Raw genomic sequence first — 72,089 nt, 5'->3', positions numbered from 1 at the left:
TTCCTGAAGTCTGGGTGGATAGGGATATAAAGGTATGCTTCATTCAGGTCCAGGGTGGCCATAAAGGCCCTGGATGTCAAAAGTGGAAGAAGGGTTTGCTAGGACAGCATGCAGGAAGGGGTTTAGCAGGGACAGGTCCAGGATTGGCCTCCATGGGCCATCCTTTTTTGGAACCAGGAAGAGTCTGGAGTAAAAACATTGACCCTCTTGTCCTGGTGGGACCCTCTCTATGGTTCCTTGTAAAAGCAAATCCTGAATGGCCAAGGGTATCATGTTGAGTTGTTTTTTTGGAGAGAGGGGTATGCCCTCTTGCCTGATCATGAAGTACCCTTTTTCCACTATTGATAGAATCCAGCGGTCTGAAGTGATTTGTTACTATTGGGGAAGACAGTGAGTGGGTGGGTAATCGTAAGTTCTACCCTGGGATCAGTTCAGGAGCCCTGTTGACAGAGGCCCAGGTTACTAATCTAATGGGGAGGCGAAAGCCATCACTCTGTGGCTAGGCTTATAAATGCCCATGGGCAGATAGCCTAGTACTTACCTATGAACCTATGAACCTATGAGAGAGATGGGCAGAAAGGGGGAGATAGTGAGGGGTATTTAGGCAATCACGCAATGTTAGGTCTGTCTGGAAAGGGCTGCCTGGAAATAGTGTGAGAGGAGCTAGGCCTTGTGGATGAGGGTTTTCTGGCCCCTTTCCTTGGCTTTAAAGAAGAGGATGGTGTAGGTGCCCTTCTAACAAAGCTTGGTTTTGCTGGGTAGTTCCTATAGAATTTAGGAACTGGGGATACAAGTAGATGCTTCAGATCCTGTAGTTCTTTGTTTTTTTTTCCTGCAGATTTTTGAAAAGTTCCTGCAGATTGCTTACTGAAAAGGAACTTGTTGTCCAAGGGGGCATCCGAGACCTTGTTTTTTAAGTCATCTGGCAGAGGTTGAAGTCTGAGCCAGGAATACCTACGTAAGACAGATGCAGATGCAGCTGACCTGGCTGAAGCTTCAGCAGCACTGTAGCTGCATTTTATTGAATGCCTGGCTACTTGTGCTGCTAAGGAAAGTTTTGAGGCAACCTGAGGCTTAGTTTGGGAATCAGGCATAGAGAAGAGGAGAGTAGAGTAGAGGCCTGAGACATTAGATCTAGGGCATACTTTACCATGAGTCTGGTAATTGATGGCCCTAAAGGCCAGAGTTGAGGAAATGTAAATCTTCTTTTCTAGTCTGTCCATCACCTTACTGTCCTTATCTGATGGCAGCAGAGAAAAGGATGGATCTGCCTAAATTGTTTGTCAGCTGCCACAGCAATCATAGCAGGGTCTGCCATGGGAGGTTTGATAAGATATTTATAATCATCAGGAACCTTGTAGACCCTGTCTGGCCTTTTTTGGGCCAGTGACTGTGATTCTAGGGTCTTGGAAGCAGAGGCAAAGGCGTCCAAATATGCAGGAATCACAGGAGGAATAGCAGAGGGAGAGGGGACTCCATCTGCAGACGCTTGACGCATCTGTTCTGCACCTCAGTCATTTGGGTAGAGTCCCATTTGAAATATTCTCTCATTTTGGAGATAGTTTCCCCAAAGGTTATGCCTTCTGGTGGGGAGTCCCCTTCCAAGGAATCATCATCTGGGCAGCATGCTGTATGGTCGTGGGATGGCCCTAAGCAAAAGAAGCAGAGGTTGTGTGTATCTTTGTGCAGAATTTGCTGACTGCACTTACATTTTCCTTTCCTAGATGACATGGACGACATCAGCTAAAAACAGATAAACAGTAACCTAGCCTTAGCCAAAAAATAAGGAAAGATTCTTTAATGGGGTACTTATCTTTAACGTAGTCAGTAGCATGGAGCAGAATGAGCAGGCTGACATTCGATTGCAGCAGAGAAGTTCTGAGGTCTTTGCATGTGGATGTCACATTTATGGCCCACAGTTTATGGTCCCTATGTGTGACGTCCCATGCACCTTGCAGCAGCCAGGCTTTCATATATGAGCTGAACGTCAGGGTCACCTGAGGTGGAGGATCCCACATGTGAGAATACTGCAACATGAGAATACAAGGACATACACTGTTATAGTAAAATGCGTGCATATAATATTCTGTGGTGTGTATGTATATATATATATATATATATATATATATATATATATATATATATATATATATATTATAGCACTGAAAAGGTGTTCTAGTTGTAATATGGCAACATAATAGGGGTTAAACATTGCTTTTAAAGAGTGACAGTACATATAATACCAATTTTCTTTAAGATAAAGTGAAAGAAACAGTAAGTTCCAAGAGATGAATACAGTAAAGAGGTAACAGAAAAATGGAAGAGAGTGAGATAAAGTAAGACTGCAATCTGCATGAATAGTGAGCGTTGGTGAATAGTTTGAAGTTTGGCCAAGAATACCAAGGTATTGTTCTGTGACTAGTATATTAGAATAGAATTAAACAGGCTCTCATAAGCTAGAGGTTTACCATAAATTAAAAAGACAAAAGGGCACAGCAAGAAGATTATCCAAGAAAATGAAAACTGAATGGTACTAATTCATACCGTAATGAGTAGATGGGATAGGGCGTGGTAGCTTAACCATAATAGATCTCCTTCGTGTGCTTCTTCAGGGAGTTTCTAAACACATTGTTGTTTTTCAGCAAGCAATTGTACACGTAAAAGGTCTATGTTAATTTATGGTCTCTATGGGAGATTTAAGTTCTTTGTTGCAGGTAGCCATTGTTCTAATTACAGTTTTTGAACTAGGAATATATTAGTGAGTTTTCATACACTGCAGTGTAACTGGGCCCAATCCCACTAATATATACTTTGGAATCTGTGAAATGTGGGCAAACATAATTCAGTTTTTTTTACTGAATCACTGCCAAGCTTTCAGACCTTAAATTAGCTACAGTCATTAGGTTAGGAATATGTGGTTGCTTGTTTTATAACTTAAATATTATTCTGAAATGATGTTACATTTTTGTATATACATGAATATTTGGTACCTGCAGTCATCCTCCTTCCTACTATAATTAAACTCCTTTCATTTCAGTAAGCAAAAGAGCAGGCATGCTGTGAAGTTGAGGTTTACCTTACATGCTAAACTGGAAAGGAATGGTCAGGAACTAAATTATACCTATTGAATTCTGTCAGAAAAGTACACTCCCTTCAGATTTCTGGATTACGTTTCCTTTCCTGAACATTTCTCATATTGAGTCCAACACTTCACTGAAGGAAGATTCATCTTCACTTGCACCTACTTTTGGAAAAGAGGTTATGTCCCAAACAGTCTTACCCTGACAGTTACAAGATGGCTTAGTGTTCGTAGTGTATAAAATGTGCATTCGTAAAAGGAGGTTGCTGTGGTTGGGGTTTTACCTGTATTCCAAGAATCACCAACCTCAAACCCTTAACCCTTTGCACTAGCTGTCATTCTTAGCACATACCTGATACCCATGGAATGAGACCAAAATCTGACCCGTTATTCAGGTTATACTGTGGCAAAAGCTGGGATGATACTTAAGACCATGCTCAAGACCATGCATGGTGTGTGGTCCAAAAAGCCTTAACCTTTCCTGTGCACCCTTCTTGGATGGTGAGGTAGATAGCTCATTATATGCAGCTGGTGAAGTCTCTGTGCTATTGAGGCAGCTGTGTAACAGGCTTATGCATTTTACTTGTGTTGGCACCAAACAGAAAAATACAGGTAATATAACCAAGGCAAACAATAAGTATGGAGGGCTTTGCAGAGGGATTTCGAAATTTGCCCTAACTAATGGAGAAATAGAAGTAAAATATAGTGATTGTGATAGGCTAACTATTCCTTTAGCAGGAAGAAATTCATGTGTTATCTAAATACCTAGCAGAAGGGAGTACCACCAGAAAGATTTTTCTGCCTTTTCAGGGCTCAGCTTGTTGAAATACTTATCAGTGGTATAAACAACAGATGGCAATTGGAAAGAGGCCTTATCATATATCCTACTCAACTGTACAGATTTTCACAGAATGTCCAGATTTTTGCCTCATATTTTTTTCTCGTTTTTCATAAAATTGTGGTTGTCTGGCAAATTATTGGCAAGTCATTATAGACTAAAGTCAGAAAATAATGACATACGTTTGAGTTTCAGATTTAATACCCTTCAGAAATTTCATGCTAAAGCAAAACCTATTTTTCTATCAACTTTCTAAGTTTGTAAGAACAATATTTAAAAATTGTCCCTGTTTTTGGGCCTTTGTCCCCCAGTTATTTATGGCATTGTCTTAATTTCTTGCTCTAAAAGGTTGAGAGGTATAATGTATGCAGTACATCTGTTTCCATTAGCAGTAAATCAAACAAATGTTTAGCTGGAAAGAAAGTATGTAAGTACATACACATACACACACGTGTGCGTGCGTGTGTGTGTGTGTGTGTGTGTATGTATAATATTTATAGATATATATATATATATATATATGTATGTATGAATGCATATATATATATATATATATATATATATAATATATATTACTTAGGTACAAACAGAAATATACAGTAGACTTCCACTGCTTTACAGTAAAGTGATGAAACCTCGCTGCCAGCAAGGGACTGTAAATAAAAGGAACACACAGAGGAAGCTGTTAGCATTCTTGCTGCACAGCTAACTCTCCCCCAAAGGCAGTGAAACTCGGGCTCTTACTTGAAAAGCTAACTGAATGTAAACAATAGGATCACATGACTTAAGTACTGACCAAAACAATTGAATAGTTGAAAATCTTTGACACTCTCCCTTTTAGCCCAGAAGCCTCCTGCAAGGGCTTGCCTCTCAAAAAGAATTATTATAGTTTCATAGGTGTGTACTAGGCTAATGGCCCTGGGGCCTGTGTAAGTCTAGCCAATAAGAATCCCTGGTATAATGTCAGCATACATTAGTTCCCATTGCCCCTATCGAGCAGGGCAGTTGAGGTGATCCCCAGGGTGAATTTCCTATTTCCCATCCACTCGTCAAGATTTCTTTTGAAGAGGGCCAGTGAGGTGCTCTGCTTGACGTGGATGGGGAGTCTGTTCCAGAGGATGGGGAGTCTGTGGGTTAGGAACCTATCCCTCCAGCATGTTCTATTTAATGTGGTAATGAGGTTGTGGGCCCTGGAGTGTGTGGCATGGTGGGATTGTTTTTTTTTTAGATGTAGCATGTCTAGCAGCTCTGGGTCAGACATGGCTTTGTAGGTTAAGCAGAGATCGCCTCTAAGGAGGCAAAATGAGGCTGAGTATAGCTGGAGTTTTTTGAGTCTGTCAATTTAGGGCATGTGGTTAAAGCCTATAATCCTCTTAGTGAGGTATTTTTGTGGCCTTTCCAGCTGTTGCAGGTGTCTAGTGAGGTACATGCCAAATGAAGCATTGTATTCTACAATAGGTCTAATGAGGGACGAGTAGAGTGGGACAATGACCTCTTTCTTCCTAGATGAGAAACCTTTTGTGATGAGTTGTGCCACATAGAAGGATTTTCTAATGACAGTGGCAATGTGGTTGTCAAAGGAGAGGTTGCTATCAACCTTTGTTCCCAGATCTCTTATTATACCTTTTGATTTTGGTGTACTACTGTTGATGTGGTAGTTCATGGGCACAGAGTTTTTCCCAAAGGGAATAACAATTCATTTTTTGGGCATTTTGTTTAAGGCCGTTATTCTGGCACCAGTCATTGGTCTCAGTGAGGCCACTTTGTAGGATGTCTACATCAGTTGGGGATTCTGTTATGGCTCCCAGTTTGCAAGCATCTGCAAACTTGGTCAGCCAGAGTCCTTTTTTGTTGGCTTGAACTTCTGAGAAGTAGATGCCGAACAGAAGGGGACCAGGACAGATCCCTGTGGGGGACACTACTCGTGACTGGTTGGTAGTCAGATTTGGAGTCCGCAACCTTCACAGTGTAAGTCCTATCTGTGAGCCAGTTCGCAGTCCACCTTGTGACATAGGATTAATGCCTAGTTTAGTGAGTTTATCAATGATTCCCGAATGGGGAATGGTATCAAAGGCCTTGGCAAGATCTAGATAGGCTGTGTGTACCCCCTTGACCTCATCCACAGCTCTGGTGACAGGCTCAGATAAGTCAACCAGATTGAGCAGGCATGATCTACCCTTAACAAATCCGAACTGTGTTGGGTCCAGAGATTGGAGATTTCCTATGTCCCTGTTAATAAGGTCCGCAATGATGCGCTCCTTAGCCTTGCATATCAGACTCGTCAGGCTAATGAGGTGGTCATTTCCTGGGTCTGTAGTCACTCCCCCTTTGTGGAGTGGGATCACTGTGGCCATTCTCCATTCAGAGGGTACAAAGCCTAAAGTGAGGCTGTGATTGAACAGGGCACTCAGGTGTGGTGCCACTTCATTTTGGAGCTCATGTAGGATGCAGCCAGGGATATTATCAGGTCCCATGGAAGCTGTGTTCTTGGCTTTAGACAGTGCAGTTTTAACCTGTGCAGCAGTAATATTAGGAACTTGACACTCATCGGAATTGTGATTGGCCCTTTAGGGGGTGATATAGGGGTAAAGTATGCACTAAACCTGTCAGCCAATTTATTGTCAATATCAGCTGGCTCAGTATATGTGTTGGCATTGTACTGTAGCTCAGAGCAGACCTGAGTATTGCCATGTAGGTTCTTGACATAACTAAAGAATGCCTTGTGGTTGTCTTTAGTATCTGCTGCTATTTTGTTTTCGTAGCTAGCTTTAGAGAATTTGATGTGGGACCTTGATTTTTTGCTAAGACTAATTAAGGATTTTTTCCAGTCTTGGGACTTTACCCTTTCCTGCAACAGTTTCTTCCTTCTGTTGTAGAGTTTGTTAATGGTAGGAGACCACCAGACTGGCTTCCTTTTTTGGAAGAAAATGTCTTGGTTCTGTTTGGGATGACTCTTTCCATGCACTTGTGAATGTGCTCGTACAGTGCATTGGTCTGTGATTCAGCTGTCATGCAGCTATTATCTAACTGCATGGGTGTCGTAAAGCTTGCCACGTCTGTTTTTAGGATCCCAAAGTTTGCTTTGGAGAAGTTTTTCACAGTGGTTTCTTTTACAGTGGGTGAGTGGGGGATGTGGATATCCATGGTGACTAGCTTGTGGTCAGTTCTGACCAGGGAGGAGTTGATTTCTGGAGTGGAGCAGCGATCGCTCATGTTGGTTATGACCAGAGTGAGGATGTTGTTACCCCTAGTGGGGGTAAGAACAAATTGGTCAAGGGAATTGGGATTTATGAAATCCAGGAATCATTGAGCAAGTGAGTTAGTACCGGAGTAATTTTCCCAGTTTATGTAGGTGTAATTGGAGTCCCCCAGTATTAGGGTGTTGGGTTGCACTTTGGTATTTTCCAGTATGTTTAGGAATGTGGAGTGGGAGTCTTGGGACATAGTGGGGGATCTGTAGCAGGCAACCACCTGGATTTTTGTCTTATCCAGTGTTAGTTGTACCTGGAGTATCTCCGAAGTGTTGTACTAGTCTGGAGGTGTGCCTATACTTTATAAATATGGAGACACTGGCACCTTTAGTGTTTCGGCCCAGGTTTTGGGGTCAAAAAGTGTGGTATAAATTATAGCCTGGTAGTGCAGGGATACTCTCTGGAGCCTTGAACCAGGTTTAAGTCACTGTACAGATATCAATGTTTTCCATTTTACAGAGTGCTTCGAGTGAGTGCATTTTGAGATTCAGACTTCTAGCATTGAGTAGCATAACCCTCAGATTTCATTTGATTGTAGCAGTTATGGTGGTACTTTTGATATGAGGACATTGCCTAAAAATGGCACTATAGGGGTGGCAAGAGCCTTAGCCAGTATCTGGAATCCCAGGGGTGAACGATGCAGGCCATCTCTGGTGAAGCATCGAGGTGTGTCGATCACGTCATTCCAGGCAGACAGATACTGGATCCCCTTAGAATGACACCAGAAACTTAGCCAATTGTTGAAGTCAGTCATTTTCTGCTTGTACTGTGATACCATTCTGGGTGATGGCAGAAAGCTACTCAGGGCTAGGGTCATACCTGCCTGAGCTACATGGTCTGAGAGCTCTTCCATGTCTCTTTTCATGTAGTCCAGAGAGGTACGTCTCAGGTCATTCACACCAGCATAGACAATGACCGAGTCATATTTGTAACTGCTGTGGAGTGACCCAAGTGCATGCATAATGTGGTGGATCCTGGTGCCTGACAGGCAGCTACTACTTACTTTAATGATGCTATAGCCAAAACTGTCATGATATTTACTTTGGAAAAAGAAGAATTGTTTTGTTAGCAGATACTTCACAATATCCAAGGTCAGTAGAGAATAGATTTGTGGTAAAGAAAAAAATCAATACTGATTAATGTGTTTATAAGCAAAATGATTTGATGAAAATATTCAGCAGGGTTTTAATTGTATAAAACACAAGAAAACAACTCTTTAAGGAGACGAGATGTATTGTATCTCTTCTTTTCTCACCTCTTCAGCTATATATTATAGTTATTTCTAATGGGTCTTCAGTGGCCACAGCTTTTTAGTTGTAATCAGTGCCAAGAAGCTCAGTGTGCTGTCAGTTAACACTAGATGGAGAAAGCTTTATAAATGAAGACAACAGTGAGATACCTGCCTGTAGTTTTCAGGAGTATCCACTCAACATTCATTGAATTTTTTGCAACAGATGTTCATCATTATATCACTGTTACAGTAATGCTAATGCAGCCACTCTTGTCAAGGCTTAGGCGCACATTCCCCTCATGCTGTATATCACACCTTAGACCTATGTGCAAGACTATGTGCTGGTACTTAAAGGATGTGCAGGCACAAACATCCTCAGAACTTTCTTGCTGCCAGTCCATGGAACAAGACTTCATCTGAATCTTTTTGTCTGTCAGGCATATGAAAGGATCCAGCTACCTTCACTAAGGACAGCTATGCACACTGTTGGGGGCACTACCTCTTGAGTTTTTCTATAAAAAAAATATATTTTTGTGTCATACAAGAGATGAAAATGGGACTGCAGTTGGCAGATCCATTATACAGATAGGCATATAAAGTGTCTTTTTTTGTCTTGGACCTGACCATAATACTAAAGAGTTTTCTATTTGTCAAGGCTTTTTGCTCGAGATCTTAAGAAGTCATTTGTTGGCTTTGAAATGTATTTAGAAAATGAACATCTATAGGATCTTGCACATGCTAAGATGCCATTGGAATCCCTTTCCTCGGATGTCCGTCCACTGCCGAGAAAAAAAGTAAAAAAAAGCAGAAGGAAGATGTAATTTTCCAGTTTCTTTCATCAGGTTAGAGTCAGATATCTTTGTTGAGGCTAATGATAAGCCAGCAGACTTTCTGACATTTAGGCCTCTTACCACTGTGAAGACCCTTTTGGAGGCAAATAAGGCGCAGGCATCTAGTACATTCCATTCAACTGATCAGATGGCCAGCAAAGCTGCAAAGAGAGAGCTGAGCCTGGTCTGAGAGACTTGAAAGTATTCCACAGATTTTAGTCAGTGAGGGCATCCTATTCACTCTCATGGAGGTAAATTTAGAGTCTGTTTTCTCACATATTTTTTCTCTGGATACCTCAAAAAGGGCAAAAATAGATACATTTCCCCTCCTGCTGCCCTTTGTCTGTGGGACCCTTAATAGTAGTATAACTTTTCTTTGGGACTTTTTAAAGTCCTTATGTCTTTAAAACTTTTAATTTTCATTTGCCTACTCCATTTACTCCTCATAAAAGGAAGAGAAACACTTCTGAGGAAGATATTTCAGAATCTGATTCCGAGCCTTGAATTATTCTTCCCAAATGTAGAGGCTGAAGCTGATGACACTTTGTCTTCAGACTCACCAAAAGAATAACTTAATCTTGGTGATTCCATTCATAAGATGATGCAGCACTTTAAATGGGAGGGCAAATAAGTTTTAGAATCTTAGAAGAGATATTACAATTTACTACATATGGAAATTTCAAAACCATCTGCTGCGCCCCTTGTCTCAGACGTTTTGGGGATACTTTTCTAACTACTTCTTTAGCCCCTGAATATCAAACTTCTGTGTCTGAGAAATCAGAAAGCTATTTTAAAAGTCTCTGAAATCCATAAATACTTATACAAGTATTCTTCCTCTGATCCAGCAGTTATTTCTGTACATCTAGACAAGGCATCGCAAATTCTTCCTTCCTCCAGTGCTTTACCAAATGATAAGGACAGTAGAGCTATGGACAGGTATGGAATGAAAGTCTACACTTCTGCAACTTTGGCATTCACTGACATTAATTACGAAACCCATGTGACTAGGTACATGCTATCGATTTTGACAATATGTCCAAGGTAATTCCTAGGTCACAGGACTTTGACACTAGGTTTGCTTTTCAAAAAAACATGCTTACTTGAGCTATTCAGGTGGCACATTGCTCCATCAAGTGTGGATATGATGCTGCTACTGGATCAGTATTAAGAAAATTGGCTTTACTTCTCCAGTCTTTGCCTGGAGATTTTAAAGCTAAACGTTTGAATGCTCCTTTAGATAAAGGCAACTTGTTTGAACCTCTTTCTGCAGAAATTTTCAAAAAAAAAATGAAGACATGGGGAAAACAATGCAAAGGTTAAAGAAACATTTTCTTTCTTTCTCCTATTCAAAACTTTCAGAGAAACTACCCTTTAAAACCTATCCCCTTTTCTGACAAAAGCCAAACATGTTCTTGGAAGAAAGGTTAAAAAAAATCTTCCAAGAAAAAACGGCAGGTCAAGCCTAAGTCTGATTTCAAAGGGTCCAAAGGATTCTTCTCAGACAAACTTTTTAATTTCTATCTTCTTCCCCACTTTTCTTACATCAGCATGCCCCCTCCAACCTTTTCAGCAAACTTTCTACTTGCCCTCCTCTTTGGAAAGCAATAACAACCGAGTCTTGGGTTTTGGACATCATTAAAAATAGGTACTGACTTTAATGTCAGGCTCCAAATGAACTAGAATCTTTAGGTTGGGAATATGTGATGACACTTGTTTTATAATTTAAATATTGTCCCTTCTGGTCCTTTATGGAATTCCACAGGTCCCTTCAAACCATCAACATCAAGTTTTCCTAATCAATTTTCATCTCTTCACTTGGAAGTAATGGAGCCTGTACCTTACCATCTTAGAGGAAAATAATTTTATTCCAGGCTTTTCTTGTTACAACCAACTCTGGATTTATCCATCCTGAACACATTTTAAGAGATACAACATTCAAGATGCTAACACTCCAAACTCTTTTCCTTCTGATCTTTCCAATTTCTTTGTTGGTTACCTTTGATCTGAGTGACACTTACCTTCATATTTCTATTCATCCAGATGGCAGGTGTTTGAGATTCTGTGTTTTGGTATGTCACTTTCAATGTACTGCTTTGCTTTTTGGGCTTTCCACTGCACAGGGTGGTATTCACAAAGTGTCTAGCTCCTGTTATATCATTTTGCAGACTCCATGGTATCCACTTCTTCCCTTATCTAGTCACCTTTCTTTTTCAGGCCATTTCAAAGGATTCTTTGGTATTTATGGTTCACTATCAACCTGTGTTCTAAAGTCAGGGTTCACTATGAATGTCAACAAATACAGTCTACATCCCTTCACTCTCTAGTATTCACAGGTTCATAGGTTGGTACTAGGCTGGTCTCTTATCACACTTTCTTGACAGACTTCCCTAAGTCTCTTATCACACTTTCTTGACAGACTTCTTCCTTTCCCTAACAAACTTACCAATGACCTATTCAAAGGAGATTTTGAGAGACCTAGCGTATATGATATCCACAATTCAAATGATTACTTTTTTAGACTCCACTTGAGGAAAATTCACTGGTACCTAAAATCTATTTGGGAACAACACTGTCATCCTCTTTCTTTCCCATTTTCTGTCTTAGCTTTTGTGAAGAAACTACTGTTTTGATGGCTCAGCCAGATTAAAGCTAATCCAGGAGTCCCCTTTCTTATCCTTCTCCTCTTTAGAAGGTCTCAACAGAAGCCTCAGACCTGGCTTGGAGAGCTTTTTCAAAATGTTTCAAAGTGCAGGGAGTTTAATCCAAACAAGGCAGGAAAAAGGCATTTGAGAATAAAAAATGAAGGCCTTCATCTTTGCTCTCCAAACTCTCCAACACCTTTATACTCCTAGGTCTGTGCACATCTTAATAGACAACACCACTGTCATGTGGTACATCAACAAATGGGGTGACAAAGTTCAACCACATGTGCAGGCTAGCAATGAAAGCTTGTACTTTGAAATCCACATTTCCTCCAAGTAGTGTAGATTGCTTCAGAACTGAATTCAGTGGCAAACTACATGAACGGATCCAGAGCAGACCCTCATGAATGGATGTTGAAGAAATAGGTCTTCCTACAGATTGTCCATTAGTGGGTACCCCCTTCAGATAAATATTTTTGCCTCCAATTTGAACAATCAGTTCAGACTGTTTTGCTGCAGAATTCCTTGAAAGGGAGCCTGGAGAATAAAAGCCTTCACTTTTCCCTGGAAAGGGAAATTTCTGTATGCCTTCCCTTCCTTTTCTCTCATCCCAGAGATCCAGAAAGAGAATGCAAAAATGCCTTTGGTAATTCCCTTTTGTCCAAAACAACACTAGTTCTCCCTGTCGTTTCCATCTAGCAAAGTACAATCTCCACATGCTACCCAACTGTACTCATACAACAGAAGAGTTCTCTAAAGCCTTTAAACCTGAAAACATTGAACCTCTCAATCTAGATGATACACAATGAATTCCTTTCAGACACATTTATTCTGAGGATGTGCTGCAGTTAACAGAGAAGACTAGAAAACCCTGCAACAAGAAAATCTTATTTTTAAATGGAAGAAATTTTCTATGTGGTGCCAAAACAACGGACTGAAACCTTATAAAGCAGGGATACCTTTCATCCTCAGATATCTGTGTGAGCTATTTAACTGAGTTTTGGCATATACCCACATTAAGATTTATTTCCCAGCCATTTCAGCCTACCTACTAATTGAAACACTGCTTTCATAATGTTTGAACTCAAACAGTTCTTAAAAGACACTGTATGTATCAGGTCACTCAGAAAAAAAAATGTTCCTTGTGTGTGAGGCCTGAATTATGTCCTTGAAAAAATAATATTCCCACCTTTTGAACCTGCCTGTTTTGTATCTTTAAAGTTCTGAACTTGAAAAACAATATTGCTTGTAGCCTTAACTTCTGCAAAAAGGCTTTGAGGTACCAGCCCTTATGATCACCCCACCTCTTTTCTGGTCATTCACAGAGACAAAATGACCGTCAGGGCTTACCCTTCTTCTGTACCTAAAAGTGGTAACAAATATCTCTGAATCAATCTATCCACTTCCCTGCATTTTCTCAGTACTCAAAATAAGGGAGAAGGGATACTTCATTTACTGGATATGCAAATGTTCTATTTGGACAAGATTAAACATATTAGAAAGCCTGATCGATTGTTATTTCCTTTAAAGTAAAAAAGGCAGATTCTTCCAGTCTCTAAAAAGACCATATGTAGATGGATTTCTCTTGCCATTTCATTTTGTTACTCCTTTGATGGGAAAACCCTCTAAAGTTACATTAAAGTACATACTACTGAAACTGTTGCTTCTTCTAGTGATTTTTTTCAAGGACCTTGACTCTAGATGTTTTAGAGGCAGCTGCTTGAATCTTTCCATACACACATTTACCAAACATTACAGAACAGATGCCTTTTCTATAGCCAGCATAGATTTTATCAAAGCCATCCCTCAACGGTTATTGGACTCCAGTTCTATCTCTGAAACCTCCACCCACTCTGCTTCAAAGTACTGGGTATTGACACATCAATTAACATTTCTGCAACAGTAATCTAAAGATGAACATAGTGCAGCTGTAATAACTTACTGTTACAGTAGAGGTTCGAATAGATCATCATTGCAATATATTCACTCTCCCACCATCTCTCTTGTTCCTTTCTGTATCGCAGGCCAAGGTGAAATTTATTTTCCTGTTCATTCCCCCTTTTTCATTCACACCTGTACTTGTAAGTACCATTATGCAGTCACATGCATAGGGGTAAGTCCAAATGTATAGCATGAGAGAAAGGTACACCTAAGCTTTTGTAGACTTGCTGGACATACTGTATCCTTGGTAGGATATGCCCCATCAGTTAGCATTACTGCAAGACTGACATTTTTAAACATCTTGTATTACGGTAAGTTCTTAAACAACTATGCTTTTTTTGTTATTTTAAATGCTGTTCTGTATTTACACTTCAGGACTCTTTTGCCTGTGAGGACTATCGTCAGTTGTTAGCTAATTTACTACATTTTATTAATAGGTAAAGACAGTGGCAACTGTGGCAGCTGGTGACTTCAAATCAAAGGGGGGCTGCTGGAGACAGGTGAATGGGCATGGTCAACTAGAAAGGGCAGGAGTTATGCTCAAAACCACAAAAACTGTAACTTTAATTAAATACGCTGCCCTGGGTGCCAAACCGTCATTATGAGAGTCCAATCCAGACAAAATGAAGTGTAGAAGAAAAAATATCTAGATGGAAACAAAAAGGTTGTGAGGCATGAAAAAATAAATTACTTTTTAAATACATTACTGGAATGCCAGTCAAAATCAAGTATAAGAAAAACAAGCAGCACTCAACTCAAACCACTTCTCCTTGCACTGCAGTTATAATTATAATTTATATTCAGCTTTATTAAAGTACCAAGTAACATGCTGAAAGTAGCAATCTCTGTGATACCCCCATTTGTAAAAATGTTTCTTATCCAAAAAAGACCTGCTGCCTGACAACTATCTACTTGTTTCATGGGGAAAACATGATCAAAGTAAAAAATGAAAAGCAAACAAGAAACATGCTCAAGATACATTGCTTACAGGATTAATGTACAGGTAATGGACCACACATGATAGATTGGCATTCTGTTTGGTTTACAGGTAAAGCCTGCAAAGATTACTGCAAGTCTCCAACAAATGTAATGAGCTTGTTAAAATAATGTAATCCTGTCCTTTATTACAAATACTGTCATATGCATTTCAATACCCAAGGCTTATACATTATCTAGTTATGTAAGTATTCTCTGCATGGCAACAACAGAAAGGCTTTCAGTGTTGGCAATTCTTTAACAGTATGCTTATTAAAGCTTACTTGCATCTTACAAGCTCAGACAAGCTTATGTGATGGCCATTAAAGCATTGCTACTTAAACACAGAGCAACAGACACTTTCTGAGTAATAATAAGCATAAATCAACAATATAAAAATATGACAGAAACCAGAACATTCTTCAAAATCAAGGACAGAATAAAAGTAGCACTTGTGTCTACCTTGGATGGGGGGATACTCTGCACATTTACACTGCATAACTGCTCCTTGCCTTGCTTGGACACATCCAGAGTCACTACATGGGGGAGCAGGGTGCAACAAATATGTCACAATTTGAAATGTCTCTGGCTGACTGTGATGGCCCTGACACATTTGTCATACCTCTCAACCTCAGAACAAGAAATATGGACAGAGCCATACATAGAAGTGAGACAAAGGCCCAAAAATAAGGACAATTTTTAAATATTGCTCTTATAAACTTAGAAAGATAATAGAATAGTAGGTCTTACATTAGTATGAATTTTCTGAAAGGTACGGAATCTAAAACTTAAATGTCTGTCATTATTTTCTAACTTCAGTCTTTAATGATTTGCCACTAATTTGCCAAAAAAACACAATTTTATGAAAAATGGACCAAAAATGTGATGCAAAAATATAAAATCGCCACACCATACAGCTAGGAACCTGTCAAAGAAGGGACACTTTTTTAATATTAGTACTGCTAACTTGAGTAGCTGACAAAATAAAATAATCTACATGCATTTCTGAAATAAAAGTAATCTATAATTCTGATTATTACAGTTATTTCTTAACTGTAAGCCCTCCATGTTTAGGTGAAGAGCAACATTTTGAGCCAAAATCAGGGACAGTTGAGAGGTTTGGATATGCCTAATTCTATAAAGCAATTTATTTGCACATACCTCTCAACCTGTTAATGCAGGAAATCTGGACAAGGCCAAATATACTGGGGGAACATATAAACAGTACTATAAATTGCTGTATAAATTGAGACAATTGATAGAATAAGAGGTCTTGCTTTAGCTTGCATTTTTCTGAAGGTTATGAAGTCTGAAACTCAGTGTCTGTCATTATTTAGTGACTTAATTCCTAAATTATTTGCCAGAAAACCACACATTTTATGAGGAACAAACCAAAAATAAGAAGCAAAAATCTATTCATTCTGTGAAGATCTGGACAGTTGAGAGGTATAGTTCAGCCAGGGCTGTCTTTGAGTTTGCCGCCCTTCCCCCTCACAAAATCATGGTCGAATGGAGCCTCCCCCCTGCAGCCATTCCAATGAACCATTACTAGGCTATTTCACCCCATTTACCATAAACACTAATGTGCATACTGCTTTACTTCTACGATGATTTGGACTTCATTTGAAATTTTTATTTTGCATTTTACAACACAAACACTAAGACATCTGCTAAATAAAGCAATGCAATCTCACAATGAAAACAGACTTAGCATTAAAACTTCTCTGCCCTTGAAACTCACATTCATTGAAACCCACATTCAAAGAAAATACATTTTGCCAGTGGCAGATAAAGATTAACTTTGGGCTGTTTTAAAATCACAGGCCCCTTGCACATGAAACATACATGTGGTCTTTGATACACCTTCCTGATTATATTAAATTATATTCCTTGTACAATATAGTACAGTTGTTAGAGGGCATTTTAAATTTGTTTTGAACATTTTCCAGTAAACAATACAACAAAATGCATGCACCAATAATGACAAAATTGCCCAATTCAGAAAATTTTTCCAGTGAACAATTAAACAAAATGCATGCACCAATAATGACAAAACTGCCCAATTCAGAACATTTCTATCATAAAAGTCTACTCAAACCTCTACAGTCCACCAGTATCAGTAAATATGCACAGTCTCTGAAGAAGTAAAAGTCATCTAAATAATTCCACATTAAAGAAATCTGTAACTAATGAAGAGGTTGCTGCTTGCAAACAACTTTATATTTCATTGTTTCATCTACACATAAAGTGCCTGTTGCCCTTGAGGAATAAATTGCCTAAGTTGCATTAAAAAAACGATAAACTAGTAATATTGCAATAGGGAATGGATGGCAAACTGATAACAGGTTCATAGTTACTAGGTATCTTCACCAAAAAGGACTGCAGCATCCACCCCTTTTACAATACAGTACAGTATGAGCAATGCATCTAACTACTGTGGGAGTAGAACCCACAGTCTTCTGCATCAAACGCAAGTACACTACCTATTGTGCTATTAACAACACAAGCAGACTTGGCATAAGCAGCACTAAACTTTTGTTCCCCTGCAGCTCTCAGCTTCTTGTAAAATCTACTTGACTCTCAGCTGCATCTCTGAACTTTGCAGCACAAGAAATCTGGAAAAATCCAAAATTGGGGGGGGGGGCAAAAGACCAAAACATAGGGACACATTTTAAACATTGCTTGTATAATGTTGGAAAGTTGTTAGAATAAAATGCTGTGTTACCACCATACATTTCACTGCCAAGTATTGAACCCAGGACCCTGTGCAAAACAGTCAGAGCAACATACCACTATGCCAAATCATCTGTTTTATGAAAGAAAGGAAGGCTGAAACTTAAATGGCTACCATTTAGTGAATTCAGTTCCCACCATAGCTGTCAACATCTTAGCACAAAACACCTGAACAAAGCCAATAATGGGGGAATACAGCCCCCAAACATATTCAGTGAGTTAAGTTATCACCATAGCTCTCAACCTTGGCACAAAAAACCTGAACGAAGCCAATAATGGTTGTTGCCTCACAGCAAGAGGTTCTCCCGTTTGAGTCTCAGCTAGTGTGTGGGGAGTGCCTTCTGTGTGGAGTCTGCATGTCCTCCCCGAGTGGCCTCCGAAAGACATGCATTGAATGGGCGTGCCTTCGCTGAAGGTTGGGCGTTGGGCTGGCAACTCGGCACCATAAAAGTCCGTGGTGGCGACCCTTTACAGGGAAAAGCCGAAAAGACAAACAACAACAACAGTCAAAAAAATAGGGACAAATATCCATTAAGGACACCAGAGCAAACCTACACAAACACAAGGAGGACATGCAGACTCCACACAGAAGGCACCCCAGGCAAGAATCAAACCAGACAACCTGTAGCTGTCAGACAACAATGCTAACATTGCACTACTGGCTGTGCTAAGTAACAAAAATACAGAAACCACATATTTTATGAGGAACAGAACAAATATGAGACAAAAATCTGCAAATGTTTTACAAATGGTGGTGGGTAGGGAATTCAGGCTCTTGTCACTTGGGCCCAAGGTACAGGGTTCAAGCCTTATTCACTACCCACCACCATGTAGCAACTGGGGCATTATACACACACACACACACACACACACACACACACACACACACACACACACACACACACCAAATCCTCCATGACAGCTATGTCTGATTCTGCAGTACTGATTCATGGCAGCTAATCCCTGACTCCCCATACACACTCCTCCATGAGTGGCAGTGATTCATGGCAGATAAGTCCAATATCTGCAGCAGCTATGTCCAGTACACACACTCCATTGAGTGGCAGCTAGTCCCATGGTGATTCTGCAGCAACCCGATGATCACCTGTCTTTGTCCTCCATGACAGCCTGCCCGCACAGGCTTTCTGGGTCTCCCTGCGAGACGTTAGTAGGCTCCAGCCTGTGGGTGATGCAGTCCGGTGTTCTTCCAGTCTGTGCGGTTATCACCGCACAGACCTCTGGGCTGGCAGGGAGGAGTTCCCTGCCTTCCCTATCCGGACTGCCTAACAGAGCAGTCTGGAGTTCAGGAATGAAGCACGTATGTGTGTGTGTAGTTCTGGACTGCCTAACACAGCAGTCAGGAACTAAGCATGCATGCGTGGAGTTCTGGGACTTCATACAATTTTGTTTTACTTTTATTTTTTATTTTCTGCAGTGGGGGAATTTATTTTATTCTTCTTACAGGTGGGGGGGGGTGCTGCAGTCCTATAGCATGGGCTGCCCCTGAGTGGCAATACTTAAAAGGAATTGATTTCACTTCAAATGTCGAGGATGAATGATTTTTCTAGTTTCTGAACATCTGTGTATGAACTTTTGACAATAACATGGGCAGTGTATAAAGTTTTCCATTCCCTAACTTTACAACATTTTGTTTGCTTGTAAAACAACTGTGACATTCACAGTTAATTGTTGAAGACATTCCAGTGGGTTCACAGGTGTAGTGCACAGTCCCATAAATGGGCTGCACACTAGCAGGATAGTATGTACCAATATCTGGCATAAAATTGAAATAAATTGTAGCCTTACGTGTCTGAATCCATGTGGGGGAGTAAGACACAATGTATGTGGACCAGCATCATACACAGAACATGCCATGATCATGTATGATCAGAAATGAGGTAGTACATCATGGTGAAAGCTGCATATATCCTTTCAGATATTTTTTGAGTGTTGTTGCTGCAGTTGGTTCTCTTTAAACATCAGACATTAATCCATGCCATTAATTGTTGTTAATCTGGGGCTTTTATTCCAAAGAATTAGTATGTAAGTATAGTGCAGGAGAATGTTTTTAGACAAAGGAAAACAGTGCCCTCGTGATCCAAGTTGAATCCATTAAGGGTGCAAACATTTCTATCAGCACTGAATAATGTGCAAGCTAGTAGTTTTAATAAAGTCATAAATAACTCAAGACCCTTGTATTCCTACAGGTAGTATTGCTTAGGCATCCAAATGACTGTATTGCACAAATTCCACTTATGTCTAAAGGTGGTCCCTGTTCTGCTTTGGTCTATTGTCATGTTAAATATTGATTCATAAGATAAGGTTCATTTAACATGACAGCAAAACTTTCATTGTTTCCATATAATTGTAACAAGGGGATCTGCTGCCACGAGGACTTCCGTTGGTGGGTGGTCAGTTGTGCCACTCTGCGTGAGGGTGGGAGAAGCTTCATATTGGCAGTGTACTTGTATACAGTGTGCTGCAGACTGGGAGATGCCATTGCATCCCTTTAACAAAATCAAGATTTTGTCTGTGTTTATACATGTAATGATGGGGTAGTTGCTCAGCTTTTATGATATGCAACATAGCACCATTACTTGCACATTGCATGCCAGCCTATGGATACATGTACTGCACATCAGCAGTTTGACACCCATAAATCACATCCTCTGCTCTGCAGTGTAGTCTGGGATTCATGCTTTTATGAATCATGGACTATACCACAGAATCTCATTTGCATACCTATTATACACACTGAGGGGATCCAGATACACAAATGTGTATCCATTTGCTACATTGCATGTAGGTGCTGTTATGAATTGCACAGGGCTTCAGTATGTGGCTTGGACCACATAGTAGCCTTGCGTGATTGCACACCATGTTGTTTACAAACAGAGCCTGCTATTCTCATCAGAATTTCATATTATGCTTAATTGCAGTAATTTTATTTGTTTTGTGAATTGTGGCACTTAGTGTAGGCGCACAATGTCTTTCTCACTTCTGACATTCTCCTAAAATGCATCCTTTGCTGAACTCATTTAAATACAAAATTTTTTTCAGAAAAATCTTACCCTGGAATACATAAGACAAAAAGAACTCAAAGTCCAGTTGCTATGGATAATAAAATTACAATCTCAGTACTTACTCATTGTATTTTACCATTAAGAATTTCTCTGACAAAACAAGTAAAAAGTCTTTCACCATAACTTCTCCAGTCATGTAACCTCCAGGTTTACATTACCAAGACTTATACTGGCTGTTATGACCTTGCCTCTACACTTCCATCTCAGACCTGACTCCGGTCAGTCTCTTTTTTAGCAACAGACACCACAAAAGTGTTCCAGAATTCTCGGAAATGACTTCTGCTACTATTTCATTGCCTTCACCTTACAAAAAGGTGCAGGTTACTACCTGATTCCAGCCACATGAAGCCCATGTATCTCAGCTTAAAGGGACCATTCCCCATTACTCTGCTCAAGCATGCTCTTCCATTTAAAAAGGTTTTATTTTCCTAGATAAATTACCTCAGCCATCTAATTTGACCACTAGCTCATCCAAAAGACCTTATCTTGGCCTGTTTCCCACTTATCTGTTGGGTACTGAACCAAGTGGAATCACCCTGGTAAGTTACAGATACCCCCTCCCCCCTGCTTGAACCCACCAGCTTCAAGTTTTTCAGAAAGGTCTGTAAGCTCTAGACAGACCATTTGCATTGTGGTGGTAAATGATGTTAGATCCAGATGCACAATATTTGGAGTACTAGGGTCCACTTGCAAAACTTCCCATTACCCTCTTTTTTGTTGATGTGTGGAGTAACCTATAACAAGGTTGGCCCTGAATCCCATTTGATTGTCATATATTCCCTCTCTAGAGTAGAGTATTTTGCCTCTGTCTTACTCAATTTCTTGCTGTGATAATACATTGTATGCTCCTCATTGTCCACTTTTGAGTCAGCACTGACCCCAACCATAACTCTGTAGCATCTTTGTATAGCGTGAATGATTTTAAGAAATCAGTTCATGCCAAAACTGGTTCTGCATGAAGGTTTTGTTCAAGCCTTTGAAAAGCATCTTTGGCTTCCGGTGTATATCTGACTCTCTAAGGCAGCTTCCCCTTGGTCAAGTTTGCAAGGGGTCAGACTCATGCAAAGGAGACAAACTGAGAAATGAACATTCGATAATATCCATGAAGTCCCTAAGAAGCTCTTATCTGTCTCTTTGAGGGACATGGTTCCTGGTTATAGCCTCAGTCTTTTCCTTTGTGGCTTGACTGATCTGCTTGTAGTTAAATAGCTGAGATATTTTACCTCGGTAATTACTACCTTACTGTTTGGAGTATTAACTTTGAGCTCAGTTTGTTTGAGATAAACTAATACTACCTGTTGTAGAATATGAATGGCAAACGTATGTGCTTAAGGGAATTGAGTATGTGACAATCTGTACGCATTGAGATAGACTTTGTACTGCGAACTTGAAGTAAACTGTGAATAGTGGAAAAGTACTGAAAACAGGAGTCTGCTTGAAAGCAGGAAATGTGCCTTATATGGAAGTGCATCCGATTTTCTTTCTCTGTCTAGAGATGTAGTAATGTGAACTGCTTTAAGCCTATGGGTAAACCACTGATTGGTTAATTGTCTTCTGTACTAGTTCAATTGGTCTAGTTTATATTTTTGTACTGTCAGCAGTATCACCAGCATATAAGCTTATGCATTCCTTTGTTCGTGAAGTCTCCCTGGTACTTTCCATGAGGCTCCCACACGTGTGTAATAAATACCACTGAAAGAGAGGAAGAAGTGTCTTGTCTTCATGTAAGGTTGTTGTTGTCTTTTGGCTTTTCCTGGTTAGGGGTCGCCAGAGTGGAACTCCGGTCCGCTAATGATTGGCAGTAGATTTTGACGAACGCTGAGGTGCCAGCTCAACGTTTAACCTTCAACGAAGGCACGCCCTTTTACGCATGTCTTTCGAACGCCCACCCAACGGCGGGGAGGACATGCAGACTCCACACAGATGGCACTTCCTGCACTCCAGCCGAGAACTGAATGGGAGAAACTTGCTGTGAGGCAACAATGCTACCGCTGTACCACCGCGGATTCACTTGTCTTCATTTAAGGTAAAATGTTAAAATGCCACACTGTACTTTAGGAAGGTGTCATCCAGTCAGGCTGTAGGATAGACTTGGTGAGGTTTTTAGCACCTGGTCCTTTAGTCTCTGAAATATGTCTGGACCGCATGGAGATCAGATGGGAGGACAGTATATTAAAATAACCCATTGACCATAGAAAACACAGTTTTCTTCTTAGCTTCATCTGCCAGTTACCCTTTTTTTAATCCAAAGTAGTTAGGAACCTTACTTTTCTCAAGCACTCCACCAGCTCATCTGCCCAGGGTATTAGGTAGCTGTCAAGTTTAGAGATGCTATTAAGCTTTCAGAAGTCACTGCAAAGCTGGAATGTACCATCCTGTTCTGGGACTGGAACACTAGGGCTGTTCCTGCCACCAGTTAATGCCCTGATATGTCCTAATGTCACATTTTTTTATCTCCTTTCTGACTGCCTGTTTCTGTGTTTCTGGTACTCTGTGGGGTCTTATGTTAACCTTTTTCATGGAATTGTGCCTGTATAATGTTTAATAACTGTTGTCCTTCCAAAGTAACTATAATCTTTGCTACTCAGCAGGAACTCTTGAACCTCCTGCTTTTCAGGTTTTGAGAAGAATTGTCTGCTGCTATGTTGGAGATGGCTAGCATTTGTCTCTTCTGTTCACAGTCCTTGACTTCATTTCCAGTGTTTACCAGATTTACTTGTGGATTCCTCCAGGGCTTTAGAACAGTTATATGGTAAACTTGCTCAATATGTTTCTTCCCTGTTTTCCATACTTTATAATTTGCCTCATCTACCTACTCAATTGTCTCACACAGAGTCCTTGCCACTTACCCAGGAACTTGTTCCTGGTTGTAAGGACCAGAGCTCAAACTTGGGCCCCCACCTGACTCTCTCTAATCCATACACTTCTGTTATACATTACTTTTTGGCTTGCTTGTGCCCTCTCCATGTGCTCCCGCACAATGGGTATCACCACTTCTAATCTTCCCGATGATACACTTTGATACTCCTAACAGGTGTCTTCTGTTCCTCTGATGTCTTTTTACACTATATCCAAAAGGAACTGAATTCCATAGAGGCTTGAGGTACCTCATAAACTAAAAACAATTAAACAGAGTAATAGTTAGCCCCAGCCTTTTCCATCCTTCTCAAGAACCCTCCTTAACATAGAATCCAAGGTTCTGTTAAGCTGCTCTATCAGCCTATCCATTTCAGGGTGATACACTAAGGTTCTCAATTATTATTCTTGTAGGCTTTGATACAGGTGCCTCATGGCTTTGAACAAGAAAAGTGTACCTTGGTCTGTTAGGATCTCCTTTGGTGTCCTTACTCAGGAGAATAGTAATACCAGATCTGATATTGTTAATCCTCGTTCATTCCTTACGTATGGGTATCGGTTCCGACCTCGGAACCGAGCCGGCCATCTTCCAAACTCGCGTTGGCTACAAACTCTTGAGCTAAACTCTTTCCCAGAATTTCCCTCTCCCTGTTATCTCAGATTTAGTTTGCCGCATCGCCATTCGGCCGTGTCAAGCTGCTTTTCTTGAGCTAAGTATAGATATTTGTTGTTAGACTAGTCTAATATAACCTTTTCTGTCAGAAAAGTTTCTATTTTGTTGTCTCTTACCTTATCGCATTTAGCAACTATATTTCCTTGAGTTTCCTTCTCTTTACTCTGCACTTTTTACTGCAAGGTATTTTCTCCCTTACCATAATTGGTAAACCCTTCTTTTCTTCATTACCTTCGGGTATTCTTTTGTAACATTGCTGGTACCCTTTCTTCTGTCTCCTTTTCTATCATGGCAGAAAAAAAAAAAAGGTAGTCCAGGATTTAAAAGGTGCTCAGATTGTGGACACAAATTACCTACATCAGATGCACAATCTCTGTGTGTTTATTGCTTGGGTGTGTCTTACTTATCTGTTGACCCACTCTGTGATATTTGTAAAAAGTTTTTCCAACAGAACTTTGATTGAGAGGAAAAGTAAGTTGTTGCTGAAGAGACTTCTTAAATCTCCCTTTTCAGAGGCTATTTCTGGGTTGGAGGCTTCAACCCCTCATAGAGCCCATAAGAAAATATCGGATGATCCTACGAAGGCCAAGTCTCTGCCTTCATCCCTGGCTGGGAACTCCCACCAACCAAGACCTAAGAAGGCTAAGATTTCTGCTTTGCAGCTCACTCAGTTGGCCCCAGCGCTTTTGGTGCCTAGACCTTCGGCACTAAGGCCTTCGGCGCCATCAGTGATTTTGGCTCCATCTACTGTAGCCTTTACTGTATCGATACCAAGGGGCTCCTCAGTTCAGACTTTTATGACTACTACATTGGCACCGACTGTTCAGTCAGAGCAGACCTTGACCACATTGGCTCCGACATCTTACTCAGAACCGACGCCTCAGTTATTGACACCAATTTTGTCGGTTCCAGCTTCGGTACCGGCAACCACTTTGGCACAGATCTTTTTGTCAGTGCAGACCGTGACCTCGGCACCAATGATTTCCTCAGTGCAGACACCCGTAGTCCAGTCTCTCTCGGCACCATTGTTCTCAGTGTGGACTGGTGAGGTGGGTACCGAGCCTGTCTCTTCTGTGGACAGACCTGTTTCTCCCTTAGCTGACTCCGTTAGGTCCACTAGAAGCCTTTCTGAACATGATGTGTTGCGTCTTGAGGATCAAGTGCTTCTGGCCAGAGGTATCCTGCCCCCCCCCCAGGATCTATCCTTCCTTGGGAGGTGATCACCCATCACTAAAGACCCCTTCTTATTCTCCTTCTTTATTGCCTTTGAAGTCCCTTGATATAGCACAGTCTTCCCCCTCTACGGTTCCCTTTATGGACCTCACTAAGGAACCGCAGTTACCTTCGTGGCAGGAGAGTTTTGCTACGACCCAAGATGATAGTTGTGGCACACGTAATTTGTTGTTTCACAACCATCCGGGGACTCTGGGTCGGGAGACTGAGCCGCTTAGGGGAGGGGTGACCCCTGTCTGGGACACTCACCCCTCTTCAGGTGGACCAGCCTTCCAACTGATGGAGAAGCCTCTGGCTTCTGCTGGTGATACTGTGCTGTCTATCTCCCTGCCCTCCTCTGGACTGCTGTGTTCACAAGTCGCACCTAGCAGACACCGGGCACAAGGGCATCAGGACATATTCCCACAGGAAACCCCCTTTCAGTTGTCTATTCCCCAGCTTCCCCCTCTGAGGAAGTTCATCGGAAAAGTTCGTGCAAGAGGAAGCACATGGAATGCACAGAGGAGTCCCTCACTGAAGACACAGACTTTGATGATGGGGAAGGATCCCCTCAGTCACCCTCTGAGGTATCCTTTGGTGATATCCTCGAAATCCTTAAACAGAGAGGTGACTGGCAGCCCTCTAATCTGACCTCTGAGGAGTCTGTGTTTCTGCAGGCCTTTCGAACCCGGCCCCCTACCTCCTGGGTTACTCCACCTGCTGATGAACTGGTCCGGCTCATCGTGCAGAGTGCGTGGAAGGCTCCTGACACCATCGAGGCTATTCCCCAGAGGCCAGATAAGATTTTGTCCCCTCCTGCTATGGATCCCCATTGGTCTAAAGGTCTTCTTGTGGATGCTCTGGTCATGGAGGCTGCAACCAAAAAGGATCTGGTGGAAGAAGAAAGCCAGACTGCCCATCCACCCAACAAAGAGTCCCGGGCCCTGAACAGGATAGGGAAGCGCACCTTTGCATCAGCGACCTTTGCCATCAGGTCCCCGAATTATATGGCACACTTTACCAGGATTCAAAGGGATCTAATTTCCGAGCTCTCTGAAACCTTGGCTGGTGCCGTGTTTGATGAGGTCCGTGACAAAGTGGCCTCTCAGCTGGCCACCATTGAGTCAATATATAACTCCTCCATGTGACTGATATCTCACGCATCAGAAGGAGCAGCTAGAGAGGCAGGTTCAGCTGTGGACTTGAGAGGAATAGCCTGGATGTGCTTGTGCAATTTCGCAGAACTCTTTAAGGTTTCCTTTCTTAATGCTCCCAATGAAGCCTCTTCACTGTTTGGACCCAAAGTTAAAAGCACACTGGCCAGATGTGAACAGGAAGGTAAGACCCTTTCTGCCATAGATGTCCATTATTCTTCCCCTCAACTTGCTTTCTCCCGAAACCAAAAGAGTGGGAAGATATGGTTCAAGAAGTCTCAGGTTCCTTTCCATGACACACAGGCCAAGTTCTCCCCTAGAGGCAGAGGGGGAAACTCACAGGGAAGATGCCCCTTTTGGGGCAGAGGGGGTCTGTGTAACCAAGGTTCCAGGGACTCTTTTCCTGGCCAATCCTACCAGCGCTCCTGAAGAGCGGCCCAACTCCTTTCCTCTGGAGGTGGTTGGAGGTCATTTCTCCTTGTACCCTTCTGCCTGGCTAACCATCACCACTGATTCTTGGGTACAAAGGATTATAACCAGAGGTTATCATATCCACTTCGATCTTTGTCCTGTCCCTTCAAAAAACCTACCCAACGTTCCACCCAGTCAAAGGGAAGAAGCAGCACTAGAGATAGAAAAGCTGCTAAGAAAAAGTGTCATCCAAATAGTCCCTGCAGACCAGATAGGATCCGGATTCTACTCAAGACTATTTTTGGTGCCAAAGAAAACCGGGGACTGGAGACCAATTTTGGATCTCAATGTATTGAACAAGTTTGTAAGAGCACAAAAATTCCGGATGGTCACAATTCAGTCTATCCTCCCCCTTTTGGAAAAAGACAATTGGATGTGCTCGATAGATCAAGATGCATACTACCACATAAAAGTGGACAGGCCAGCAAGAAGATTTCTGCAATTCCATGCGGGAGCCAGTCACTACCAGTTCAGAGTACTGCCCTTCGGACTCTCTACAGCCCCCAGAGTGTTCACATAGTGCATGGCAGTCATCACAGCTCACTTGCAACTACAAGGATTCCAGCCAGGTGTTTCCATACCTAGATGACTGGCTCATCTCCGCCCCACCAGACATCTATTGGAAGAAGCCTTGGCATACTCGCTCTTCACTGCACAAAGGCTGGGCATAACCATAAACTAGCAAAAATCCAATCTCGCCCCATCTCAGTCCATAGAATTCATAGGGGTCATCTTGGATACAAAGAATTGCAGACCATCCATTCCAGAGCACAGAATTCTAAGGATAAAGCAACAACTGATCCCAATCCTTTCAAGGGAGAAATCCACAGCTCACTATGTCCTACAGCTGTTGGGTTCCATGGCAGCCTCCATCACCATTGTCCCCCTGGCCAGGTTTCATATGAGACTTCTGCAATGGCTACTGCTCACCCAATGGTATCCTTTTCAACATCCTCTTTCAGCCAAGATTCGAGTAACCCAGAGGTGCAAACAGAATTTAAATTGGTGGATGACCCACAACCCATCACAATGGTCTCGCCCCTTCTCCCCCTAGCAGCCCAAGGCTACAATGACCACGGATGCCTCCCTGATGGTGTGGGGGGGCTATGTCAGGGACAGTCAATCCAAGGCACTTGGTCCGAATTGGAGGCCCAATTGCATATAAATGTTCTAGAGCTAAGGGCGGTGCTTCTGGCGTTGCAAGCATTCCATCCCCTGCTGCCGTCTGGGTTGATTGCGATACAATCGGACAACATGGCAGTGGTCTGGTACATCAACAAACAAGGTGGAACCAAATCTTACCCCCTCTGTCGAAAGGCCATGAGGATATGGCAATGACCGATGGCTACCAACCATTTTCTTGTAGCAATGCACATTTCAGGGAGTTCCAATGTGATAGCAGACAGACTCAGCAGGTGCATTCTACAACCTCACAAGTGGTCCCTGAATCCCTTGATAGAGGCAGAGATCTTCCACCGCTGGGGCCGTCCTTGCTGCAAACTCTTTGCATCCCCGACCAACTAAAAATGCAGCAACTACTTCGCCCTGATTCCCCCTCCAGGACAGTCACCCAGGGATGCTCTAGTCAACTATTGGCCCTCGGGTCTTCTTTATGCATTCCCACCTCTCCCCTTCATTCCCTAGTTTCTGAAGACAGCATGTCAGTTGAAGAGCAAGGTGATCCTCATAGCACCATATTGGCCTCATCAGATTTGGTTCCCCTCACCTGCTAGATCAACCATGGATTCTCCATCCAACCCCGGGGTTGATCTCACATCCACAGAACCTGATTCATCTTAACTCGGACAGCCTGAAGCTCACAGCTTGGCTCCTCCAATTCCCTTGATTGCTAGGCAGAATGATCTTTCTTTACCAGTACGGGACATGCTTATTGCATCTCATAAGTCTTCCACTAGAATTACTTATCTAAACAAGTGGAAAAGATTTACCTGTTGGCTGAAAGAAAAACAAGTAGATCCCTTCTCAGCACTGGTATCGATAATACTGGAGTATCTGGCTGACCTTTTTGAATTGAGTCTATCGGCCTCTACCGTTAGAGTTCATTTGGCTGCAATATCTAATTTCCATGAGGGTGTCCAGGACTCTTCTCTTATGTCACACAAATTATGCAAGACCTTCATAAAAGGTGTGAATCATTTGAAGCCCCCTTTTAGAGAACCTATTCAGCCATGGGACCTGACATTAGTTCTACAAGCTCTGACAATGCCACCCTTTGAACCAGCTTCTTTTTGCGACCTCAAATATTTGTCATGGAAAACCTTGTTTTTGGTTGCCATTATGTCTGCCAGATGTATCTCTGAGCATCAAGTCTTATGCATCAAGAGTCCATACTTGATTTTTCATAGAGATAGAGTGTCTTTGAGAACTAATCCTTCATTTCTGCCAAACGTGATCTCTGAAATGTCCATTAATCAAACCATTGAATTGCCAGTTTTCTTTCCCAATCATTCAAACAAAGGAGAGTATTGCCTACATACTCTAGATATTCACAGGCAAATTTGCTTCTACTTGAACAGGACTAAGGCCTTTCGTAAATCAGACCAGTTATTTTTGGCCTGCTCTGGACCTAGATTAGGATGTTCTGTTGCTAAGGTCACATTGGCTAGATGGTTGAAAGACTGTGTGACCTTCATTTGTACACAACTTAATATCCCATTGCCTACTACCATAACGGCTCATTCGACAAGGTCAGTGGCAACTTCTGCTGCCTTCCATGCCAGAGCTTCTTTACATGACATCTGTGCAGCTGCAACTTGGGCTACGCCTCATACCTTCATCAATCATTACAAATTAGATTTGGCCTCCAGGGGAAGAGCATCTTTTGGTTCTATGGTGCTCAGGAATGTCTTTCCATGAGAGCCTCCCAGGAATAGAGGTAGCTGGGGACTCTGTCCCATATGTAAGGAATGAATGAGTATTAACAATATCAGATAAAGAAGTTATGTCTTACCATAACATTTCATCTGTATTGTTGATCCTCGTTCAGTCATTACGACCCTCCCTCCTTCCCCCTCCTGTGGCTTCTAGTGGATCTCACCATCTGGTTCTTTTAGGTCATTTGACCAGAGGTAGCCTCTACCTTCTTTTGACTTGCAAACTCAATCTGAGGTAACAGGGAGAGGGGAATTCTGGGTAAGAGTTTAGCTTGAGAGTTTGTAGCTGATGCAAGCTTGGAAGACGGCCGAGGTCGGAACCGATACCCATACATAATGACTGAACGAGGATCAGCAATACAGATAGAACATTATGGTAAGACATAACTTCTTTTTCCTGGACACTTTGGAGTTAGCCTTCCAGAAAGCAATAACTTCAGAGAACTGGGTTGTGTAGTTCAGTACCATCATGTGCACTGCTGTCCACTGACAGACCTTATTAATAGTCCAACAATATCCACATCAGTCCTTTCAAATGGGACTTCTGTTATTGCATTGGAATGATAGGATTCTTGAAGCAAAGGTTACAGGCTCTCCATTGACACTAAGGATATGTGACACAACAGGTGTCAATATTCTTAAAGGCACTCAGCCAGTAGTACCTGGCTAGAACCCTTGCTTTGGTTTATCCATGCCTAGTTAATGCCTTTAATAAATGACTGAGTCATTTTCATGACCATTGGCATGAATGGCTTGGGTATCAACATATGACATACACTCTTCTCTTTCTCCTTAGCTAATTAATAGATGAGGTCATTCTGCATCTCACTGTAGGGATAAGCTGGCGGAGGTCCAACAGGACCATCTTCAACATTATCCAGGATAGGTTTTCCCTAGCATTGCTTAATGCTTGTCCTCCCCTTGGGCCATTTTGAAGCTTAACCAACCTACCTGAAGATCAGACATCTATTCCTTCCTGATAAAAGGCAGCCCATTCCAATGTTCTTGGAGACTGTCATCAGTTAGCTCTTGAACTGAGGCCCTACTGTATTTCTTTATTATCCTTCATCTTAATGGGCAGTTTTAACCTTACTTTGACATCTTGGGAACTTGTTTCCTCTCTGGATGTACAGCACCTCTACTTCTGCTAGACATCTCTATAGTATAGTGGCATAGGCTCCTTTCTTTCTTTCTTTAAAGAGATTTTTTTCCTGAATTGGATCCTATGTGGTTATTCTGTGTCGTTCAGGTCCTCTTTTTTTTCATAAGGCTATAAGCTAGAGGGGCATGTCTCTAGTGTGCTGACCAGTGAACTGTCTTGGTTTCAGTTCTCCTCTGTGGACTAGACTAGGTTCCCTAATGGTATCCTCTTCCCACTGTTTCCAGTGATTAATGAAAATTAGGAAGTCTTTTCCAATTATTACATCATAAGTGAGATAAGAAACCATGGCTACTAGGTGCACTACTTTCCCAAACTGGATTTGTTCCTTTACCTGTATAACCAGTCAATTTATTCTCATCCTCAATGGATGTTGGTGTACAGGCCTCATTCTTGCAGATGTACTGCAGTTTCAAAGTAACCATACTGCTGTAGTCTAATAGTCCTTGTAGCTCCTGCTTAGAAAGTGTGTTCAATCTTGGTGTTGTCTTAGACTCTAGCCTGACATTCCAGGGCCAGCTCTTGTTGAGTTTTCATGTTTCTATCTATAAAACATATCTAATATAAAGCACTTTTTATCTCAAGTAGGTCTTTCATTAATAGTTCATGCCTTGGTTTCATCAAGGCTGGATTATTGCAATGCCCTTTACCCAAGTCTTCCCAACAAAGAACTTTATGACCTACAGTTGGTGGAGAACTCTGCTGCCAGGTTACTATCTGGTACATTCAAGTTGCCAACATATTACTCCTGTTTTGCAGGGTTCTTTGCACCAGCTACCTGTTTGATTTAGGATATTAGCAAAGTTCTGGGGATGGTATATTTATCCTTGCATGACTTGGGTCCCTCTTGTGTGAATGAATTACTGGTACCATATACCGCAAGTAGGGTTCAAGGGTTGTTCCTTGCACTCATCTTTTGCCCTAGATCCCTCCGGTGTAGCACTTGCATCCACTATGGACCAGGGGTTAGCCATGTCCCTTCTGACTGTTGAGGTCCCTTCAGTGGGCAAGTGAGAACCACTCATGTCACTCATGGGAGAGGAAATAGGGAAGGATTCTCTGTTTAGTCAGAATGTTGTGAGATCCGGGATCCCTGGGAAGATGCTGCCGCCATTAATAACACTGTTGGCTCCATTTTTCCTGTCAAACAGTAAACTAAACATGTATCTACTCATCCTCAAATTGCCTTAGACAGGAGTAGTTTACTGGGTCTGGCTCAGGATTTAATTCAGACTACTGATCCTTCTTATATGGTGGTTTCTGATAAAAGAAAGAGAGATACCTTTTTTCCTGAAGAGATTCAAGATTCTGAATCTGAAGAGGAAGATGACTGGACAGATACAGTGTTTTTCCTCCTTAGTTTTCTGATTCAAAAAGAGCTCGGTCTCTGACACTCCCTGTGTGTGTGTGTGTGTGGGGGGGGGGGGGGTTGCTTTCTCTGAAACAATTTCCAGAATGTACCAGTGTTTACAGTGGGAGAACACTGAGATTTCTCAATCCCATAGAAAGTATCATGAGCTGTTACAGAAGGAACTTCCAGAACATTCACTTATTCCCCTAGTTTTGTCAGCTATGGGACTATGTGTGTCACTGCCTGCAGTTTTCGTGATAGTCAGCCTGCTGCCCCTAAAAAGAAGATACAATGTATAAATTTCCTCAGTCTGTTAAGTTTTTATACACTCTTCCAAAACCAACCTAGCAGCTATTTAGTTACTCCTCCTGCTGCTAGACACTTGGTTAATTCCAATTCTACTCTTTCTGACATGGATGGGAGGATTACTGATAAGTATGAGGGGAAGGTGTATGCTTCTGCAACTTTGATTTTCAGAATTTTGAATTGTCAGGCTCATATGTTAAAGATTATTCTAATTGTCAGAATTTGAGGAATGTTTTGTCTACAGTATCTTCTTGTGAAGAAAAATATGCTTTAAATAATTTAGTTTCTTTAATTTTACAAATCATTACTAATTGTTTACAGTGTGTGTGTGAGTGTATGATTCAGTTGATATTTCTTCCAGGGTTATGGCCACTGGTACTGTTTTGAGGAGGTTTGCCTGGCTGCATTCTCAGAACTTCCCAGATGATGTGAAAAATAAGAATTTAAAATCTCCTTTTGGTACAGATTTAGTTTTGTTATCAAAAATTGTGATGAAAGGGGAAAGTTGATTCAGGGAATCTCTAAGATTTCGCAGCCATCCTTTTTCAAAATTTCTACAGGGATTCTCCAACCCCTCATCCAGTTTTGGGATAAACAAAATAAACAGTCTCAATAAAATGCTGGTAAACAAATATGTAAAAAGAAATGGTGAGTCTGCAAGGGGGGTTCCAAAAAGAATTCATAAACCCCCCAAAAAAACCTAAGACAGCCTGACAAGTCAGAATGACTATTTAAGGAACCTTACCCTCCCCACCCCTACCCCAGGAGTCCCTTTTTTCCTCCCAGTAAGTCTGAATCTGCACTTTCCTCTTTGGTAACAGATAGTCTTGGACAAATGGGTATGAAGGTCATTCAACAATGTTACAGTTGGCTGCGACAGGAACCCCCCCCCCCCTCCGGGGGGTGGTGAAAATTTCTCATCCAGCAGCCCAGAATCCTGTATCTCCCACTGTCTCCAACACATACTGTCTCATGGAGTGATAGAACAGTTCCTCATTTCCAGGGTGGGAACGATTTTTATTCAAGGATGTCTTAGTGCCAAAGAAAGATGATGCTTAGAAACCAGTTCTGGATATTTCTTTCCTAAGCCTGTTTGTGATAGTGCTCAAGTTTAAAATGCTGTCACTTCACATCCTGCTACCTCTTCTTCCTTGTTTAAGTTTCCTGTTAACACTAGATTTAAAAGGTGCTTATCATCACATCCCTATTCATCCAGACTTCAGGCATTTTGTAAGGTTCTGTGTGCCTGGAACACATTATCATTTCTCTGCCTTACCCTTTGGACTATCCACTGCACCAAGAGTGTTCACAAAGTCTCTAGCTCCCATTATAGCTCACTGCAAGCTATAAAATATCCACATTTTTCATATTTAGACAAGTTGCTTATCTTTACAGGAAACTCTCCCTTGGGTGAGAGATCTTTTATACAACCTGGGATTTCAAGAGAACATAAAAAAGTCTTTTCTGACTCTACACAGGATTGTGTTCCCGGGGTGGCAGACACCTCAGTTCAAAGAGCTTTTCTTCCACAGGAAAAACAGACCTATTCCTAAGGTTTTCCATTCAAACTTTGGTCACTGTGAGGGAATACCTCAGGATTTTGGGTCTTATTGCATCTGTGATTCTCATTAGACCCCTTGTAAGACTCTACATGAGAATGTTATAATGGTATCTGAAGTCTCTGTGGTCCCAGCACTAATATCTTTTGTCTTTTCAAATCCTGTGCTGGGATATGTCAGAAGAGAAATAATTTTGTGGAGACAGGAAATTTCTCTGAATCCAAGTCTCCCCTTCTCCTTCCCTGCTGCAAAGCAATCAGTCACCACAGATGCCTCAGACTTTGCTTGGGGAACAGTTTCAAGAGGGATAAATGTGCAAGTTGTGTTGTACATCAAGGACAGATGCAAGCATGAAAATATGAATGAGAGCTAATCACATGAATTAAGGGGTGTTTGATGCACCCCATCTCCAATAAATTTCAACTGACTGACTGCTTGGATGATAGGGTCTTAATTCCCTTTAGGCACTTGTTAATGGAGGACATGCAGCAGGTACTAATGGAGGCAAGAAACCCTGCTACTAGAAAATCATCTGTTAGTAAATGGAAAAAGTGTTCTAGTTGATGCCATCAATACAACCATTACCTATTGAGGGCTAGCTGTTATCTGGTTATACAATACTTTTGTGTTACTATCCTACAGCCTTTCTTACTTCTCCATCAATGCACATTTATTGGCCATTTCAGCCCATTGATCCTCCTGTTTCAATGCATTCACATGTTAAAATGTTTTTGAAAGAGGTTTTGCATTGAGGCCTCCAGGAAAACAGTGACCCTACCTTGGGATCTCAATTATTTGTTAGACAAGCTAACACTTCCTCCATTATGAACCAGCTAGTCTGGCTGACTTGAGGTTCTTATTATGGAAAATTGTTTTACTGATTGCTCTGACCTCTGCAAGAAGAGTTTCTGAGTTGCAAGATCTTATGATGAATCATTCCTTTTTTATCTTCCACAGACACATGGTTTCTTTAATAACCAATTCATTCTTTTATGCCTAAAGTGCTGTCACAGTTTAAGGCATACTATCCATCTCCCTGTCTTCTTTTATGAACCTAAAAATGAGGGGGAAAGGATATATATTTTATGTTGACAGACAACTTGGGTACCTAACTTGACAGATCTAAATCTTTCAGATCATTGCATGAATAGCTCATTTCTTGCAAAGGTAAGAAGAAGGGACAACTTATGTCAAAAGAAGACTGTTTCCAAATGGTTGTGTAAGGCTATTTCCTTTTGTTATATTCACTACAACAAAACTGTTCCAGACAGGTTTAAGTCCCACTCCACCAGGGTCTTTGATTCATCTATGGCTTTTTGGAAAGGGTTGGATTCCAGAAGTATTCAAAAACAGCAACATGGTTCTCTGTACATACTTTTATAAAGCACTATAAGCTTGATTCCTTCTCTAGGTCTAGATCTGACTTTGCTAAGACCATTCTGCAAGGGTTCCTGGACCCTTCTCCCAAATGTAGTAAGCTAGGGTAATCTACCAATGTAGCTAAGGCTACTGCAGTGTAGAGCAATATGATTAACATAGTTTAGTCATGTAAGTAAACTTACCATTAACAGTATTTGTTTGACTGATTGCTGCTGCAGCAGCCACTCCCTTTCTCCTTCCCTCTTGTTTTTTTGGTGTGTTGTTTATACGAGGGTGTGGACATTTAAATTTCGTTGTTCTAAGTATTGTCCTTTCAGGACTTAGCATCCATCTCTCTGTTAGCATGAAAGCTCTGAAAGGCTTGGCACTCAACCCTGTCTTTTTGGTCAACTCAGCTCATGCTGATTGACAGTTTGAGCATGTGGAAGGTATCTTAAAGTTTGTGAGCTGGCTGTTATATCCTTGGCAGGATATAACCCATATGGCTAAAGCTACTGCAGCAGTGATTATTGAAATATATACTGTTAAGTTTACTTATACATCTTTACTTTCTATATCCTTCATTTAGTCTGGAAAGATAAACTGTTGAGATTTGTTACTTTGAAATATGTTCTGTCTTATTGTAAATATCATTTATTCACCAACTTAGATACAATACCTAGTTGAATTAGTCTATTGTTACCTTGTTTCTGTGTGTCTGTTTTACATGTATTATGCTTGTTGTTAATTGCTGAACATCGTATATTTGAATTATGATTCTGCTTCATTTATATCCTGGGTTGGACTTACAAATGGTCACATTTGATCAATGCCCACCCCAGTAAACAAAGTGAAAAACAAACTATCTTATGGACTAATAAATACCACAACAACCACTGTTCCAGCTGTTGGCACTGATGACCAGCATAAAAGACTTGACTAGTATGGCCTTCCAGGAGGGTGGAGTAATCACCATCACAGTACAGATATAACAGGATGATGCAGACCACACTCAGGGCATGGCACCAGTCATGCATGACATGGCAGCTGCAGACACACTACTACCCTCCACCTACAGTAAAGTAACAGCTAGCCAGTCAAGCCCTGTTGATGCGGTGTGCACAAGATGGCAGCAGTGCACTGCCTTCAGCAGTGGTGTACTTAGTAAACTCCATTTTGTACTCACAAACTCTTATTGCTGCCTCCCCAACCCACCTGGCATTTACAAATTGGGCATATCTCTCAAACTGTTGCCCATCCAGCACTTAATGTTTATAACTCAAACTACTCAGTCAAAAACTATTAGGATTGCAAAATTACAAACAAACTCTCTATCTTTAAGCAAGTTATATGCATATTATTAGAAGCATTAATTTAAACAGTTGTAGATATAATATGGACTGATAAAGCCTTATGTTTCTAACTGATGCACAGAAAAATATGTACTCAATAGAGTACAAACAGTATGCCTAGCTACACCCTTGGCCTGCAGTGATTCTGTTAAAAAATAAAAAAAGTCTGTTGAGGGTGGTCAGGATAACCCATCACCTGTCAGATCACAGGGATCTGTCTGCAGCTGGGTGGCTAGTAGCAGCTAAGGTAAATGAGGATGCAATCACTGGTGATTGGGGCCTGCCATCACCTGTCTATATGGTACTGCAGTTCTACAAGCACCTACAGTGGCTGATACTTGCTTCCTATGCTGATCTTACTGAGGACTTGATTAGTATATTATGTACCCCTGCATGATGGGGCTGAAAGAGACCCCACTGAGGATACTGACTGATTTGATAGAATGATTTATGACTACATAAGAGTACTAATGAACACATAATGTCCACAGGATCAAAACAGCATCACTGTATATCCCTGACTCATGTTGTTCATGATATGGCAAGAGAAGTTCATGGCCTTGACATTTACATCTATGGTGGACAAAGGCAGACATCAAATTCATTGCTAGAGACATTGGTGCAGACCTTGATCAGTAATTCTGCAGGCTCACAGTCCATATCATGCAAACCTAACTGTGGTAGACTACCAGAGTGTGGTACTTCCTTGTGTGCATTCACACAGATCTGCATCTTGTAGCCCAGATAAAAGTGATGTGCATCCAATCATACCTAGTGGTAAAGGTAATATCTCTGTTGGTGTGCAGGATTCAGCATGGAATACGCATACACATGGGGTTAGAGTTGTCTCACAATGTACCTGGCTTCATTGCAGAACATAACACACATAACTTTATTGTGGTTCCTCCTGGATTCTGTGTGTGGGTGTCTCTTTGGCAACTTGTGTGTGCTTCTGTTGCCAGTGCAGATGATGACTGTTGTTCATAGTATGCTTTGATAAAAGAATTGACTGGCAAAAATCCAGCAAAGCACAAGATGTAAAATATGAATACAGCTGTACGTAGACCACCCCTTCTTGATAACCTTCACATTAACTAGGAGGTTTGAGACTAGGAGATAATTCTTCAGATGGTTTGCACCAAAAGTTGGCTTTATAAATATCAGGGTTATTACTCCCTGTTAACATAAACAGAAAGACCCCAATTCTTAAGGATGAGCAAGTACTCTGAAGAATAGTCAGACCTAGTAAATGAGGCATTAGTTTAACAGCATTGTAGAGCCAGGATCCAAGTTCAGGAGGATGATGTTTTGTTGTAACTTCATAAGTTCATTCATACATACATCCACAACCCCCTTTTCCCATTTTTTGCACATGGATTTGGAGTGTCACTTCAACTGTGACAATCATCTAGAATCAGAGTTTACACCACCAGGTGGCACGTACTTCATACAAACTACACTGTTCAATGGTAGAATCCTGAAAAAAGACCATTTTACCAAGGAAATCTTGTTTGCAAAAAATCATGCAGCATCCTCACACTCAAAGGAAAAACTACGTGTTGTTAGATAATCCAAGCTGCACAGCCTGTCAACTGCCTGAAATAATGCAAGCGGATGATTAAACACATCAAGAGATCTTACTGGACACAGGCACAAACACAGCCTTCTTACAGGATGTCTCCCTCTGATACCTAGCATGATGTTCACTCAGAACAAGTTTAAATTCAAGAAGGTGTGCCTATTCCATCTTCATTTAAACCTTCATTCTAGTCTACATATCAGCCTCTAATTCACAGTCAGATCATGGTTCACATCAGATCATATCCTTAGGTCATACACTCACTGGGATGACCTCATTCACAACACCAGTGACACATTGTTATATGAATTTCTAGTGCATCAGGATCAGTAACACTGACTCCCTCTAAGACATGGTCCAGGACTGTGCTAAGAATATCACTTTATAGCTCATAAACCCCCACATGCAACTAATAAAACTTTGGAAGTCCAGACAGGGAGAAGGCTGAACCTAAAGTGGACAAGGTATGGCCAGCTAGGAAACAGGCTCCCCCAGCAAGCCCCTGGTTTCAACACCAAGTAGGAGGAGTAAGTTAATTGAATGTCCAGACTTATGGATTGCAGCAGAAACTGCCTGAGTAGAGATTAAGCTTTCTAATATTCCTAAAAGTTCCATATACAGGTCACAAGTCTCATCATTGATGCAAGCATTAAACTCATCCGAAATGAGCTGTCAAGGTGATTCATGAAGTAGGCCAGTGAGGAATTCTGAGAACTTTTGCAGAAATGCACCTAGATAACCTGGTAAATGGTACACAATGAGATATTTGCAATTCCCTTCTGCACCATGGGCATATTTTAAAGTGCTAGATCATCCAACCTCTACCATTATCAGTTCTAGGCCTACTGAATAACAAATGGTCAGACTCTCAACACTATTCCACTTTATAGGATTGGGTGACTTCTTGGGATGCAAGACTTAAGCTAAGGCCCCAAACAGTTATTCAGCTAGGTCTTCCTGAAGACTGCAAGGTCAACTGTATAAAAAAATCTAATAAAATGCCAGACTTGATTCTAACTGACCTGCTGTTACACAGCATAGTCATACATAACATACCAAGGATACAGATACTTTTTACTAGTTGGCTATGACAATCTGATACCCAGGGTATTCTCACAAGACAAGGAAAGTCATTATCACTGTTATGTTTCACCTTGGTTGTATGGACTTGTATGTGATGCATCAACTCTCTGTCCAGTTCATACTGATCATAAACTTCTTTCTCAGACAAGTGCACAAACAGGAACCATTGGTGATCTATAGGTAGCCTCATCATTGCACAGCACATATCAAGGAGTATTATCTCATCAAGCTTCAGCCTATTTGCTTGCAGGGAGGTAACAGTGAGAAATAGCAACATATTTGGGTTTTGACTACCAATGCTCAGCAACATGTGTACCTTTTGCACAGCACTTCACCTCAAATGTGAATTGTTTTGGAATCTGGGGTATGTCTTAGAATATTTTCATTTTTGTTTGTCAAGGAACCTGTAATGTAGTATACTTATGGGAAGCCAAAAATGTGCAGTCCACTGATAAAATCCACTATGACAAATAGCGGGTAATGATCTGAATCTCTAACTATTTATCTGGAACATAATTTGAATAATTTTCTGACCAGTTATTCTCAAGTGTAAGAGGTTCTAAAGATTTTTAAATTAAAATTCAATCAGTGTTTAGTTCAGAAACCTATAGATATTAGAAATTCTGTCCTTGTTACCAAAGGTTTAGAGTCTTTCAAGACTTCCAAGATGGCTGCAATTGAGTTACAGCTTAATAGTAGCTCTCCCAGTGTGAAAACAGAAATTCAGAAGTGAAAGTCAGTGGACTTATATTTCTTGGTAAATTTCAGTACCTGGATAGTAAGTGCACTGCCTGGATGTCAGGAAAAAAGAAATACAAAGAACCTGAATGAAAATCAGCTATAAAATGTGAGGAAAAAACACTGATTAGGATGCAGCTGTTCAGTGAAAAGCAGTGCAAGATCCAGATATGACTTCCAGTAACCTAGAGGAAAATACAAGACAACTGCACGCAGACTTGATTAAATAAATTAACCACTGATGGAGTATATCAACTCAAATAACAAATGGCTGGAAAAAATGGAAGAAGCTTTAAACAGATATTCAGATGAGGTGATAAAACTGCAAAAATCAGAGGCTGAAGTGAAGAAAAGGCTGGCTGAATATGAAACTGCTCAAGAAGAGGTGTTTCAAAAAAAAAAAAAAAAGAATTAGAGGACAGAGCACATAGGGAAACATGAGATTTTCTGTTGTACCAGAGAAGCTGGAAGGAACAGAATGTATTAATTTTATGAAAGCACAATTAAGCAACTGGACTGGTATTCCACAGCAGGATTTTTTTAATTGAAGGGGCACATCATGTGTATGCTCCAAACCTCAACATGAGAAAGCAACCTAGACCTTTAATAGTAATGATGCAATCCTATCAGCAGGAGTTGATTCTGACAAAACGTTGGCAGAAGGACAAAGTACTAAACATGGGAGACAACAGAGTGTTTATGGAGAATGATTACTCACTGTACACCAAGGAGAGTAAATATATTCCACTATTCAGAGAATGTTGAGAAGCAGAATTGAGATTCAAACTGCTGTACCCAGCTATCTTCGAAATATTCCTTCGTGGAGGGACAAAATCATTTTTGATGCAGTACTTGCTAAGGAGGAAATACAAAAGTTTGTCCAACAAAATGCAAGCTGTGAAAGAGAAGGATGTTATGCTTCTTTTTCTGATAATAAACTTTTTCCAATGTTTCAACAGAAAATAGTTAACAGAAGGAAAAAGGCACAAGAGTTGACTAGAAGAATCAAGAGTATATTGGAAATAAAGCAGAGACAGGATTTGGGAGATGGAGATGAACATGAATAAAACCAGTAACTTGGAAACTGACAATGTGAGATTACAAAGCAATAATTATATTTGTAAAACATGAAAGAATGAGAAAATCTTGCAATATTGGACTTCTTTTTACTGTGTTAAACTTGTAGGGGACTCTAAAGCACATGCTATACTTCATGTTATTAAAATACTTAGGAGAGGGGAAGAGGAGGGAGAAAGTTAACTGTAAGAAAAACATTTTTTTTTCTTAATAGTAATATTTTTATAGTGCATGATTTTCTTTGCATGCTATAAAGTAAAGTTTTCTCAGTTATTTTTAAGTATAAGGGGGATACTAACATAAACAGGTGCTCCTGACTTTTTCCCTCCCTTATCTCTTTCTTTGTGTTCAGTTTTAAGAAATGTAGGCACTGTGATGTTAAAAAAAAGAAAAAAAAAAGAAAAATCTGAAGAGCATGACAAAAGAAAAATTGATATACTTTTTCTGATTCTTGTATAGGGGAAATTATTGGATTAAGGCCTTTAGCTTGATCTAGTAACAAGTTTTAAGAGAAAGCAAGTAAGTATAAAAGAACACTGAATATTATAAATCTTTTTCTAGCAAATAAATGTATGCTTTCAGTAGCAACTCTGTATATGGTCCTTGTGTCTACATGGAGACAATCTGATAAAGAAATGGCTAGGAGATAATGTTTTCTGAAAGCATTAAAGTGTTTTTACATCTGAGAAAGCTATAAAGAGAAGACAAAAACCAGACAGCATGTAGTAGAAGCACAGACTGTACCATGTGTCTTAGATAACCTTATTTTACATTAACCCAAGTTTGTAAGTATGGCTGTCAGTTTGGGACACTTGTTCCTATTAGGAGGGTAAAAGTTCAATATTTGAAGATGCACATAATTGTGTGTTAGTATTGTTAATAGGTTTTAGGGGGTAATGAGAATGTCTTTTTTGAGGGCTTTCAATAGAAAACATTTTGTAAGATGTGACATAGGCTTAAATGGATATGACAAGAAACAGCTGTATAAAAGATCAACCCGCCAAACAGTGTATGCATGTAACACAAAAGCTGGAACTAGACACTTAACAAAAAAGTTGTTTCACATAAAAGGCGGGAATAATAACTTTTTAACAGAATGATGCCTTCTGTAATGTCTTTAAATGTCAATGGTCTCACAGATAACTACAACAAAGAAAGAGTGCAAACAGCTATGCTACAGGAGACACACTTGGAATTAAGTGAACATGTGAATTTGATAAAGACAGATTTTCAGGATGGTTATTCAGCAAAATATGTGGGACAAAAGAAAAGAAGAGTACATATATTAATTGCAAGAGGAGCTCCAATAGCGATAGAAAAGAATAGAAAAGATAATAATGGTAGGTTTGCAGTACTAACAATTTATTGGCAAAGGAGGAGGATTACACTGGTAAGAATTTATATTCTACCTAAAACTGCCATAATGGTGCTTTTAAAAATTTCTGGAAGAAAATCAGCATTCAGCAGAGAATATTGCTTATAGGTGGGGACAGAAATTTGATTTGCAGCAATGAAGTTATGTCTGGGGGGCAGAAGGGAAAATATAACAAAGGAGGGCAATGAAAAAGTGTATGCATGCCTTCTGTTGGTTTCTTGTTGTTATTTTCATTTGCATACATGCATACCACAATACTTAACTATTTACTGTGACCAGCTCCTACTCCTCTAAAAGTCTGTCATACCAGGCTCTTTTAAATCTGCATTCCATTTGTTTAAAGCTTGCAGATGTGATGTTGAAGTGCAATATTGTTTTTGTTTGGTATTGCTGTCCTATCGTGGTATAAGTGGATGGTATTTTTACCATTTGATTCGTATGAAGTACTGGCTTGTTACCCAGAATAGTACGTATTCCAACCCATGGTCCTTTTCCTTGCATTTTTGTGTTTATACAAATAAACAGAGTATTGGTAGAAATTATACCCATTTCTTCCCCTTTTTAATTTATTTTTATCTAGGTGTTATTATCTACACATTGTGACATTTTTTGCATGAGGTCTTCCCTTGTCAAAATCGTTACATCTTCAGGAGGTAAGGTACAGTATCTAAAAGAGACTGAGCTGTTTATTGAAATGTTTATGTGAGTCTTTGATTCTTCTTCTACTTTTATGTATGCCTGACCTTGTTCAGCTAACCATGCTGTTATATTTGTGTTAAATATTATGCTCCCAAAAGTACAGCTTGTTTGCATTTTGCAACTGAAATTGTATTGTGTCCTATTTTGTGCAGCATTTTCCCAACTAAGTCTTATTCCTGAAATACTGTAATAAACAACCTTGATTCCCTCTGTTTGGCATTTTACCAAAAGGAGTGCACTGAGTACAATACTTACAATAACAATTACATTTTTCATTCTTATTAAAACAGGTTTGTCCTAACAACCTCTTTGGGAGTACTTTTAACAAACTTTACACAACCCTTGGCATTCAGCCTTGTACATTGTTTTTAAAAAACAGAAACATAAACTTTATTGAGCATCTACTCCCCCCTTCTTTTAAAGGCGATGCATTTTGCTGCTGATCACTAAAAACAATGACTCTCATTTGATCCCTGTGAGCTAGTAACATTTTGTTTTTCTTACGCTGTTTGACCTTATAGAATAAAGGTCCTATTTGTTCTTACAGTTCCCCCTTATTGTATTTTGAGGAACGGACTAAACTTCAGTTAAAGAAAAGACTGCATTTGTTTCATCAGCATCGCTATTTACAGTATTTACCACTTTATTCATGTTTACAGTCATGACTTGCTGAGTTATTACAACTCTTCGCAACCTGCAGCATATACAACAATTTCAAGCTGTCATTATTATTATGACCCCTAAAACTACCAACATCAGATGTATTAACCAATTTAACAATTTGGTTCCAGATGATGACCCCCCTGTGAATATGTCCCACCAATTATGGGCAGTGTCAGCTTCTGTTTTCTCAGCCAATTTTACCAATTTGTCTTTTACTATTATACTATTTGCTTCATGCTGTAAGATGCTGCGGTTACGATGAACCAAGTAAGCTTTAAGATCATCTGTGTCTTGTACTATTTTTGAAAAATTATACGCACGCCTTCTGTTGGTTTCTTGTTGTTACTTGCATTTGCATACATGCATACCACAGTACTTAACTACTTACTATGACCAACGACTTTACTTCTGTATTGTACAAAGTACAATGAATACACTGAGACAAATTGCGTCAGTCAGCAAAGTTTACTATACACTTCTGCTTTTAGATCTACAAGCATGTAACACAAATACTGTCAGCTCTCTATGGCAAATTCCCAAAGCTTATTTCTACAAACAAATTTATACAATATGATGTTTTTTTCCCCTGTCTGATGTATAACAGTCTTCCTTTGTATAGCAGTTTTTTGTTTTCTTTAATTTATGATTTGTCCTTGGTTCTTTGAAGTTCAGTGATCCTTGGAAACTCAGTAATTTTGCATTCTCTGAAGACTCGATGTTCCTGCATTATCTTACTGATGTTCCAGTCCTTGATTTTACATCTTGTTGATGTCTTCTGACCACTATCTGCACCGCTATTTTTACAAACTCTTTTTCTCAATAACATACTCCTTTGTGCATGGATGCCAATATCTAATTAGGCTATATCTGTTTGCCAGCACACTTACTATTTTCAGCATTTTATACTATTTCTAAATTAACCCTTTGTATTTCATATTATTCTTGCTTCTTATTCTAGCTAATTGTCATGCTAGCAATGGTTTTGAAAAGACAGTGAATACACTAAATGAAACAGATTAAAAGTATTCTTACAGGCATATTTTTGAAGAAATGTATGAAAATATTTGGCATGGAAGTTATGAATTTAGTACTATAATTTATGAGTGAATTTACACATTATACACCAAGATACAAAAATTGGGCTAGGCTAGACAGAATTTGCATTTCATAGGAACATATGCATTTAATTGAAAGTCTTGATACACACCCAATAACTATTTCAAATCATGCACTGATAATAACCAAAATAAAAACACAGGGTAATGAAATAAAAATTAGACACTAGCGCTTTCCCACCTATCGCTTGAAAATAGAGGAATTTAAGGAATGGGTAGTGGAAGTTATTTAGGAGCTATTAGAGAAGATAGACATTTCTTCTGAAAACATAGCTGGGGAGTGGGATAAAATTAAGGTGGAGTTTAAAAACAGGATGTTAATAAAAGAAAGAAATGGTAAAGAAGTAACAAGAATTATTTAGTGGGACTGACAAATGTTAAAATATTGCAGAATGGGGGGAATCTCACAGAACAAGAAGAGGAGCAACTGCAGAACGCTAAACAGAAAATAACAGATTACCTAGATAATATGCATGAGTTTAGAAAGATTGCTGCCAAGCAACTGTTTTTTATAATAACTCTAGAGCACAAAAACATTTAGCACAACAACTCAGGTAATAGAAAGTAGAAGAGCTGTCACCAAGCTTAGGGAGCCTGTAGAGGTGCTAGAAATATTTCAGAAATTCTATGAAAGTCTGTATAAAGTAGAAAAACATGGAAATCAAGAAAAGGTACAAATGGAAATGTTTATGGAAGAATTAAATATGCCAAGATTAGAGGTACATGAGACTCAATTACTAGGGGTTAGGACAGGAGGAGATGAGATAAAAATGGTGATGTATAACTAATCCAAAGGAAGGTCCCCAGGAATTGATCCTGTTGAAGTATGGAAGCTAGGAGGGAAAAAAAGTACAGTTTTGTACCTACCATAAATGTAGATGTTCGAAGATCCACATTGCTGCAGTCATTACACTTGGGTAGTCCGCTGTCCACGGTCGGCCCGAATATCAAAGTATAAGGCTGACGTCGGTCAGGGCGCATTTAACTGACGTCAGGACGTCAGGGTACAAATGCGCATGACCGACGTCATATCCTCAGTCTTTTCTTGCCCCAGATGTCAGAAGACCTTAAAAATAAAGGTCAAAACCAAAAGACAGCAAACAAATAACCAACCACCCTTGCACTAACTATATGTACAAAATATAAACAATATACACAATATGTACAACCCAACCCACACAACCACCTCCAACTACAGAGGGGAAGGAGGGAGGGTAAATTGGACTGCAGCAATGTGGATCTTCGAACATCTACATTTATGGTAGGTACAAAACTGTACTATGTTCTTCATCTCACATTGCTGCAGTCCTTACACTTGGGTAGAATCCCAAAGCAGAGGTAAGGGAGGATGGCTAACTATAAGGAAGCAGGAGCTGCCAAAATGCCCTGCAAAACCACAGTGGCAAAACCAGCCCTGGACTTAGAGTAAAGTGGCAGGTGATAATGCCTAGAGAAAGTATGCACAGAACTCCAAGTAGCTGCCTCCAAAATATCCTTTGTTGCCACTCCCCTCAAAAAAGCTGTTGAAGTGGCAGTAGCCCTAGTGGAATGAGGCCTAATCCCAGCTGGAACCTCCTTGCCATGATGGGAATAACAGAAAGCAATGCAAAACCCAATCCACTTAGAAATAGTTTGTTTTGACACAGGCTTGCCCTGAGAACTCAAAGCAAAAGAAACAAACAACTGCTGAGACTGCCTGAACCCTTTAGTTCTGTCCAAATAATAACGCAACTGCCTGTGTACATCCAAAGTGTGCAAAATCTTTTCCCCTTATTTTGGGGATTTGCATAAACAGTAGGCAAATGAATAGTCTGGTTTAAAGCCACACTAGAAACCACCTTAGGCATAAAGGAAGGATTAGTACGTAATGATACCCTATCCTTATGGAAAATCAAGAAAGGCTCAACTGCCATAAGGGCCTGTAATTCAGAAACCCTTCTTGCAGAGGTAATGGCCAACAAAAAAGCAGTCTTCCATGATAAATATTTCAACTCAGCAGTAGCTGCAGGCTCAAAAGGTTGTAGAGTGAGTTTCTCCAACACAAAATTGAGATCCCAAGCAGGAGTAGGAGCTCTTCGTGGGGGTCTTATATTCTTTGCCCCTCTAAGAAATTGCTTGAACAAAGGATGAGAAAACAATGGCGGGTCGCAATCATAGTGAGCTGAAATTGCTGCAGCATGAACTTTAATAGAAGAGAAAGACAAACCTTTGTCTAGTAACTCAGTAAGATATTGAAGAGCCACACACAAATTAGGCTCAGAAACATCAAAATCTTTGCTGCACTCCAAAATAAAAATCTCTTCCATTTATCAGCGTACACTTTCCTTGTACTAGGCCTTCTAGCTTCCAAAATAACATTCAAAACTTGCTGAGGAAGTGGAGGCCCATTATGGTTCTAAACAGAATATGCCAGGCTGTTAGGTGCAGAGAGTGAAGCTTGACATTGAGCAAATGGCTGTCCTCCTGTGACAACAGGTGTGGAATCGAAGGCAAAGGCCATGGAGGCTTCCGTACTAGACTTCTTAGTAATGGGTACCAGTGCTGTCGAGGCCAATCTGGAGCTATTAAAATCATCCTTGGCTTGTCCTGTCTGACCTTCAGAAGTACCTTTGGGAGGAGAGGCAGAGGCGGAAAGGCATACACATGAAGATTGCTCCAATTGAAAGAAAGAGCATCCACTCTCCAAGCTGTGGGATGAAACCTTTTTGTGCAAAACTTTGGCAGCTGATGGTTTAGTGGAGAAGCGAACAGATCTATGTCTGGAGTTCCCCATGACACTGTCAATTTCTGAAATACATGAGGATCCAATTTCCACTTGTGGGGATCCATAATTCGTCTGCTCAACACATCTGCTAAGGAGTTCTGTGCTCCTGGCAGAAACCTTGCCTGAAGATTGAGCTGTAAACTGAGAGCAGTCTCCCACAAAATCATTGCTTGCCTGCATAGAGGATAAGAATGCGTTCCCCCTTGCTTGTTGATGTACCACATGACAGTTGTGTTGTCTGTTAGAATCAACACCTGTCCTGGAAGAAGGAATTCCTTGAAAGCTATTAATGCAAACTGGACTGCTAACATCTCCTTCATGTTGATATGTAGATGTTGTAGTCTGACAGGCCACTTGTTTTGTATCCACTTTCCATTTAGATGAGCTCCCCAAGCTTTGTCTGAGGCATCTGTCGTTAAAATCTGACTTGCCTCTGGCCGGGTCACAGAGAGTCCCTTGTTTAGGTGACATTCCTGAGCCCACCACAAAATTCCTTCTGAATGCAAGGTATTATTTGAATGACAGTGTCCAGATCCTGGCAGTGCTGTGTCCATACATTTTGAGATACCATTGTAGCTTCCTCATATGCAGTTTGGCATTGGGAAGCACCAGAATACAAGATGCCATGAACCCTAAGGCTTGAAGGACTGTCCTTGCAGTCAGCCCGGACTGATGAGATAGTTGATGGAAGTAAAGGGATAGACTCTTTTGTTTGTCCGGGGTTAAAAAGGCCATCTGGGCTGCTGTATTCAGTCTCACACCCAGAAAGCACATGTCTTGAGAGGGTACTAGACTGGACTTTATTTCGTTCACAGAATACCCTAGGCATCTTAGCACTGCCATCACATATTCCAAATGATGAAGAAGCTCTTCCCTTCCTTGAGCCAGAATTAGGCAGTCGTCCAAATAAGGATAGATCTGTATTCCTTTTAGTCTGAAGAAAGCTATTACTGGAGCCAGAACTTTCGTGAACACTCTGGGCGCAGTAGATAAGCCAAAGGGTAATGCAGAGAACTGATAGTGAGAAGTCCCAGCTCGAAAACGCAGATACTTTCTGCAACTGAGTCTGATAGGAACATGAAGGTAAGCCTCCTTGAGATCCAAAGTTACCATCCAATGATCTTTGCCCAGCAGAGGTAAAAGCTGCTGCAACGTCAACATTTTGAACTTGGGAATGTCCAGATAAGTGTTGAGGATAGATAAATCCAAAATTGGTCTCCACGTGTTCCCCTTCTTTGGTACTAGGAACAGGCGAGAATAAAATCCTAGGCCCACTTCTGGCAGAGGGACCGGCTGTATGGCCCCTAGTTGGAGCAACAGAGAAACCTGTTTGTGAGCCTCTATTCTTTGTTGAGGAGGAACGTCTGGCATGCCTTTGAAAGGAGGCAAGGTATGGAAATAAAACCTGTAGCCGTGGTGTATGATATCCAATACCCATCTGTCCTGGGTAATTAAACTCCAATTTTCTTTGAAAAGTGCCAACCTTCCTCCCAAAGGTGCTGCCAGACGAGCAGGCTCTGGCAGCTGAAAAGGTAGGTCATTGGGTCTGCTTACGAAAGGACTGACCCCTGCCCTCACCCGAAGCCTGTGCAGGAGAACTCCCTGTTCTAGGCCTGAAAGAGCCCTGAGCTCTGCCCTTACCACGTCTAGATCTGCCCCTAGACTGGGGATCATAAGAAGGATACGTCCACCCCTTAGTAGGCCAATTTCTACTAAATTTTGGAGGCTGGACCTGCAAAAAATCTTTAACAGTCTGCATAGACTTAGCCTTGTCTTCCATTTTCTTTAAGACTGTCTCAACAGGAGGACCAAACAACACGTCAGATTGTAAACGAGCATCTAAAATCCTTGTTTTAACATGTTCAGACAAATTCTGATCCCTCAGCCAGGCGTGCCTGCGAAGAACAGTCCCAGTGGCAGCCACCCTAGACGAGGCCTGTACAGCATCAAAACCACATTGCAAAGAATGCTTACCCACCTGTTCAGAAACATGTACTAAATCTTGCAACTCTTTACAATCAATACCTACTGCCAGAGCATCAACCTTAGACTTCAATTGTGAAAGGAGATAGTTTTGGTATTTCAACATGTGAAACTGGCAATTCAGAGCCCTCATAGCAAGAGTGGAAGAAGTATAAACTTTCTTTCCCCATCTATCCAAGGCCCTAGCCTCCTTGTCTGTAGGAACCGGATTCTTAACAACAGAAGCTTTAACACCCTTAGGCTCCTGGCTAACAGTTTCTGGGTCTGCCCTAGGACTCTTAAAAAGATACTTATGAACTTCAGGCACCCTGTAATACCTATCCGGCTTAACAGGAGCAGGAGGCAAAGAATCAGGATTAAGAGAAGCCTCTGTAAAAACATCTTCCACTACATCCAAAACAGGAGGTATAGCCAAAGGCCTATGCTGGGGTAAAACAGAAATTCCCTAAGCCGTTTCCTGGAATCAGAGAAGTCCTGACCTTCCCACTTAAAATGCTCCCTCATGGAATGAAGAGTTTCTGAAAAAGAAAAATCCTCAGGAGGAGTAGCAGAAGGAGTAGAATCATCCACATCAGAATCAGAATAAGGAGAGTACTCCTGCAAGTCTTCTGCCGAAGACTCTGAAACATCTGAAGCTTGCTCAAAACCCCCCAGCTCAGGCTCCACCCTAGGTCTCTTAGCAGGAGGGGGCATAGAACCCCTAATCAAAGTAATCAAATCTTCTGCCATTTTAAGCATATGCTTCTTGGGCATAGTACCTGAAGAGCTAGGGGTAACACCAACTGAAGCTAAACCTGGCCTGCCCCCGGGAGAAGCCTTAGAAACAGAAGGAGAGGGCCTAGCTGCCTTAGGAAGGGAGGGGATTATAGTAACCTGAGAAGCCCCCTCAGCCTGACTTGCCTCCTGAGAGGCCACATCTTGCAATAATAAGGTCTCACTCTGGGAACACAAAGAAATCTCCGGTGGAGCCACCGGCTCCACCGACACCTCCAAAGAACCAGCGTCCGGTACAGACGGTTCTTCTAGTCTAGGCTTAACTGCCTTGTCCTTGCGCTTCTTCGAGGAAGCGGGCGTCGGAGCATCCGACGGCATGTTATAATTGCACCGCTTCCCAAAGACTAACCTTGCACAATCCAACCTTCTCTTTATAGTGCGTTTATTAAATCTAGCACAAGAGCGACAGCCAACAACGTCGTGCTCAGGCCCTAAGCAAGGAATACACAAAGTATGATAATCTCTATGCGGTATCTGTTTCCCACAAGAAACGCAATTATTAACTTTTCTGACATCCGTAAATGACTGAGGCAAGAAAAACTAAAATATTCCCAACGGGTACTTAGCCAACTTTGAACTCGGTCTGAAACTTCTAAATCGAAAAATCTCAGAACGCCAACCGGCACTTGCAATGCTGCTTCTGCATCGGACCATGTGGCAAAAAAGACTGAGGATATGACGTCGGTCATGCGCATTTGTACCCTGACGTCCTGACGTCAGTTAAATGCGCCCTGACCGACGTCAGCCTTATACTTTGATATTCGGGCCGACCGTGGACAGCGGACTACCCAAGTGTAAGGACTGCAGCAATGTGAGATGAAGAACATCTGATAAAGATCTGGAAGGTTTTGTTTAACAGTATTTTAAGAGGAAGTGAAGTACCAGCATCCTGGAAGAAAGTGGTGGTGGTTTTAATGCCTAAAGAGGGTAAAGACCAATCAGCTCCAGCTTCATAGAGGCCCATTTCAATACTAAGTTATGATTATAAAGTGTTTATGTCTATAATGGCTAAAATAATGGCAAAAGTGATGACAAAATTGATAGATATGGATCAATGTGGCTTTCTGGAGGGGAGGCAAACATCTGAGAACACTAAGAGAACATGGATGATCCAGAGGGAAGCAGAATGTAAGAAAATACCACTGTTGTCGGTGGGTCTTTATACAGAGAAAACATTTAACAGAGTAAGCTGGCACTTTATGAGCAGGGCAATAGAAGCATTTCCATTCCCTGATAAAATTTTATGGTTGATTAGGAGGATATATGAAGGATCGGAGGCAAAAATTAAAGTGGGTGGGTTCCTCTCTGATAATTTCTGCTTGAGCAGAGGAACCAGGCAGGGGTGTCTTCCTTACCCTTTATTTGCATTCTGTTTAGAACCATTGGCAAACAAAAATAAGGGATTCAGAAATTCAAGGATATACTGTAATTGGTGTGGTAGTCAAGAAAAGCTGGATCTATTTGCAGATGATATTATTTTATACCTGACGAAATCAGAAAAGGACATTTCAGTGTTGTGGAACATTTTGAGACAGTTTCAGATCTAAATATTATGCTCCCAAAAGTACAGTTTGTTTGCATTTTGCAACTGAAATTGTATTGTGTCCTATTTTGTGCAGCATTTTCCCAACTAAGTCTTATTCCTGAAATACTGTAATAAACAACCTTGATTCCCTCTGTTTGGCATTTTACCAAAAGGAGTCCACTGAGTACAATACTTACAATAACAATTACATTTTTCATTCTTATTAAAACAGGTTTGTCCTAACAACCTCTTTGGGAGTACTTTTAACAAACTTTGCACAACCCTTGGCATTCAGCCTTGTACACTGTTTTTAAAAAACAGAAACATAAACTTTATTGAGCATCTACTCCCCCCTTCTTTTAAAGGCGATGCATTTTGCTGCTGATCACTAAAAACAATGACTCTCATTTGATCCCTGTGAGCTAGTAACATTTTGTTTTTCTTACGCTGTTTGATCTTATAGAATAAAGGTCCTATTTGTTCCATTACTTCAAAACGTCCTCACCAATTACTATCCCATGGACCATCTGTCTGGAATGATTTGACTAATACTTTGTCCCAGAGGGAAGATGTTGTTCCTGTGGCAATATTGGAACCTTTTTCCATAAGTGGAATGCTTGCTCCCTTGCCAAGTAATCACACTATTCTGTGATATCTTTTAACCATTTTTGATGTTGTTCTACCTCTAATAAAGGTCTGTTATGCCCAACCTCTGGATCAAAAGGAAGTTGTGTGGGCATTTTCCTGCCTGTTATGATTTCAAATGGTGAAATCCCTGTCTTGCTGTTTGGGGTAGCTCTTACCCCTAGCAAAATTCCTGGCAAATGTTATACCCAGTCCCCTCCCTTCTCCAAGCATGCCTTTTTTAATCTTTCCTTAATGGTTCTGTTCATTCTCTCAACTATTCCATTGGACTGTGGATGGTAGGGTAGATGAAATCTTTGTTGTTATTCCTAACAAATTACACATTTGTTTGATTAGCTGACTGACAAATTGTGGTCCGTTATCAGACTCGATAACCCGTGGGCATTCCCAATAGCAAAAAATGTTTTTCCATAAAGCTTCTGCTGTTGCCTTAGCGGTTGTCTTTTTGGTAGGCATTGCTTCCACCCACTTTGGAAATACATCTACCACTACTAACTAGTACCAATACCCTCCTTTTGCTGGTGGTAATGGTCTTGCATAGTCTATTTGAACCACATACCACGGTCCATCTGATGGCATGACCCTGTGTAACTGAGGTTTTTTTACTTTTGGCATTAACCTGTAAGATTAAGAATTCATCTGAAACTAGTTTGCAAAACTTTTTTAAAGCTGGATTCCAGTATTTTTCTTTGACCACTGGCCATAACTTTTCACTACCTACATGTCCTAGCACTTGATGATGGTACTTTACCAACTGTTTTTCTAGTTGATATGGCACATAAGGTAATTTTAATTGTTTTGTAGTGGGATAAACCCACAATTCTCTAGGTGGAACCCCTTCTATCATGCATTGATTAGTTTCTTCTTTCAAACCTTGCTGTTTTTGTATTTGAACCAAATCCTCAGTGATATCCCTGGCCTGGTTTAATATGCTTACTTGCTGTACTGCCTCAACTGATTTTAAATCCAGATACAACTGCCATCCTGCCTTTGCTACCTGTTTGGCTAAAACATCTGCTTTTGCATTTAATTTGAACACTTCTGAGGTTGTTGTTTGATGGGCTTTTACCTTTAAGATACTGAATTGCCCTTATACATTTTTTTGCTGTATGGGTTTCCATACATTTTGCAAAACGTATGCATGTTTCAGTGGTTTTCCTGCACTGTCTACTAAACCTCTACAAGCCCATGTGTAAATGTAATGAGTTTACTACATATGCACTGTCAGAATAAATATTGACAGGATTATAGTGTTGTGCTGTGGTACGTACAGCACTGCTTTCAATTCAGCCCTTTGGGCTGACATGTGACCCGGGAGCTGTGTGGAACTCCCAAATCTTCCTTCTCTGGTATCACTGCAAATCCTGTCACATACCATCCCATTTTCCCAGTACCTGGCTCCATCTACAAAGATAGAGGGCAAAAAATAATTGTAATCTGGTGATATGGGGGATTTTTCTTGCTTAGTCATATTGTCGATGCAGTTATGCTGTTTTCCCTCATATCCGAGCAAGTAAGACAAGTAATATTTTTCTCCTGCTTGAAAGATTATCCACCTAGCAAATACTGCCTGACTGATGCCATCAGTAATCTTGTTAATTTCAAAACTATCTACTAGTACCTGCACTGCATGATGCGGTGTCTGCACTATTATGGATGAAAACACTGTTAGATATTCTATCTGTCTGATTCCCCATTACATAGCCAACATTTGCTGAATGCAGGGGTGATATCCCTTCTCTACTGGAGTCATTTTACGTCTACAAAAGGTAACTGGTCTCAAAGTCTTTTGTGATCTTTTATCTCCCCCGTGTGGCCATTCTTGTAATAATACCACTGACAGTGAGTTTTTCCCTGCTGCCACTTGTAAAACAAATGGTAACTTTGGAGTTGACACTATCAATTCTGTAGCCCTTGCCAATTTCTCCTTCATAGCTGTGAAGGATTGTTCCTCTACCACACCCCATTCTAGAGTGCTATTATTTTTTTGCATGGACAGCACGCTATACAGAGGTCCTGCTGTTTGTACATAGTCCTCAATGAACTCTCTGTTGTAATTCATGATACCCATAAATTTATGCAGATCTGAAATAGTCATTGGCTTTTGCATTTGTGAAATACCTTGTACTCTCTGTGCGCATGGAGATCTCCCCATGGGCTTGATAATAGTTCCTAAGAATTTGACTTCTTGTGAAAGAAACTGTATTTTTTCACTCTTTACCTTAAATCCTGCCACCTGCAGTGTTTTGAAAACCTCTTTTAATTTTTTTAAATGCTGGTCTACAATTTCAGACTGTACCAGAATGTCATCTATATAATGAAGCACCGATCCATCCATTTTTAGCCCTTCCAAGATTTAGCCTACTGTGTGATGGAAAATTACCGGACTGTATTGAAACCCTTGCGGTAACAGTGTCATAAGATACTGCTGATTGTTAAAGGTAAAGGCAAATTTTGGCCAATCCCTTTTTCTCAATGGTATGGCAAAAATACATTTACCAAATCAATGACTGTGAACCACTGGCTTTGTGATTTTATATTAGTTGCTAATTCAGGAACTCCCGGAATTAGATGTGCCCTAGGGGTAGAATATTGATTTACTTTTCGCAAATCTATGAGTAACCTGTAACTGCCATCTTTTTTCTTAACTGGCCAGATGGGTGAGTTTGTCGGACTTTCACCTTTTACTATTATACCTGCCATTTCCCAGTCTGCTATGCACTTTTGCATATCTTCCTCTGCTTCTTTTGGTATTGGGTATTGCTTTTGGAAAGGTGGCATACAATCCTGTTCATTTCCTATTCCTACCAGAATTTCTAGTTTTCCACAATCTGTCGGTCCTTGTGACCACAGAAGCGGAAACTGTGCCTGTAAGGACTACCATGCATCCTGTGCATCTGCGTGTATTTCTCCTTGCGGTTTCTTCAGTGTCTTGTCTATTTGTATAGCGTAGCATGAAAATCCTTCTGCGCCCTTCCATATTATGCCATTTGGCACATCTATGACCAATCCAATTTTGTTCATAATATCCATACCTATAATGGTTGATGCACACAAAGGGTGCATTAAAAAAGATCCCTGTATGCCGGCATCATTTTGTGTAAACTGTATGGACACATTGTTACTACCCACTGCTATGTAACCAGTACCATTAAAACCTGAAATGCATGTTCTTTTCCTAGGATCTGGTGGGAGTGATCAGCTAGTAACCAAATCAGCTACTCCCGTATCCAATAACACATTTTTCCATAGGGACCCCTCTACCCAAATATCAGGTAGGGGCCTTCCATCCTGCCCCTTCATAAAAGATGTCAGAAAAGAAACTTCTTGGGTAGGGGGCACACACTTATTGTATATTTTTTCAATTATCTGTATCTGACGCTTTTGCAACTGCACACAACTGTGACTGTACTGCCTCCTCTTCACCCTCATTGTCATCCCCCTCGCTATCATCTACGTACTTAAACTTTGTAACTTCTTCTTTCAAACATTCCGCATATTTTGGATTATCAGGTGTCTGAGCCTGAAAATCTACCAGACATATGTCACCCTGTGGTGCCATTTGTTTTACCTTATAGTTATCCTTTCCCTGGTTATAGGGCCTTTGCAGCTTTACTTGTTGTTTTCCTGTGTTTTCATCTGTAACTTGCTTAATAAACCTACCCTTTCTTTCCTGTGCTTCCTTCCATTTCCTGTAATATGGACACTCCTTTTTAATATGACCATTTTGCTTACAGCAGAAACACTGTAGAGCTTTTCTTTCTTCCCCTTGTCCCTTGGCGCCCTTTGGAGCCAGAGGTGCGGAAGCTACTCTCTGCTGCCATTGTTGTCCTTGGTCTATCCAACAGCTTCTACCCCACCCTTTTGAACGAACTTCTACAACTTCAAAAGGTCCCATGTCTTCATCCACCATGAAGACATGATGAGAAAAAAGATTGCCATCATCACACATTGTCTTGCCTCTCATTAATTTTTGTCCTAAACCATGCAAATCCTTTGAAGTTTCCTGATAGATGCACTTACTGTCACATGCAACTCCTTTCACTTGCTCTAGGAAACAGCGAATAAGCTGTTTTTGAGTGTTTTCATCCTTCATATCTTCGTCAGATTTATTAAACACTACTTGGTATGCCAGCTGAAAGTGATCTGCCTGTTCTAGCATTTTGTTTGAAATGGTAATACTGAAGTGATCTAACAACCGCGTAGTTAACGGTAGTCCTTGTGTGTATGCCTGTAACACTGCTGCCATAAGTTGCAGCAGAGTGTTGAGGATAGTTCTTTAGCTGAATAAATGTTTTAAAACATTTAGGAATAAATGCCCAAAAATACTTTGTCAAAGAATCATTCCATGCATCTGTGCCTGCAGTGTAACTAACCCATTCTTCAAAAGCTAACATATTGTAAAATATGCCTTTTTTATCATTCCATTTGGGGAGGGTCTGTAACACTCTTGATTGTTGATACAAATCAGCTGATGTTGCTGCCCCTATAATGTCTATGGGCTGCCTAACTTTTTCTCATGCTGCAGTTTTCAATTCTTTAAGATGGTCTTGTAAGACCTTTACCTCTTCATCTAGTGCCCTGAGTTGTTCTGTGGATCTGCCTAGATCATACTGCATTTGTTTATATTCTTGATCCTTTACTTGCCCTTCCTCTACCTCTCGCTGTAATTTCTCTAGCTGCTGTTTACACTGTTGGAAGTCAACTTCCATTTTGTCATATTGTGCAGTTTTGTCTTGCTCTGCCTGTAGCTCCTGTCTAAGCAAGTCAAACTTTGCTTCCCAATATCGGAGAGTGTCATTTTTACATTTAAGTGCTTCTAACTGACCCTCTAACCTACCCAAACATTAAAACAACAAAGTTGCCATAGACTGACGGAGCATATTCCAGTCTGTTTGACTATCCTTTTGAAATTTTGTATACTGTTCATTTAATTTTTGTCTAGATTCTGCTGATAAAGCTGAACTCCAGTCTGAACAGTAAGTAACAAAAGGAGTTACCAAATCAATACCTGGGTCCTATAGGAGCTTATCCCTAAAATCCAAAATGTCTTTTAAAAGGATGTTCATCGTGTTTCACTGTTGCAGTCATAACTGTAGGGTGATCCTGCCGGCAGGCAGCCCGAGGTCGGCCAGAATCCCAAAGTCTGGGTCCGGCGTCGGCTGTACAATCCAGTACCCTGACGTCAGTACGCTCTGGTACATAACCCTCAGCCGACGCCATCTTCTCCAGTCTTTCTTGCCGTGCGGTGGAAAGCAGCTCGCAAGTCGTTGGTTGGCGATTTTCAAACAGCGTTTTTGGTTGTTGTCGGTCTGAAGTTCTTACTTCTCTTCTCAAAGCTAAGTACCCCATTGGGGAATCTTTTTCTTGTTCCTCCGATGTCAGAAAAAGTTAATAATTGTATTACGTGTGGGAAACAAATACCTCATAAAGATTTCCACTCTTACTGTCTACCTTGCTTAGGCCCTGACCACGACGTTTCTTGTTGTCGGTTCTGTGCCAGGTTTAGTTCTCGTACTATCAAACGTAGGTACGACTGGGCTTTGAATTATTTTGGCAGATGCTTCAATTATAGAATGTCGTCGGATACTACCGGAATTCAAAAGAAGCGCAAAGACAAGGACAGGCCTCCGAGGTCCAAACAGGACTCGTTGCAGCTGGAGCCGGCATCCGGTTCGGCTGTCATCAGTGAGGCGCTTTTGCAGCCCCTGTCGTCCGCCACTTCTGAACCGATGGCCGATACGGACTCCCACGGGGAGCCATCAAGGCCTTCTATTTTATCTGCTGCAGGACCTTCGGACGTCGCTCCCTCGGATGGGTCCGGAACCGCTGTGCAGGTACTGGCTTCTGAGGGGGTATTCAGGCCTACTCACATCACCGTTTCAAAGGCAAAGGCAAAGACAAAGACTCCTGTTAAGTCCAAAGCTCCTGCTCAAGCTACTTCTGAATCTACTCCCAGGACACAGAAGCAATTGTTAAGGATGGCTGAAGATTTTTCTTTTGGGGAAACCTTACATGAGATGAGGGAACATTTTCATTGGGAAGGTCAGGATTATTCTGCTTCCAAGAAGAGGCTTAGAGAATTCCTTCTTCTTCCTCAACATAGGCCTTTGGCTATCCCTCCTGTTCTTGACATTGTAGATGATGCTTTTTCCGAGGCTAATTTGAATCCTGATTCCATGCCTCCTGCTCCCTCTGAGTCTGATAGGTCTTATAGGGTTCCTGAGTCTCATTTGTTTTTGTTTAAGAATCCTTCTGCAGATCCTGAAACTATATCTCAGGGTTCTAAGGCTGCTAAAGTTGCTACTTCTAAGAATCCTATTCCCTCTGAGAAGGATTCTCGTGCCTTAGACAGGTGGGGCAAAAAGGTATATACTTCTGCTACCCTTTCTGTTAGGGCTTTAAATTGCCAGTTTCATATGTTTAAGTATCAGCAATTTCTTTTGTCTGTTTTAAAGCAAAAGCTTGCCTCTCTTCCTGCATGTGCAGAAGATAAGGAACTACAGGATGTATTGCATGCAACTGAACAACTGAACAAACATAGCTTGCATTGTGGTTTTGATGCTTTGGATGCTTCTTGCAGGGCCGCAGCCTCTGGTACTGTTATCAGGAGACATGCTTGGCTTCGTGAACAAAGTTTACCTGAACAGGTTAAGGCTAAATTATTAGATGCCCCTGTTCAGCATGATGTTCTTTTTGGATCTAAGGCTGAGGAGGTTATTAAAAAGATGGAAGAAAAGGCAAAATCTATGCAAACTGTGAAATATTTCTTGCAAGTTCAGCCTCCTAGATTTTCCAGGAATTGGCCCTCCAAAAATTGGTCCTTTCCCACGTCTGACAGGCCTCAAAGGGGAAGATATAGATGCTCCAGAGGTCGTGGCCAAGCTCAGGCCTCTTACAGATCGAGACAATGGACTGCTTCTTCACCTAGAAGGGGAGAAGACAGATCCCAATCTCAAAGAAAGCAAACTCAATGACTCTCTCGGTTGGGCTACAGGACCTCTTTACCTGGATGCCCCTCTCGGAGGAAAACTTTCTGTTTTTTACAGAAATTGGACTCATATTACCCAGGACAAATGGGTATTGGACGTGATTTTAAAAGGCTACAAATTCCACTTTCATACCTTGCCAAGGGCTTTCGGTTGGCCAGATCTGCCAAAACATCAATGGCCAGAGGCCTTAAATCAAGTGGATGCTCTTCTGGCCATGAGAGCCATAGAGCCTGTTCCACTCTCAGAGATGGGAAAAGGTTTTTATTCAAGACTGTTTCTGGTTCCAAGAAAACAAAGCTCATGGAGACCTATTCTGGACCTTTCTGTGTTAAACACCTTTTTGGAAATTCCAAAATTCAAGATGCTTACTCTGCAGTAGCTGATTCCAATGCTCTCTCAGGACACCTGGATGGTGACATTGGACCTAAAGGAAGCTTATTTACACATTCCCATCAGGCAGGAATGCAGGAAATTCCTCAGGTTCAAGGCAGGTTCGAGACACTTTCAATTCTCTGTACTGCCCTTTGGTTTATCTACTGCGCCCAGAGTCTTTACCAAGTGCCTGGCACCAGTAGTGGCTTATTGCAGACTCCAGGGGATTCAGCTTTACCCCTATTTGGACGACTGCCTTATTCAGGCAGACAGCAAGGATCTTTTACTTCAACATCTGGATTTTGTTCAACGTCTCCTCCTCCTACTGGGATTTTCAGTGAACACAAAAAAGTCGCATTTGATCCCTTCTCAACAAATGGTATTTCTGGGAGCCCTATTAAATACAACCTTACAAAGGGCCTTCCTCACTACAGAAAAACAAATACAGCTGGCTTCAATTTTCAAGACTTTGGCAATTCTACCTCAGCTCACTGCAAGGAAATTCCTGCAGGCACTGGGCTACATGGCTTCCTGCATTCTGTTGATCCCAAATGCAAGGCTTCATATGAGAAAGCTTCAATGGTATCTGAAAAGTGTATGGTCGCAGCATTACCACGATCTGGACACTCTGATTCCTCTGATCCCCTGCCTCCAGAAGGAGTTCCTTTGGTGGTCCAGGGTGTGTGCTTTAAATGAAGGAAAGCCTTTCCGTCTTCCTCAACCTTCTCAAATCATAACCACGGACGCCTCGGATTATGCTTGGGGAGCACATTTTCTAGGCAATTGCCAGCAGGGAACCTGGACAAAGGATCATCTTCACTGGCACATCAATCTGAAGGAAATGTTGGCAGTTCAAAATGCTCTTCTAGCCTTCAAGAACCTTTTGCATCCAGGACCTCTTTTGATACGCACAGACAATACCACAGTCATGTGGTACATAAACAAGCAGGGGGGGTTCTCATTCGTACCCCCTTTGCAGACTAGCTATGGCTTTATGGGACACAGCTCTAAATCTGAATCTACATCTCCAGGCCCAATTCATACCAGGAGAACAGAATCTCTTAGCAGACAGCCTGAGCAGGAACATTTTAGATCCTCACGAATGGATGCTAGACACCAACTTATTCAACAGGATTACTGCAGTTTGGGGATGCCCCCAGATAGATCTGTTTGCATCCCACCTCAATCATCAGCTGCCTCTCTTTTGCACCAGGTCATTCCACAAAACAGCTTGGAAAGTGGATGCCCTGTCCTTCAGCTGGAGAAACCTTTCGGGATATGCCTTCCCTCCTCTTCCTCTACTTCCTCGGGTACTACTAAAGATAAAACAGGACAAGCCCAAGTTCCTCATCTTGATTGCTCCAAATTGGCCTCGACAGTTTTGGTATCCAACTTTAAAGCACCTGTTCTTGGAGCCTCCTTGGATTCTTCCTCTGAACCCTTCTCTTCTGTCCCAGCATCAGGGTCAGTTGCTACATTCCAATCTCAAGACCCTTTGCCTGACAGCTTGGCTCTTCAAAGGAATTTGATTTCTTCTAGTCTTCCCAAACAGGTTTTGGATGTTCTTTTGGAAGCTAGACAGCCTAGCACTAGGAAATCCTATGCCTCTAAATGGAAGAGATTTTGCATTTGGATGCAGGACAAAGGCTTGGACCCTCTGGTACCTGATCTCTCTTCTATTTTGCTTTACCTCTCGGATCTTTTGTCTAATGGACTTTCTTTTTCTTCCATTAAGATTCATGCTTCTGCTATTTCTGCTCATTTCAATACTGATCCCCCTGTTTTTTCTCATCCTTTGGTGAGACAATTCTTGAGAGGGGCTAAGAATTTAAGGCCTCCCAGGACCCCTCCTGTTCCTGCTTGGGATCTTAATTATGTTTTAGAAAAACTTACTTTGCCTCCTTTTGAGCCTGCTGCATCTTCAGATATTAAGTTTTTGTCTTGGAAGACAGTTCTTTTGTTAGCTTTGACTTCTGCCAGAAGGGTCTCAGAGTTGCAAGCTCTCATGGCTGTGGAACCATACCTTATTTTCCACCAGGACAGAGTATCCTTGAGGACCAATCCTACTTTCATGCCTAAGGTAATTTCGAAAGTGGCTTTGAATCAAACTATTCAGCTTCCTACCTTCTTTCCTAATCCTCAGAATAAAGGGGAAAGGATTTTGCACTCCTTGGACGTGCACAGACAGTTACGATTTTATTTGGACAAGACTAAAGAGTTCAGAAAATCTAACCAATTGTTTGTTTCTTTTGCCTCCAGTTCTCTTGGAAAGGCTATTTCCAAACAAACTATTTCCAAATGGATTTCTTATGGAATAAGGTTTTGTTACACTCATCATGGGAAACACTTTCCAGGTACTGTGAGAAGTCATTCTACTAGAGCAGCTGCTACTTCTACAGCTTTTCTCAGGGGAGTTCCTACCAAGGATATCTTGGAAGCTGCCACTTGGAGTTCTGTGCATACTTTTTCCAAGCACTACAATCTCCCTTTGTATTCTAAGACCAGGGCAGGCTTTGCCTCTGCTGTTTTGCAGGGTCTTCTTGCTGCCCCTTCTTCTGTCTAAACCTCCCCCCTTTTTTCACTGCTTTGGGATTCCACCCTACAGTTATGACTGCAACAGTGAAACACGATGAACATAGTACAGTTGTGTACACCTACCATAAATGTAAATGTTCGAGTGTCTTCACTGTTGCAGTCGGTGTTTCCCTCCCTCCTATCCCCTCTTTTTCTCTCTTTTGTGGTGTATTTGTGTTTCCTAGTGGGATTCATTTATGATCTATTGGGGACTTCTGACATCTAGGGCAAGAAAGGCTGGAGAAGATGGCGTCGGCTGAGGGTTGTGTACCAGAGCGTACTGACGTCAGGGTACTGGATTGTACAGCCGATGCCGGACCCAGACTTTGGGATTCTGGCCGACCTCGGGCTGCCTGCCGGCAGGATCACCTTACAGTTATGACTGCAACAGTGAAGACACTCGAACATCTACATTTATGGTAGGTGTACACATCTGTACTGTCTCAACAGTACACAGAGGAGGGTCTTTGGATCAGGATACAGAGGAAAAGATAAGGGCTATTTGTCAAGGGATGTATCCCTGGATGTAACCTGTGTAACAACCTTTCTGTGGCGCAGTAGACAAATAGATTTATCATCACTGTCAAAAAACGCACACCCTGGTCGATACTTGTAAGTTTTGACATTAGACATGTACCAATCATAAGTAAAAATCCATTTACATATGGCATTGACATCAACTTGACCTAGTAAAGTACTACATGTGCTACAGTTTTGTTTATACCAATCTTTAAAACCTAACCATACATGTGTTGGACTATCATTACTTCTACCTGAAAAGTAGTCTTACACTTTACACTTTTTTCTTTTATGGCATCCATGCTATAGAATGAGAAACAAAAAGAGAATTACCAGTTTCTGTGTGGAAGGTGGCCAAATCTTCCATCGAGAAAACATGGAAAGTCCCTCATCGATTCTCCCAAAAGGTGGTCAGATGCAGCTGGCAGATTCAGCGACGTTAGGGTACAGGACCTGTGGAACTTGCAGAGATCAGCTGTTCTGCGACTTGATCCTTTCCCAAAGGATAAACAAGAAGGCAAACATTTGCACTATAACTGGACTTGTTAACTGAATAAAATAAAAAAGGTGTAGTCACAAGAAGAAACCATTCGGTCCGTCAACTGTGGCTCACCATTGAAAAATTATATGCACGCCTTCTGTTGGTTTCTTGTTGTTACTTGCATTTGCATATATGCATACCACACTACTTAATTATTTACTGTGACCAACTACTTTACTATTGTATTGTACTAAGTACAGTGAATACACTGAGACAAACTGCTTCAGTTAGCAAAATTTACTATACACTTCTGCTTTTGGATCTACAAACATGTAACATGAATACTGTCAGCTCTCTATGGCAAATTCCCAAAGCTTATTTCTACACACAAATTTATACAATCTGATGTTTTTTTTTTCCTCAGTCTGATGTATAACACTCTTCCTTTGTATAACAGTTTTCTTTAATTTATGATTTGTCCTTGATTTTTTGAAGTTCGGTGATCCTTGGAAACTCCGTATTTTTGCCTTATCTGAAGACTCAGACTTCCTGCATTATCTTACTGATGTTCCAGTCCTTGATTTTATATCTTGTTGACGTCTTCTGATCACCATCTGCGCGGCTATTTTTACAAACTCTGTTTCTCAGTGACATACTCCTTTATGCATGGATGCCAATATCTAATTAGGCTATATCTGTTTGCCAGCACACTTACTATTTTCAGCATTTTATACTATTTCTAAATTAACCCTTTGTATTTCATACTATTCTTGCAGCTTCTTATTCAAGCTAATAATCATGCTAGCAACAGTTTTGAAAAGACAGTGAATATACTAAATGAAACCGATTAAAAGTGCACTTACAGTTCCCCCTTATTGTACTTTGAGGAACGGACTAAACTTCAGTTAAAGAAAAGACTGCATTTGTTTCATCAGCATCGCTATTTACAGTATTTACCACTTTATTCATGTTTACAGTCATGACTTGCTGAGTTATTACAACTCTTCGCAACCTGCAGCATATACAACAATTTCAAGCTGTCATTATTATTATGACCCCTAAAACTACCAACATCAGATGTATTAACCAATTTAACAATTTGGTTCCAGATGATGACCCCCCTGTGAATATGTCCCACCAATTATGGGCAGTGTCAGCTTCTGTTTTCTCAGCCAATTTTACCAATTTGTCTTTTACTATTATACTATTTACTTCATGCTGTAATATGCTGCAGTTACGATGATCCAAGTAAGCTTTAAGATCGTCTGTGTCTTGTATTATTTTTGAAAAATTATACGCACGCCTTCTGTTGGTTTCTTGTTGTTACTTGCATTTGCATACATGCATACCACAGTACTTAACTACTTACTGTGACCAACGACTTTACTTCTGTATTGTACTAAGTACAATGAATACACTGAGACAAACTGCTTCAGTTAGCAAAGTTTACTATACACTTCTGCTTTTAGATCTACAAGCATGTAACACAAATACTGTCAGCTCTCTATGGCAAATTCCCAAAGCTTATTTCTACACACAAATTTATACAATATGATGTTTTTTTCCCCTGTCTGATGTATAACAGTCTTCCTTTGTATAGCAGTTTTTTGTTTTCTTTAATTTATTATTTGTCCTTGGTTCTTTGAAGTTCAGTGATCCTTGGAAACTTTTAGTTATGTACTCACCATAACTTCAGATGTTTGGGATCCATCTCGCCTACATTCTGACCGATGGGTTCGGAGCCGATCCTCGGCTCCGACTCGGCACGCTTATGCCAAAGAGCGAAGTCTCTTATTGGCTGAGCTTACTATATCCCAGGATGCACCACTACCAATCCCCCAGATCTAGTTTGTCCGCATACATGCACACACGCATGCACTGCTTATATAACATTGACAGATGATACAAGATAAAAACAGTAGAACCCAAACCGTTCAATCTCTTCTGATCTCCAAGGCAGGGGAAGGAGGGTGGGTATTAGGAATGTAGGCGAGATGGATCCCAAACATCTGAAGTTATGGTGAGTACATAACTAAAAGATGTTATGTGATCCTATCTCGCCTACATTCTGACTGATGGGACAGCGTCCCTAGCACCTAAATCCTGGGTGGCTCACTGGAAAACACTCCTGAGTACCGTGGAACCAAATGATGCTCGTCCTTTAGATGCCACATCCAATTTATAGTGGGAAATGAAAGTGTGTGGGTTGGACCAAGTAGCCGCAGCACAAATTTCAGAAATAGCGAGCTTGGAATGGAATGCAATAGAGGTAGCCATAGCTCTAGTAGAGTGGGCTTTGACAGATGTTGTAAGTTGCTTATTTGAAGAGGAATAAGCTTGAGTTATGCAATCTCTGATCCATTTGGCAATAGTAGCTTTAGTGATGGTTTTACCCAGTTTATTATCTGAAAAGGACACAAACAATTGATCTGTTTTCCGAATTTGCTGAGTCCTTTCTAGATAGAAGCGCAATTGCCTGTGAACATCCAACGATGGAAGGTGTATTCCGCTTTGTTTGAAAATTTTGGAAAGAAAACTGGTAGCTCTAAAGATTGTTGGAGACAGAGATTAGAGCAAACTTTTGGGACAAAAGATGGATTAGGTCTAAGTGATACTCTATCCTTGTGAAAAATCAAGTACGGTGGTTTGATAGATAGGGCTTGAAGTTCTGAAACTCTTCTTGCAGAGGTAATTGCAATTAAGAAGGCAGTTTTCCAAGACAGATATTTCAACTCACATGTAGCAGCTGGTTCAAAGGGGAAGATGTTAAGGCACGAAGTACCAAATCAAGATCCCACGGAGGCAGGATGAAAAACTGGGGTCTTAAAAGCACAGCACCTTTCATGAAAGTTTTACATAATCTGCTGCTCATCAACGGTGGGTCTATGGAATCGTGAAATTTGGAGATAGCTGCTAGTTGGACTTTAATAGTAGAGACTGAAGATCCTTGATTAAACAAGGATGTTAAAAATTTCAAGACCTCTGGTATCGGGGCAGTAATAGGGTCTAAGCCTCTGAGTTGAGCCCAGATAGCAAACCTCTTCCACTTACTGTGATACAATTTCTTAGTGGTGGGTTTGTGGGCTGAAGATAAAATGTGAATAACTTCCGGGTCCAAGGTGTGATTTCTGACTAAAGTCGGAAGTGGGGGAGCCAAGCTGTTAATTTCAAAGTGTGAAGGGACTGGTGCTGTTGTCCTGACTGATGAACCAGAAGGTCCGGAGTTAGATCCAAGAACCAAGGACCGTCCAGAGTATATTTCTGTAGGTAGGGGAACCATACCTGACGAGGCCAGTACGGAGCAATTAGAATCATTGTGGACCCCAATTGGGAAGCTTTCTGGATGACTTTGGGGAGGAGTGGAATCGGAGGGAAAGCATAAAGCAGTCCTGTTGGCCAAGGTTGGACTAGAGCATCCGTAGCTGCCTCCCCTTGACGCGGGGTCAAGGAAAAGAACCTTTTGCACTTCGTGTTTCGTGGTGTTGCAAACAGGTCGCAGCACGGAATCCCCCATCTTTTGAAAATCTGAGCTGCTACTGTTTTGTTCAGAGACCACTCGTGAGGAGAGAGAATAGTCCTGCTCAGTCTGTCTGCCAATACATTGGATTTTCCTGGAATGTGGGTCGCTACCAGGAAGCGCTTGGTAGCCACTGCCCATTCCCACACCCTCATGGCCTCTCTGCAAAGGGGTAAGATCTGGTCCTTCCTTGTTTGTTTAGATACCAGACCACCGACATGTTGTCTGTGTGGATGGCGATAATGCCTTGAGGGAGAAACTTGTGGAGGGCTTGTAGGGACAGAAGTACAGCCCTCATTTCCAACACATTGATATGGAGAAATGTTTCGTTTGGAAGCCAAGAACCCTGAACTGACCTGCCCAGACAATGCCCCCACCCCGTCTGGGAGGCATCCATTGTCAAGGTGGCCACCGGAGGGGTATAACAAAAGGTCTTCCCTGATTCAGATTGGATGGCAGAAGCCACCAGCGGAGGTCCCGTTTGCACGTTTCTGTAATCAGTATGTGATGATTGAGGGGGAGATCCTGAAAAGACCATTGTGTCGATAACAGCCACTGAAGAATCCTCATGTGCAATCTTGCCAGAGGAACTAGGAGAACCGTGGCAGACATTGAACCTAAAAGTTGCAGGACCATCCTGGCTGGGGCTTTGGATCTTAGAAGCAGGGCTCGGACTTGATCTTGTAATGTTTGTATCCTTTCGGTAGGAAGGAAGATTCGCATTCATTTTGAGTCTATCTCTGCTCCTATGAATCTTATGCGCTGAGAAGGCAGCAAGACAGACTTTGACCAGTTGAATGTAATTCCCAGGAAGCACCCAGGGAGATGGTGGCTTGTAGGTTCTCTAGTAGTAGATGCCTGGTGGTGGCAGTCAGGAGCCAGTCGTCCAGATAAGGAAACACTTGGAATCCGAGACTCCTCAGGTGAGCAGTCACTACTGCCAAACACTTGGTGAACACCCTGGGGGCTGTGGTGAGACCAAAGGGCAGTGCACAAAATTGGAAATGACTGTCTCCCAGGCTGAAGCGCAGATACCTCCTGGACGCCTGATGTATCGGTATGTGATAATAGGCGTCCTTGAGATCTATGGAGCACATCCAAACATCTTTCTCCAACAATGGGAGAATGGATTGTAAAGTGACCTTTCGGAATTTGGACTTCATGACGGACTGGTTTAGTTTGCTGAGATCCAAGATGGGTCTCAGGTCCCCTGTCTTTTTTGGCACTAAAAAGAACCTAGAGTAATTTCCGGATCCGATCTGATCTGTGGGGACCGGTTGGATGACTCCTTTTTCTAGCAGCTTTGAAGCTTCTACGGCTGCAATTTCCCTTTGACTGGGTGGTGGGTCCGGGATTTTTTTGGATGGTGGGGGTGAGTGTGTGAAGGGAATGGTGTAACCTCCGGCAATAATCCGAAGCACCCATCTGTCCTGAGTAATAGACTCCCAGGCTTTTAGGTGCTTGGCAAAATGGCACCCGACTGGCTCCGGAGCAGCACAGCCGGGCAATCCCTCATGGAGTGTGGGAGGCTGAAGAGCCACGAAAGGACTCATGGTCTCCAGTGTTGCGGGGGCCTCTGCCGCCTCTGGGACGGCGTCTCCCAGAAAAATTTCCCCGTCCTCTGCCTCTGGAAGGGGAATCCTCCTGCTGTTGAGGAAAGAATTTCTGTGATTTGCGGAACCACATCTTCCCTCCTCTTTTAGCCTTGGGATAAGGCCGAAAGGGAGTGGAATAACGTGCTCCTACGGCAGATAAAGTCTTTCCCTCCTGCTCACAGCGGGTAAGAGTGTCTTTTACCTTGGGTCCAAACAAAGAGGACCCATCAAAGGGAGCGTCGGCAAAGGAAGACTTGAAGGCCTCCGCGAAATGACACAAACGGGGCCAGGCTTGTCTCCGTAGAGCCACGCCTGTGCCTGCCGCTCTGCCCGCCCCTTCGGCCGCGTATGAAATGAGCCTCATGGAGGAGTTAGAAATCGAGGTAAGGATAGCCAACTGAGAGCTAACCGACTGGGCTAGCTGCTCAGGTAGGTTACCTGAGAGGGAATCTGAGAGCTCCTTGACCAGATCCCTCTGTAGTCTGGTGAAATGTGCCAAATAATTCAGGGACCTCAGAGTAAAGGCCGCTGAAGTCAGGGTGCGCTTCCCGTACCGGTCCATGCTCCTAGACTCATTAGGAGGATGGACGGATGTTGAAGCCTCTGCCACGTCCTGCTGGGTAGCAGATGCCACCACCATGGCATCTACAGCCACGCCTTTCGTTAAGAACTCCTTCTCGGTGGGGCAGACAAAAATTTGTTAGGGCGAGAAGGCACTGGTTCCACAGTATCTGGATGTTCCCACTCCCTCCGACAAACCAAATCCAGGAGCTCGAAGGGCGGAGACACCCAGGAGGTGGAGGGCTGAGCCCCGAAGGCCTTGAGGAACACCGACTCATCAGCGGAGGGGGGTTTGGAATTCCAGCCGCCTCGTTGCTTGAGGATCTCTAGAATGTCTGCAAATGAGACATCATCCGAGGACGACTTTGGGGACCCCTCCGCATCATCAAGATCAGTGTCCGATGTAAGAGACTCATCGGGGGAGTCCACGTGCTTCCTCTTGCACGATCTCTTCCTTGGGGCTCCTCCAAGACAACTCCGAAAGACCCTCAGGAGGAGGGGAACCCCAGTGGGGTAACCTCAGGCCCTGGGGCTCCGCTGCCTAGAGACAGGGGAACTGCCAAAGACCCAGTCTCCATGCCCAGGGAAGGTGCCGGTAAAGCCGTAGAGATGGCCGAAGAAGACTTGGCCAAGGCACTCCTCATAGTTCTGAAGGCCGGACCCCCAGAATCCTGGGAGGGTCCAGTCTCCGGAGCCATGATAGCAGACAGAAGTCCTGCGGCCGAAGCACCGAGAGGGAGGCTTGGAACCGACAGCATTGGTCCCAAAACGTCACCCCCGGGTCCGGCCGAAGAAGTCCGTGTGCTAAACTCGGACCCGAAGTCCGGGGTTGGAGTAAGGGTCGGAGCCGACCCTAGGATCTCCACTGGCTCCATCAGCACCTGCTCCGACAGAGCCGAAGCAGTCGGAGGAGGAATGGCAATGGAATGGGCTATCGGCTCCGAAGCCAATTGGGTCGGAGCCGAAACAAATTTCTGAAAGACTGGGGACTGGAAAAGTCTTTGGAGCACCCTGTCTATGTCCGAATCTGACATCCTTGATGACCTGGAAGAGACCGAATGGGTCCGAGTAGGCCTCTCCAACGGCTCCAAGGGACTAGGGGACCGGCTCCGAATCGACTCGACAATTATCGGCCAAGGAGAGTCCAAACCAATTTCCATCGGTGCGAAGAGGGCTTCGCCGAGGAGGAAGTGTCTGAGCGGACAACCTTCATCGGCTCCGAGATCAGTGGAGCCGATGAAGGTGACTCCGCCTCGATGCCCCAGCCGCCGGCTCCGAACCCAGAGGAGTCGAGGCTGGAGGCATCGAGGCAGACCGCCCTCGGCCCAAGTCCGTGGAGCCGAAGGAGAAGCCTGCCTATGTCTTTTGGCGGTCGGTTCCGACGGACTGGTCGGAGCCGACGCCCTTTTCTTTTTAGCAGGAGAAGGAGAGGAAGCTAATGCCTCTTCGAATGAGGGTTTAATAAGGCCTTTTAAAATAAGTTTATTTTTCCTCTCTTGGAGGACCCTCGAGGAAAACGCGTGACACACACTACAGGACTCCTGCAAATGTTTGGCGCCCAAACAGTACACACAGAGAGAGTGGTCATCTGTAATAGACATTTTGAAGCTGCACTTAGTACACTTCTTAAAACCTGAAGGCCTAGGAGCCTGAGACATTATGGCAACCAATCAAGTGTAACAGCCAAAAACAACACACTAACTACCACAGAGAAAAAACTTTTCTCTCTCTCTTTTTTTTTTTTTTTTAACCAAGAACTGTCACAAAGAAGAAAAACTAGAAAGGATCCAAGAACCTTTAAATAAAAACGGAACTTGAAGACAAAGTGACTGACAGGGGAAGGCCCTTCAACTGAAAGGGAACCTCTAGTCAGAAAAAAGGCGCAATCACCACACAAATACTTCACAAAAATATCCAGTCATACACAAAAAGACGAAATAGCCATTAAAACAGCTTTTTGTTCAAATTCTAGGAAATCCCTGACAGGAAAGTAAGTGAAAAACACTACTTAGCTCAGCCAGCTCGAGACCACGTCTTTGCTTGATAGCAGCAAACGAGATCTGGAGGATTGGTAGTGGTGCATCCTGGGATATAGTAAGCTCAGCCAATAAGAGACTTCGCTCTTTGGCATAAGCGTGCCGAGTCGGAGCCGAGGATCGGCTCCGAACCCATCAGTCAGAATGTAGGCGAGATAGGATCACATAACATCTCAGTATTTTTGCATTCTCTGAAGACTCGATGTTCCTGCATTATCTTACTGATGTTCCGGTCCTTGATTTTACATCTTGTTGATGTCTTCTGACCACTATCTGCACCGCTATTTTTACAAACTCTTTTTCTCAATAACATACTCCTTTGTGCATGGATGCCAATATCTAATTAGGCTATATCTGTTTGCCAGCACACTTACTATTTTCAGCATTTTATACTATTTCTAAATTAACCCTTTGTATTTCATATTATTCTTGCTTCTTATTCTAGCTAATTGTCATGCTAGCAATGGTTTTGA

Source organism: Protopterus annectens, chromosome 15.part0 (genome assembly GCF_019279795.1).
Source record: "Protopterus annectens isolate FY-2018-M chromosome 15.part0, PAN1.0, whole genome shotgun sequence".
NCBI classification, from domain to species: Eukaryota; Metazoa; Chordata; order Ceratodontiformes; family Protopteridae; genus Protopterus; species Protopterus annectens.
This window is presented reverse-complemented; position numbering follows the sequence as displayed.